Source organism: Salmo trutta, chromosome 7, assembly GCF_901001165.1.
Source record: "Salmo trutta chromosome 7, fSalTru1.1, whole genome shotgun sequence".
NCBI classification, from domain to species: Eukaryota; Metazoa; Chordata; class Actinopteri; order Salmoniformes; family Salmonidae; genus Salmo; species Salmo trutta.
This window is the reverse complement of record NC_042963.1, coordinates 39741455-39813543: the sequence shown is the minus strand read 5'-3', so window position 1 is coordinate 39813543 and position 72089 is coordinate 39741455. Positions and strand designations below refer to the sequence as shown.

The window sequence follows — 72089 nt, the reverse complement described above, 5'->3', positions numbered from 1 at the left end:
TATCGAACAAAAGGACCATTTGTTATGTTTCTGGGACATTTTGGAAGATCTTCAAAGGTAAGGCATTAATTATATCGCTATTTCTGACTTTTGTGGCGCACCTGTCTGGTTGAAATATGATTTTCATGTGTTTGTATGCGGGGCGCTGTCCTCAGATAATCGCATGGTCTGCTTTTGCCGTAAAGGCTTTTTTAAATCTGACACAGCGGCTGGATTAACAAGAAGTTAAGCTTTATTTTGATGTATTACACATATATGTTCGTGAATGTTGAATATTGATATTCCTGTAGTTTGAATTTGGCGTGCTGCCATTTCACTGGATGTTGTCAAATCGATCCCGCTAAAGGGATTGGCGTCGTGAAGGGATCCATAAGCATGTCATATTGACCTAAAACGGAATAGTCAACATGTATATATTTTCTATAAGATACTTTTAGCGTTAAAAAGTTATCTTAGTTGTATTGTCAAACTTGATGTAAAGAAGTGACATTTTATATCATTATGTGAATATGTCTAAATGCCATTTAAAATACAATTTTAGGTAAGGGGTTAATTGTAACAAATGTTACAATGTACCCCCATTACAAATCTGAGTCTTGTGAAAAAATACAATAATAATTACTGTCATCAACTATACCAATCAAAAGATTTGTCATAAAATTATATATAATTATTTTCATGGGGAATGTTCCATATGACAATAATAATGTATTATTTTTTCCACAATATTTCCTAGGCATTTATAACCAAGCATTAGCACATTGAATAGCAGCTTTCAAAGTGGTTTCTAATTTGAGTTATTTAGTTACACTAACCAAGCATTAGCACATTGAATAACAGCTTTCTAAGTGGTTTCTAATTTTAGTTATTTAGTTGTCACTTTGTGGCCCAGTCTCCCCTACTATACAGACTACAAAGTGTTTTTAGAGGGTGATGCATATAGAATGAAAATAGATGAAATAATTCCCAGAATGTCCTATTCATTCTTACTAAGCCGAGGTCATTAGAATAAGTACTCTAGCCTTACTTTTGTTATGACTTTTATTCTGGCGTAATGTATTGAGGCACTTATTGTTTGTACCCTGGGGACTTTTATTTTGAAAGCAATGAAAAGATGCAGAGTGTATGTTTGTTAGGCTACTGCTTGGCTGTATTTCTTGGTCAGGAGAAATTAAACTACATGTAATAGTTTTTAGTTAGTATTTTTACTGCCGAGCCCACAAGTCCTCCGGTGGACGTAGTGTTAAATGTCTACAACAATAAGTATGTTGTATAATTCATTCTCTGAATGTACAATAGGTGAAGGAAATTGACTTAAGTATTGATTTTGGTCAATTTTTTTAAGGGATACTTTGGGATTTTGGCAATTAGGCCCTTTATCTACTTCCCCAGAGTCAGATGAACTTGTGGATACAATTTTTATGTCTATGCAACAGGAGGTTGGTGGCACCTTAATTGTGGAGACCAGGCTCGTGGTAATGGCTGGAGCAGAATAAGTGTAATGGTATCAAATACATCAAACGTGTTTGATGCCATTCCATTTGCTCCGTTATTATGAGCCATTTGTTCCAGCCATTATGATGATGTTGACGTGTGTCTGTTACTTGAACTCTGTGAAGCATTTATTTGGGCTGCAATCTGAGGTGCAGTTAATTTCTGAGGCTGGTAACGCTAATGAACTTATTCTCTGCAGCAGAGGTAACTCTGGGTCTTCCTTTCCTGTGGCGGTCCTCATGAGAGCCAGTTTCATCATAGCGCTTGATGGTTTTTGCGACTGCACTAGAACAAACTTTATAAGTTCTTGAAATATCCCGCATTGACTGACCTTCATGTCTTAAAGTAATGATGGACTGTTGTTTCTCTTCGCTTATTTGAGCTGTTCTTGCCATAATATGGACTTGGTCTTTTACCAAATAGGGCTATCTTCTGTATAACCCCCCCTACCTTGTCACAACAACTGATTGGCTCGAACGCATTAAGGAAAGAAATTCCACAAATTAACAAGGCACACCTGTTTATTGAAATGCATTCCAGGTGAGCGCCTCATGAAACTGGTTGAGAGAATCCCAAGAGTGTGCAAAGCTGCCAACAAGGCAAAGGGTGGCTATTTGAAGAACCTCAAATATAAAATATATTTTGATTAATTCAACACTTTTTTGGTTATTACATGATTCCATATGTGTTATTTCATAGTATTGATGTCTTCACTATTATTCTACAATGTAGAAAATAGTAAAAAGAAAGAAAAACCCTTGAATGAGTAGGTGTTCTAAAACTTTTGACCGGTAGTGTAAATTTGCAAACATTTCTAAAAACCTGTCTTTGCTTTGTCATTATGGAGTATTGTGTGTAGATTGATGAGGGAAAAAATCTATTTAAGAAATGTTAGAATAAGGCTGTAACGTAACAAAATGTGGAAAAAGTCAAGGGGTCTGAATACTTTCCGAATATACTGTATACCAGATGATACAAGTAGTAATCCTATATTAGGTAGGCCTACTACTTGTATAGATAGGAGGTGGAGGTTGCAAGTATAGAGGTACAGTGAGGGAAAAAAGTATTTGATCCCCTGCTGATTTTGTACGTTTGCCCACTGACAAAGAAATTATCAGTCTATAATTTTAATGGTAGATTTATTTGAACAGTGAGAGACAGAATAACAACAAAAAAATCCAGAAAAACGCATGTCAAAAATGTTATAAAATGATTTGCATTTTAATGAGGGAAATAAGTATCTAACTCTATAGTTGCAAATCATTACAAGTCATTAGTTGGCACTGATTCTCCTCATAGACTGTACTAATATGAATTTGACCTAAAAGTCATGTTACTGGGTGAGTTGTATCCCGATTCTCCACCCTTCCACCCTGCACTTGTACACTTTCTTGCATGAATTTAGCAATGCTGGAAACTGCCTCCTGACAATGCTTACATACCTATCCTATGCTTTGAAATCCATGATGAGGAGTGAGCAAGTGCACACCAGGAGAAGGGTGGGGAAGTGGGACGTAGCCCTTGTGTGCTCTCTCAACCACCTCTATGCCTAGCCATGTAGCTGAAGCCTACAGCAATTTTACTACAGCAATGTAATTATATTATTATTGTAGTCTCATCCTCCACCACTAAGTTGTTGTATGTGGCATTTTGTTTGTTGCAAGTAAACATCAATTTGCAAACAGTAGTAAATATTGTAAATTGTCAATGCTACAGTAGTGAGTTATTATATACCGGGGTAGACAGTTCCCGAGACTGTAAGAGGGCTGATGATCTATGATATGGACTGGAATCAATCTTATTCTTCTGAGTTCCTGTTGTCTGAAGGGTACAAAACATATTTTGGGAAGAAAATACTTTTCTTTATTAGCTTATTTGCTCCAGTCCAGACCTGACATTGTGCCTTTCAACTTATCTATTTTGTGTTCCAACCCTTAGAAAACTATAAGAAGGGAGTGGTTCAGCTGATTATCGTCATTGCTGTATGCAGGCAACCCTAGCAGCTCCTCCAGCAAACGGGCCCCTTCTGCCTTCCAGATGTTGCTGACCAAGCTGCCTGTCCTCCATCAGACAGGTGAGGATGCTTTCCCATGGGAAGCAAATACTGGAGTGGCACCAAAATGGCAGAAAAATGCCTTGGTGCCCTAAACGCCCTTCTTCCAATGGTCTGCACTTCTTAACTCCCATTCATTGATTTAAGGTAATGGATTGCTACAACCATGGTTGGGGTTAGTTCAGCCATATTCCTTACACCACCAGTTCATTCCTTTTAAGCATAAGAGGCGGATTGTATGAATGCATACTTTGGATTAGGGGTAAAGGATCGGCTTGTGTCCTGATTCTTCACCTTTCTCCCCAAAGTATGCCCTATTTCATTGTTCCTCATTCTTGGCCCTGAAGAGCAGCAGTGTGTTAATTGTCATCCCTACCTATGCTGTAACACCTCATTTAATTACAATAAGACCATACTTGGGTAAATTGAGTGAATGAATGGTTGGTTGTGACAACATGCCCTAAACCTGAGAATACAGTTATCGTGAACAATAAAAAACAGTAATTGAATTGTGACTAGTGCACTTATCATTAGTTGTACATTGATTATCTGTGTTAGGTTTCCAACCATGTTACATTTTTTGCATAATTTGTGCTCCTTTTTCACAGGCGGTTCTGGTTGATGACCTGTCTCCATAGCTGAGAGAAGCAGAGGAAGAATATCACTTCATCCCCAATAATACTACCAATACTTCAAATTGTACTGATGAGAAAGAGGAGGACAGACTTGTCGCTCAACTGTGTTCAGTCAAGTTTACAGTGCCAATTTGCTACCAGCCTCTAGTCACATGTTCAATAAGGTATTCTGCAAATAGAATTACAATACAGAAATGTTCTTGCTCTTTGGTGAAGTTCTGACAATCTTATGTTGGAAATCATTATATAGCTTACTTACTTCTCGTGTTCTTATATATAATTTTTATTTATTGTGTGTTTTGTTCTACCTTATGTTGTGTTTAGTACTACATTGATATTGATTACTGTATTGTTGGGTTTAGTGCTAGCAAGAAGGACATTTCACTGTACTTGTGCACGTGACATTAAAACAACATTTGAAATGATCAAGGAAACTTGTTAAACACTTTGTGGAAATTGTAGCCTGTTTCTTGAACACCAGAGATTCTTCTGTTACCTGTAGGATAGCCTCTGCTGAGTCCCCATCAACCGGAGGATCCGGTTTTCAGAGGAAATGGGAAGAGCTCCTCCTCTACATTTACTGTACTGGTTGAACAGTGCGAGAACCTCCTCCGACAGTTTTTTTTCTTCTCTTCAAGACCAGCATGTAGGGGATCTAGTTTCAGGTGTTTCTTTTACGTCTGCAACGGTACATTACCTGTAAGCCAATGTCTCTATCACAGCTCTCCAAGTGTACAGTAAGAGCTATATCCTTAATAAAATAATTGGTGATGGTTAAATGTGCAGACTGATTGCTATGGCATGGACATGACAAAATCAATTAATTAAACACGTATCTGCTTCATGCCTCTGATTTCCCAATCGACATTAGCAATAAACAACTCTATATGCAATAAATGCCCATGTTTGTAATTATGTCAACAAATCATGCTGTAAGGCCCTGGCCATAGAGAGGGGTTTTTTGTTCTTTATTTTGGTTAGGCCAGGGTGTTACATTGGGTGGGCGTTCTATGCTCATTTTCTATGTTGTCTGTTTCATTGATTTTGGCCGTGTGGCTTCCAATCAGGCACAGCTGTTGTTGGTTGTTGCTGATTGGGAGTCACACATAAGTGCCTGTTTTTCCGTTGGGGTTTTGTGGGTAATTGTTTCTGTTAGATTATTTCCTAACAGGACTGTTTTGCTGTCGTGTTTTTGTTCAGTTTTGTATAGTGTTCTTACGTTAATTAAAATCATGATGAACACTAACTCCGCTGCGCCTTGGTCTACTCTCTCTCCCGACAGCCGTTACAGAATTACCCACCAAAAACGGACCAAGCAGCGGAGGAAGGAGAGGCACCAGGAGAAAGACTCATGGACTTTGGAGAAGATGGAGAGGAACGTTCAGGATTCCTGGAGATGGGAAGAATTAATGGACGGAAAGGGACCATGGGCTCAAGCTGGGGAGTATCGCCACCCGCAGTGGGAGATCGAGGCAGCGATAGCTGAGAGGCACTGGTATGAGGAAAGGGAGCGCAACAGGCACGCGAGGCAGCCAAGATTTTGGGGGGGGCACACGGGGAGTGTGGCAGAACCAGGAAGGAATTCTGGGCCAACTCCCCGTGCTTACGGCAGGCAGCGCAGTACTGGTCAGGCACCGTGTTATGCGGTAAAGCGCACGGTGTCTCCAGTGCGAGTGCATAGCCCGGTGCGCTATAGGCCAGCCCCCCGCAAGTGCCATGCGAGTGCAGGCATCGAGCCAGGGCGGATGGTGCCAGCTCAGTGCGTCTGGTCTCCAGTGCGCCTCCTCGGTCCAGGTTATCCTGCGCCGGCGCTGTGCACTGTGTCTCCAGAGTGCTGGGAGGGCCCAGTTCGCCCAATGTCTGCGTTCCGCCCGTGCTGGGCCAAAGTGGGCATTCAGCCTCGAGTGGGGGTAAAGAGCGTCCATACTAGAACTCCAGTGCTCCCCCACAGCCCGGTTTATCCTGTGCCTCCTCCTTGGACCAGGCCTCCAGTGGGTCTCGCCATCCTGGTTAAGCCTGTGCCTCCTCCACGGACCAGGCCTCCAGTGGGTCTCCCCATCCTAGTCTCTCCTGTGCCGCCTCCACGGACCAGGCCTCCAGTGGGTCCCCCCATCCTGGTCCGTCCTGTGCCTCCTCCTAGGACCAGGCCTCCAGTGGGTCTCCCCATCCTGGTCAGTCCTGTGCCTGCTCAACAGACCAGGCCTCCAGTGGGTCTCGCCAGTCCGGAGCCGCCAGAGCCGCCCGCCAGTCCGGAGCCGCCAGAGCCGCCCGCCTGTCCGGAGCCGCCAGAGCCGCCCGCCTGTCCGGAGCCGCCAGAGCCGCCCGCCTGTCCGGAGCCGCCAGAGCCGCCCGCCTTTCCGGAGCCGCCATCAACGCCCGCCAGCCGGGTGCAGCCAGGGTCGCCCGCCAGCCGGGCGCAGCCATCGCCGCCCGCCAGCCGGGCGCAGCCATCGCTGCCCGCCAGCCGGGCGCAGCCAGGGTCGCCCGCCAGCCGGGCGCAACCAAGGTCGCCCACCAGTCCTCCGGCGCGGCCAGGGGTGCTACCTAAGTGGGCAACGCCGAGGGTGGAGCGGAGGCCACGTCCCGCACCTGAGCCGCCGCCGTAAGAAGGCCCACCTGGACCCTCCCCTTCAGAGTCAGGTTTTGCGGCCGGAGTCTGCACCTTGGGGGGGGGGGGGGTACTGTAACGCCCTGGCCATAGAGAGTGGTTTTTTGTTCTTTATTTTGGTTAGGCCAGGGTGTTACATTGGGTGGACGTTCTATGCTCATTTTCTATGTTGTCTGTTTCATTGATTTTGGCCGTGTGGCTTCCAATCAGGCACAGCTGTTGTTGGTTGTTGCTGATTGGGAGTCACACATAAGTGCCTGTTTTTCCGTTGGGGTTTTGTGGGTAATTGTTTCTATTAGATTATTTCCTAACAGGACTGTTTTGCTGTCGTGCTTTTGTTCAGTTTTGTATAGTGTTCTTACGTTAATTAAAATCATGATGAACACTAACTCCACTGCGCCTTGGTCTACTCTCTCTCCCGACAGCCGTTACACATGCTCCCTTTTGCCAAACTCCACCTGCAAGTTGCCCCTGCGCCCACTTCCCTTCATTGAATGGGGCTACGTTGTTTCATTGCCCCCAACACACATTGAATCACCGGCCCTATACAGATTGACCATGCCTCCACAACCAAAGTTCTATGGTTTGCATGCTCTGCCGAAGGACTCTAGTGTGCGGAATAGGTGCTTGGAGTTCATCGATCCCCAAGTCTGTACCGTTAATGGTAGTTTGGTGTGTAAGTATATCCAGAGATACTGGAATATAATAACCTCTCTGGTATAATTTAGCTAACGACATTAGATAACGTTATTGCTGTTATGAAGGTAGTGTCACGGGCGTCGTATGAATTGTCGGTTCCGGACTGGTGGCGGTCTCTGTCGGTTCCGGACTGTGGGCCGTCTCTGTCGGTTCCGGACTGTGGGCCGTCTCTGACGGTTCCGGACTGTGGGCAGTCTCTGACGGCTTCGGACTGTGGGCCGTCTCTGCTGGCTCCGGACTGTGGGCCGTCTCTGCTGGCTCTGGACTGTGGGCCGTCTCTGCTGGCTCTGGACTGTTGGCCATCTCTAGACGGGGCACTATCGCCGGAAGCTCTGGACGGGGCACTGTTGCCGGACACTCTGGACGGGGCACTGTTGCCGGACACTCTGGACCGGGCACTGTTGCCTGACACTCTGGACGGGGACTGCGCACTGAAGGCCTGCGTAGGGCTGGCTTAGGAGGCGCCAGACTAGGGACACGCACCACAGGGCTAGTGCGAGGAGCAGGAGCAGGATGAGCTGGACTGGGCTGACGCACTGGAGGCCTGGTGTGTGGGGCTGGTACTGGAGGTACCAAACTGGAGACACGCACCCCAAGGCTAGTGCGAGGAGTGGGAACAGGACGTACTGGACTGGGCTGACACACTGGAGACCTGGTGCGTGGTGCTGGCTTTGGAGGCGCCAGACTAGAGACACGCACCTCAGGGCTAGTGCAAGGAGCAGGAACTGGATACACCGGGCCATGAGTAGGCACTGGAGGTCTGGAGCGCACCACCTGCACAACCAGTCCTGGCTGGATGGTAATAGTAGCCCTGCACGAACGGAGTGCTGGCACAGAGCGAACTGGGCTGTGCAGAGGCCTGATGGCTGCCGTGCGTAGAGCAGGCATAGGGTAGCCTGGGCCTAGGAGGCGCACTGGTGGCCAGATGTGCTGCACAGGCATCCTCCTTCCAGGCTGGATGCCCACTCTAGCACGGCACTTGCGAGGGGCTGGGATCGCTCGCACCAGACTGTGCGTGCGCATGGGCGAGATCGTGCGCACTTCCGCATACACCGGCGCTCTCCACTCCACACGGTCCCCATAATAAGCACGGGGAGTTGGCTTAGGGCTCACCCTTGGCCCAGCCAAACTACCCGTGTGCCCCCCCAAATTTTTTTTATTGGGGGTGCCTCTCAGGCTTCCTTGCCAGCCGTGTTCCCGCGTAGTGTCCCCGGTCCTCTTCAGCCTTCCTCCATGGTGACTCACCCGTCAGTATCTCCTCTCTCCTGGCTGCCTCCACCTGTTCACATGGGAGGCGATCCCTTGCCGTCCAGGATGTCCTCCCATGTCCAGTCCTCAGCTCTGCTGCCGCTCCTTCCTCCGCTGCTTGGTCCAGCCAGGGTGGGTAGTTCTGTCACGGGCGTTGTATGAATTGGACCAAAATGCAGCAGGTGCATGAATGCTCATTATCTTCTTTATTAAAAAATGAACACTGAACAAAAAGAACGACGAAAACAGTCTTGTCAGGTGCAACAAACACTAAATAGGAAACAACTACCCACAAATCCCATAGAAAAAACACCCCTACTAAATAGGACCTTCAATTAGAGGCAACGAGGAACAGCTGCCTACAATTGAAGGTCAAAACAATAAACTAGACATAGAAATAAAAAAATAGAAAATAGAACATAGAAATACAAAACATAGAACACAACCCAAAAACCCTGACAACACAAAACAAACACACCCCTGCCACGTCCTGACCAAACTACAATAACAAATAACCTCTTTTACTGGTCAGGACGTGACAGGTAGTTTTTGATAAAGCGAGACAGGTTAGCTAACAATAGCTAGCGAGGCAGGCTAGCTAATGTTAGCTAGCAAGGCAGGCTAGCTAACGTTAGCTAGCTATCTCATTACAATGTAGTTAGGTCGTAGCTCATACAAGTTTGGTGTATAGTGTCTACATACTGCTGGTTATGTAACGTTATAATTTGATAATGTTAGCAAGGCAGGCTAGCTAGCTACAGGTTAGCTAACTAGCTAGCTAATGTTAGCCTACAAGGCATATTTGCAGGTTACTTCGTAGCCCATACAAGTGTATTCTGTATTGTCTAGGGTAGTGTTTCCCAAACTTTTTATAGGCCCATACCCCTTCAAACATTCAACCTCAACTGTGTACCCCCTCTAGCACCAGGGTCAGCGCACTCTCAAATGTTGTTTTTTGCCATCATTGTAAGCCTGCCACACACACACTATATGATACTGTAATGACCTGATTGGATCATAAAGGAACAATTGTCCAGACAGAGGTGTGAGTTTACGAATTGACGGTTTATTAACCCAACTTCACACAGTCACTGTTTGGCCATAGCCCACGCCAAATAAATGAAGGATACCCCACAAACCAACCGTGACCTTCTGTTGTGAAACCCAGACGTAAGAGAAAGAACAATGGCTAAACCTGGTCTTAACTTCCAATTCTCCATCCCCCTACCCAACCCTCCTCCACTCCACTCCACTCCACGGCATCAGAACATTCCAGGCATTCCAGTGATTGGCAGATAGCAGGTTGATTGGCATGTCGGACCCCACGAACACTGGGTACTGGTAAGTACAACACAACCAACTAATAGCCTAACACATAACACACAGCTGTCTGTGCAGGTCGCTACAGAGCCCCCCCCACCACAAAGTCCCACGTCCCCAAGGGAACAAACAAAGTCTCTGAAGCGACCCGGAGGTCTCCTTTGCCTGCGTGGCCGTGATGGTTGCAGAGTGTCCAGATGTGAAACAGGGGGCTCCTTCCGTGGCAGGGGGCTGCCCCTCTGGAACCCAGGGGATGAAGGCAGGGATATGGGGGACCAGGAAGCGGGAACGGGGAATACAGCCCGTGGCTCTGGGGAACCACGCGGTGACACAGGGAGGGAGACAGGGGGAGTGGGCTGTCTTGAGCCTTGTCTGCGGCACCTGGGGGTGGGTGCCTGGAGAATGTCATTGCCAGAGAGGGGAATTGTGGGGGTCCCTGGGGTTTGGGGAGAGGAGGCCCCTCTGTATGGGGCTAACCTGTCCCGGTGCAGTGCCACCTTTCTCCCCCTGGGACAAAGCTGCACCTGGTAAACAACCTCCCCTACCCTCTCCAGGACGCTGCAGGGTCCCACCCAGTGACTGTCCAACTTGGGGCATCTGCCTTTTTCTCTTAGGGGGCTGGAGACCCAGACCAGCTCCCCAGCCACAAAGTGCCTTCCCCTGGTGTGCACGTCATAGTTCCTCTGCTTCACACCTGCATTCACCAGCTGCTCTCTGGCGAAGGTGTGGGCTGTCTCCAGGCGGTCCTGGAGTCTCCAGGCATACTACGGCCCCGGGGGACCAGGAGGGCTATCCAGGGGCCGACCAAACGCCATCTCCGCAGGGGTGCGGATCTCTCTTCCCAGCATGAGAGCAGGCGTGCAGGAGGTTGAGTCTTGGACAGCGGAGCGGCATGCCATGAGGACCATAGGCAGGTGCTTGTCATTTACATTTACGTCAGTTAGCAGACTTACAAATTGGTGTATTGACCTTAAGATATCCAGTGGAACAACCACTTTACAATAGTACATCTATATCTTTTTTGGGGGGGGGGGTTAGAAGGATTACTATATCCTATCCCAGGTATTCCTTAAAGAGGTGGGGTTTCAGGTGTCTACGGAAAGTGGTGATTGTCTCCGCTGTCCTGGCGTCGTGAGGGAGCTTGTTCCACCATTGGGGTGCCAGAGCAGCGAACAGTTTTGACTGGGCTGAGCGGGACCTGTGCTTCCTCAGAGGTAGGGAGGCGAGCAGGCCAGAGGTGGATGAACGCAGTGCCCTTGTTTGGGTGTAGGGCCTGATCAGAGCCTGAAGGTACGGAGGTGCCGTTCCCCTCACAGCTCCGTAGGCAAGCACCATGGTCTTGTAGTAGATGCGAGCTTCAACTGGAAGCCAGTGGAGTGTGCGGAGGAGCGGGGTGACGTGAGAGAACTTGGGAAGGTTGAACACCAGACGGGCTGCGGCGTTCTGGATGAGTTGTAGGGGTTTAATGGCACAGGCAGGGAGCCCCGCCAACAGGGAGTTGCAGTAATCCAGACGGGAGATGACAAGTGCCTGGATTAGGACCTGCGCCGCTTCCTGTGTAAGGCAGGGTCGTACTCTGCGAATGTTGTATAGCATGAACCTACAGGATCGGGTCACCGTCTTGATGTTAGCGGAGAACGACAGGGTGTTGTCCAGGGTCACGCCGAGGATCTTAGCACTCTGGGAGGAGGACACAATGGAGTTGTCCACCGTGATGGCGAGATCATGGAACGGGCAGTCCTTCCCCGGGAGGAAGAGCAGTTCCGTCTTGCCGAGGTTCAGCTTGAGGTGGTGATCCGTCATCCACACTGATATGTCTGCCAGACATGCAGAGATGCGATTCGCCACCTGGTTATCAGAAGGGGGAAAGGAGAAGATGAATTGTGTGTCGTCTGCGTAGCAATGATAGGAGAGACCATGTGAGGATATGACAGAGCCAAGTGACTTGGTGTATAGCGAGAATAGGAGAGGGCCTAGAACTGAGCCCTGGGGGACACCAGTGGTGAGAGCACGTGGTGCGGAGACGGATTCTCGCCACGCCACCTGGTAGGAGCGACCTGTCAGGTAGGACGCAATCCAAGAGTGAGCCACGCCGGAGATACCCAACTCGGAGAGGGTGGAGAGGAGGATCTGATGGTTCACAGTATCAAAGGCCGCAGATAGGTCTAGAAGGATGAGAGCAGAGGAGAGAGAGTTAGCTTTAGCAGTGCGGAGAGCCTCCGTGACACAGAGAAGAGCAGTCTCAGTTGAATGACCAGCCTTGAAACCTGACTGATTTGGATTGAGAAGGTCATTCTGAGAGAGATAGCAGGAGAGCTGGCCATGGACGGCACGTTCAAGAGTTTTGGAGAGAAAAGAAAGAAGGGATACTGGTCTGTAGTTGTTGACATCGGAGGGATCGAGTGTAGGTTTTTTGAGAAGGGGTGCAACTCTCGCTCTCTTGAAGACGGAAGGGACGTAGCCAGTGGTCAAGGATGAGTTGATGAGCGAGGTGAGGTAAGGGAGAAGGTCTCCGGAAATGGTCTGGAGAAGAGAGGAGGGGATAGGGTCAAGCGGGCAGGTTGTTGGGTGGCCGGCCGTCACAAGACGCAAGATTTCATCTGGAGAGAGAGGGGAGAAAGAGGTCAAAGCATAGGGTAGGGCAGTGTGAGCAGGACCAGTTGTGTCGTTTGACTTAACAAACGAGGATCGGATGTCGTCGACCTTCTTTTCAAAATGGTTGACGAAGTCATCCGCAGAGAGGGAGGAGGGGGGGGAGGGGGAGGAGGATTCAGGAGGGAGGAGAAGGTGGCAAAGAGCTTCCTAGGGTTAGAGGCAGATGCTTGGAAGTTAGAGTGGTAGAAAGTGGCTTTAGCAGCAGAAACAGAGGAGGAAAATGTAGAGAGGAGGGAGTGAAAAGATGCCAGGTCCGCAGGGAGGCTAGTTTTCCTCCATTTCCGCTCGGCTGCCCGGAGCCCTGTTCTGTGAGCTCGCAATGAGTCGTCAAGTCACGGAGCAGGAGGGGAGGACCGAGCCGGTCGGGAGGATACAGGACATAGAGAGTCAAAGGATGCAGAAAGGGAGGAGAGGAGGGTTGAGGAGGCAGAATCAGGAGATTGGTTGGAGAAGGATTGAGCAGGATTGAGGGAAGAGATGATAGGATGTAAGAGGAGAGAGTAGCAGGAGAGAGAGAGCGAAGGTTGCGACGGCGCAATACCATCTGAGTAGGGGCAGAGTGAGTAGTGTTGGAGGAGAGCGAGAGGGAAAAGGATACAAGGTAGTGATCGGAGACTTGGAGGGGAGTTGCAGTGAGATTAGTAGAAGAACAGCATCTAGTGAAGATGAGGTCAAGCGTATTGCCTGCCTTGTGAGTAGGGGGGACGGTGAGAGGGTGAGGTCAAAAGAGGAGAGGAGTGGAAAGAAGGAGGCAGAGAGAAATGAGTCAAAGGTAGACGTAGGGAGGTTAAGGTCACCCAGAACTGTGAGGGGTGAGCCATCCTCAGGAAAGGAACTTATCAAGGCGTCAAGCTCATTGATGAACTCTCCAAGGGAACCTGGAGGGCGATAAATGGTAAGGATGTTAAGCTTGAATGGGCTAGTGATTGTGACAGCATGGAATTCAAAGGAGGAGATAGACAGATGGGTCAGGGGAGAAAGAGGTAATGTCCACTTGGGAGAGATGAGGATTCCAGTGCCACCACCCCGCTGACCAGATGCTCTCGGGGCTCTTGTCCCAGTCACGCTGGTGTTTGGCAGAAACAATTGCCAGCTGCTGTCCAAGCGTTTTGTTGAAGCGCTTCACAAGGCCATCACTTTGAGGATGGAGAGGAGTAGTGCGGGTCTTGTGCATACCCAGCCTCTCACACATGATAGCGAACACACGGGACTCAAAGTTTTTGCCTTGGTCGCTGTGGATGGACTCCGCAGCTCCAAACCTGCTGAACATCCCCACTGTCAGGGTGTCGACGATGATCTCTGCCTCCTGGTCAGGCAGAACATAGGCCTCGGGCCATTTTGTGAAATAGTCCATGGCCGTGAGCACCCAGCGGTTTCCACTGTCTGTGGTGGGGAACGGCCCAACTACATCAACTCCTACCCTCTCCATGGGAGCCCCCACTGGGAACTGTTGGAGCTGAGCATGAGAGTGGCTTGGGGGGCCCTTTATCGCTGTGCAGTTGTCACAGCAGCAGTAAAAGCCCTGACGGAGGCGGCGGAGTGTTTTTGTGACCCCAAAGTGTCCAGTTCCCACCCCCCCATGAGTACTCTGGAGCACAGCCTCCCGCAATGCTTTTGGGACCACCACCTGCCACCTCTCCTCTCCCGTAGCTGACTCCTTCCATGCCCGCTGTAGCACACCATCAGCCAGCCGCAGTCTCTCAAACTTTGACCACAACCCTTTGGTCATGAGTGAGAGAGCTGTCACCTCTTCCCATGGTGGCCTCACGTCCCTCTCTCTGCTCACAGTGGCGGCAGCCGTCTGCAGTACAGGCACCTGGGCCAGCTCCCCACCCATGCCCACATTGCTCGCATCTGTGTCCAGGATAAAGGGCAAGGTGAGGTCAGGGAGGGCGAGCACGGGGGCCTCGATCAGCGCACGTTTGAGGGTGTTGAAGGCCTCCTCACACTCCACTGTCCAAGTGAAGGCCTTGTCCTTCGGCAGCAGGCAATTCAGGGGAGCAGCAACGCTTGAGAAGCCCCGTACAAACCTCCTGTAGTACAAGGCCAGGCCCAGGAAGCTCTTCAGCTGACGCTGGTCGGTGGGGGTGAGCCAGTCTCGGACAGCCCCCACCTTGTCCTCCATGGTGCTGATCCCCTCCTTCTCCACTCGGTGGCCCAAGAAGGACACTTCTCTCCTCATGAAGTGGCACTTCTCGGGGTGGAGCTTCAGACATGTGGCAGCCACCCACTCCAGCACACGCCATAGCACCACCAGGGCTGACTGGAAGGAGCTGCCATGGGCCAGGACGTCATTGAGGTATACCAGACACTGCTGTCGGGGGATGCCATCCAGCACCCTGTCCATCAAACGCTCAAAAGTAGCTGGAGCATTGCACAGGCCGAAGCACAGGACCTTGAACTGCCAGTGTCCTCTGTTAGTGGAGAATGCAGTTCTGGCTCTGGCCTCTGGGGAGAGGGGCACCCGCCAGTAGCCACTGCGGAGGTCTAGTGAGGAGAACCAGGAGGACCCCCTAACCAGGTCCAGCGACTCATCGATACGTGGTATGGGGTATGAGTCCTTCCTGGTTACCTCATTCAGCCACCTGTAGTCCGCACAGAACCTCAGCTTGCCCCCCTTCTTAGGAACCATGACTGGCGCCGCCCGGGGGCTGTCTGAGGGCTCGATGAAGTCTGCCCGCTGCATCTCCAACATAGCCTCGTCTGCCGCCTCCTGGCGTGCCAGCAGGATACGGCAGGGACGCATCTTGATGTGTCGAGCATCACCTGTGTCGATCTCATGCTGCACCAGATGAGTCTGACCCACCTCTTCCTCACTCAGCGCAAAGCTGTCTCTGAATTCAAACAGCAGCCACAACCGTTCCTGCTGCTCGGGGTCAAGACCAACACAGTTCCTCCCACATATCTCCCTCACTGCAGACAGTGTCCTCTCCTCTCCCATCTGGGGTAGCTGGGCTGGGGGGGCGGGGCCCGGGCTCACGGAGGGATGTGTCATGGAGGTAGCTGGGGGAATGTAACACACAGCCGTAGGTGACAGGGGGGCTGGGGAAAAGTCACACACATATGTGGGGGAGGGGGGGCAGCCATGAGTCTCTGCTGCTTTAACTGTTGGAGTAAAGGGTTTGCTGGGTTGAGTTGAATGTGACATTAGGGGGGGCCATGGTGACTGCCGGCCCTCCCTGGAAGCTCAGTGTGCCCCCATTTAGGTCTAAGTCCAACCCCAGGATACAAGTGTCCTGCACAGCCACCACCCACACAGGATGACGCACAGACCTGCCCCCTACTGTCAGAGTCATTATTCCCTTTCATGGGTGCCAGCTCACCTGTGACTGTGCGGAGCTGCACAGTTGTGGGCTCACACTGAGTCCAACCTGGCACAATATTCGGCCTCACCAGGGTTACTGTGGACCCAGTATCCACCAGGGAATAGCAGGGCACCCCCTCCACAGTGACAGGGACATGAAAAATTCCCCAACACAGGTTCGGCCCACCACAACAACAGGCTCCATCCACTTGCCCTCGTCTGCTTCTGGGGGAAGTAGAGCCTTGCTTCCCCGTCTGTGCCGGTGGGCTCCTCCTGAAGATGATGATGGTTGGGAAAGAAAACCAGGGGTCCGCACTACCCGGTCTATGCAGACCTCGAGCCGTTTCCCTGAGCTCTGGGGGACATGGGGCAATCCCGGAGCAAATAGCCTGGCTGGCCACAACCCAAGCACACCCTTGGACCAGGGCGTGTGTTTCGTGCTGCCTGTAGTGACACAGCACGAATGAGTTCAGTCATTTCAGCCACCCATGCAGGCTTTTCCAGCTCTGGGCTGCTCTGCCCCCCAGCCCGCACAGAGGGTCTGTCTCCCTGCACCCCCACCAAAGCCCCAGCTGAAGCCCCAGCCCACACCAGCTCCCTCTCCAAAGCCATCTCCAAGGCTATCTGCAATGACTCAGGATGAGCCAGCTGGGTCTGTATGCGCAGCTCCGTAGGAGAGAGCGCCTGTATGAACTGGTCCTGTGCTAGCTCGCTCTGCACGGAGGGGGGCATGTGAGCATATGCCCGCCGAGAGAGGCTCTCAATGTCATTAGCTAGCACCTGTAGAGGCTCTCCAGGCTGCCTGCGTCTATTACTCAGTTCGGAGCGCAGCAGCCCGGGCTGTACACACTGTCCATAGCGCCTCCTCAGTGCTCCCACTAAAGCATCATAATCACGTCTGTCATCGGGGCTAATCAATAGCAAACAGGCCAGAGCATCATCCGTGAGGCATAAAGCCAACTGCAGTGCCCTATCTTCATTCGACCACCCCCTAAAATGAGCTAACATTTCAAACTGAGCATGAAAAGCTTCCCAATCCGCTTTACCGGAATACTTCGAGGTCTTAACAGATACGGACACAACCGGGAACTGGGCGCCACCATGTTTGTTTACATCCTGAGCCCCAGATTCCTCGTCCCACCGCATCGATGTCACCCCTTCAGTCCGCCCACCAGAATCAGTGCGAAGCACAGTCAACGAAGCACTCATGCCCGCTTCAGCCGCAATGACTCTAACGTCCTCCCTCAAGCGGCCTCTGGGCTCCGTCGCCCTGGTGATCTCCTCAGCCAGATCCTCCGACGTCCATGCACACGCACCTCCTTGGCCATAATCGTCCCCTACCTCCACCTTCACTTTCGGATTCCCTCGAAGCATTTTCAACCCCCGTTCTCACCTACGGTAGCTAGCCACAGAAGTCAGCTAGCTAGCTGGCTAACTTTTATCAACGGTTTTACTTCTGACACCAATGTAATGAAACAGGCAGGGAGCAGGTCTAGAACCATCAAACTTCTAGCCCGAAGTCCAGCGCGCTATCGACAGTGCCGCAAAAACATGCTCGAGCGGCAGAGTCGATATCGCTTATAAATCGCTTATAAACCCAGGGTCGTTACAATACATTTATTAAACATAAGAATGAGTGTGAGTTGTCACAACCCGGCTCGTGGGAAGTGACAAAGAGCTCTTATAGGACCAGGGCACAAATAATAATATAATAATAATAATTTTGCTCTTTATTTAGCCATCTTACATATAAAAACCTTATTTGTTCATCAGAAATTGTGAATAACTCACCACAGGTTAATGAGAAGGGTGTGCTTGAAAGGATGCACAAACTCTGCAATGTTGGGTTGTATTGGAGAGAGTCTCAGTCTTAAATAATTTTCCACACACAGTCTGTGCCTGTATTTAGTTGCAATTTCGATGAGGCTCTCTTGTTCAGATATCGGTAAGTGGACTGGAGGCAGGGCATGACAGGGATAACGAATCCAGTTGTTTGTGTCGTCCGTTTCGGGAAAGTACCTGCGTAATTGCACACCCAGCTCACTCAGGTGCTTCGCTATATCACATTTGACATTGTCCATAAGCTTGAGTTCATTTGCACACAAAACAATTCTACAATGATGGAAAGACCTGTGTGTTGTCCTTGTTAATGCAGACAGAGAAGAGCTCCAACTTCTTAATCAGCCTCAATTTTGTCCCGCACATTGAATATAGTTGCGGAGAGTCCCTGTAATCCTAGATACAGATCATTCAGGTGAGAAAAACCATCACCCAGGCCAGTCGTGTGAGAAACTCGTCATCATGCAAGTAGTCAGACAAGTGAAAATGATGGTCAGTAAAGAAAACTTTAAGCTCGTTTCTCAGTTCAATTTTTTTTAACTTCCTGCATGTGTGTTACCACTCCACTATGTCTCCCTGTCATGGCTTTTGCGCCATCAGCACGGATACCAACACGTCTTGACCACCAAAGTCCATTTGATGTCACAAAGCTGTCCAGTACTTTAAAAATGTCCTCTCCTGTTGTCCTGGTTTCCAGTGGAATGCAGAAGAGGATGTCTTGCTTAATTGACCCCCCATAAACGTAACGGACATATACCAGGAGCCGTGCCAGGCCACGTCTGTTGACTCATCCAGCTGTAACGCATAGAATTCACTGGCTTGTATGCAAAGCAGTAATTGTTTCAAAACATCTCCTGCCATGTCACTGATGCGTCATGAAACAGTGTTGTTTGATGGAGTCATTGTCTGTATAGTTTTTTGGGCCTTTTCCCCCAGCATTGTCCCAGCCATATCCGCGGCAGCAGGAAGAATTATGTCCTCCACAATAGTATGGGGCTTGCCTGTCCTAGCCACTCGCTAGCTCACCATATAAGATGCTTCTAGCCCCTTCTTATTAATGGTATCTGTTGCTTTTATACATGTCTTACTACTCGAACTCAAAAAACTCCTGTGGCTTATTTTTCAAATTGGCATGCTTCATCTCGTCTGCCGCAAGAGTGAAGGTTTCATTTCATTTTAATTTGGCATACCCCAGTTTGGGAATAGGACAGGCCAGGTAAAACGAAATAATGGATGCAGCTATGGTGGTAGCTAACTCATGTCTGAATCTGACTAACACAGTGAACTAGGAGCAAACGGCTTCACCCAGCCTGAATCTAATCCAATCTGGAGCTTCGGTCAGTCTACATCTGTAAAGCATAGAATTAGGGTTTCCACTAGTTACAGGCACAAAGCCAAAATTGTCTATATCATAAAAAATGAATGATACTTTTTTATTTATTTTCTTTTTATCTTTATTAAGGTTAGGCATAAGGTTAGCGGTGTGGTTAAGGTTAGGTTTAAAATCACATTTTAAGAAGATAGATTGTAGAAATAGGCAGACTTTATGACTTTGTGGTTGAGGTAACTAGAGACGACCTAAAATTAGCTTGACCCGAGTTACTGCCCTGATGACACAGACCACTTCATTAACAATGGTAATGTGTTTTATGTAAAAAGTTTTGATGAAAAAATACTGGATTTGATAAACTAGTGGGTTAATTACACACTCAAGAAGCTACAAGTAGTAATTTTGGATGTGAAGTGAATTGTCAAAAAGCTTTGTCCAAAATGCAATTTACCACTTGGCTGTCTATTGTATCACCCTGTCACAGGCCCTCCCAGTCGTCACCACCTCATAAGATGAGGAAGTACGTTGTTTATAAGGATTCCCTTCTGCAGTTGTTTGAGAGATGTCCAGTTTGCAGCAAACATGCAACATAGAGAAGACCAAGAAGGGGATCCTCAGCATCATGCAGACATGCCCTCGCTGTGAGCATTCCTATAAATGGAACAGGGAGGACACTTGAATCAGGTTGGTGACTTTGACCTGATCAAAGGTCAAAACAGTTTTGAGTTTTGTCCCAATTCACCTTCATAAACGAGCCTGGTGGAACCAGCCTGATTGCTGCGTTGACCATTCTATTCCACTTCACATATCATGATTGTAAGGGGTGCGTACTGGCGGCAGAGAAGTCAGGCGCAGGAGAGCAAAAACTGTGTTACAACGGCGCAGTTTAATAATAAAAACCAGCGGAAAACAGAACAATCAATAAATGGGTACAAAACCCGTCGCACACCAGACATAAGGTGCACAAGCACTTACAATAAACAATTCCGGACAAGGACATGGGGGGGAACAGAGGGTTAAATACACAACATGTAATGATGGAATATGACCCAGTGTGTGGGAAGACAAGACAAATGGAAAATGAAAAGTGGATCGATGATGGCTAAAAGACCGGTGACGCCGAACGCCTCCCGAACAAGGAGAGGAACAAACTTCGGCGGAAGTCGTGACAATGATATCTGAAGTGAAATTGAAAGGTGAATGCAGTAATCAATGCTCTGTGTGTGTGTTTGGGTGTGACCGACCAGTATCTTCGACAAGGGGCCAGGAGCTGATCTATGCTTCCCTTCCCATCAATGGGGCACTGGCAAAGACCTTACCTCCAGCCTTACCTCTTGTCTGCTCACCATCTGTCGTCGATGGGGAGTTCAGAATTAGGTAGGTTTAATCTGACCTGTTCAAACTTTAACATAGTATGTTTGTTTGTCAGATATCACTTATCTTTACTACCATTGCTAATAGAACAGTGACTGTATTTGTTCACAGATACTTCTATGGAGCCAGCACTTGGAGACTTGCAAGATGATGTAATGGAGTCCTGACCAACAGACAGGCTTGATACTGACGTCTCTGAATGGAGAGACCTGGCACTCAACACATCCCCCATGTGGGACTGAAGTTGATTACTAATAATACAGTATGTTCAGTATTTTCATTCCATGTGTCACTGATAAATGTATTTTATGGAAGTAGATCATGCCTCTCCCTGAACAGCAGGAGGCAGATTGTACAGTTAACTTCTCTATCAGTTCTTGACTACAGTGACACCATTTATCAGAATGCAGCAGCCATTACTCTTAAACCTTTGGATGCAGTCTACCATAACACCCTTTGCTTTATCACAGGTGATAGTTTTAATACTCATCACTGCATCCTGTATCAAAAAGTTGGCTGGTCCTCATTACATTTTTGTATATTACTCAATTACTCCCTTTTTGTTTACAAAGCTCTACTATGCAAGCTTCCGACTTACCTAACTTTGTTGTTTAACCTGTTTAGGATAGGGGGCAGTATTTTCACGGCCGGATAAAAAAACGTACCCGATTTAATCTGGTTATTACTCCTGCCCAGAAACTAGAATATGCATATAATTGTTTGATTTGGATAGAAAACACCCTAAAGTTTTTAAAACTGTTTGAATGGTGTCTGTGAGTATAACAGAACTCATATGGCAGGCCAAAACCTGAGAAGATTGCATACAGGAAGTGCCCTCTCTGACCATTTCTTGGCCTTCTATAAGCCTCTTTATCGAAAACAGAGGATCTCTGCTGTAACGTGACATTTTCTAAGGCTCCCATAGGCTCTCAGAAGGCGCCAGAATGGGGAATGATGACTTTGCAGTCCCTGGCTGAAAAACAGTAGCGCATTTGGATAGTGGTCGATCTGAAAACAATCAAACGGGCGCGCGGATGCATGTGAAGAGTCCATTTTACATTTTCAGTCTTTGAACGAAAACGACGTCTCCCGGTCGGAATATTATCGCTATTTTACGAGAAAAATTGCATAAAAATTGATTTTAAACAGCGTTTGACATGCGTCGAAGTACGGTAATGGAATATTTTGCCAGAAATTTTTTGTCACAATATGCGCCGGCGCGTCACCCTTCGGATAGTGTCTTGAACGCAAGAACCAAACGCCGCTATTTGGATATAACTATGGATTATTTGGAACCAAAACAACATTGGGTGTAAACTAGAAGTCCTGGGAGTGCATTCTGATGAAGAACAGCAAAGGTAATCCAATTTTTCTTATAGTAAATCTGAGTTTGGTGAGTGCCAAACTTGGTGGGTGTCAAAATAGCTAGCCATGATGGCCGGGCTACTCAGAATATTGCAAAATGTGCTTTCACCGAAAAGCTATTTTAAAATCGGACATAGCAATTGCATAAAGGAGTTCTGTATCTATAATTCTTAAAATAATTGTTGTGTTTTTTGTGAACGTTTATCGTGAGTAATTTAGTAAATTCACCGGAAGTTTTGGTGGGTATGCTAGTTCTGAACGTCACATGCTAATGTAAAAAGCTGTTTTTTTATATAAATATGAACTTGATTGAACAAAACATGCATGTATTGTATAACATAATGTCCTAGGAGTGTCATCTGATGAAGATCATCAAAGGTTAGGGCTGCATTTAGCTGTGGTTTTGGTTTTTGTGACATTATATGCTAGCTTGAAAAATGGGTGTGTGATTATTTCTGGCTGGGTACTCTCCTGACATAATCTAATGTTTTGCTTTCGTTGTAAAGCCTTTTTGAAATCGGACAATGTGGTTAGATAAAGGAGAGTCTTGTCTTTAAAATGATGTAAAATAGTCGTATGTTTGAAAAATTGAAGTTTTGGGATTTTTGAGGAGTTTGTAATTCGCGCCACGCCCTATCATTGGATATTGGAGCGGTGTTCCGCTAGCGGAACATCTAGATGTAAGTTAAGTATAAAAACATGAGTTACCATACCTGCTCACGGGGTTGGTTAACCCTTGAGATTTCTCGGGTCTCCACCGAACTAGGTAAATTTACTTTTAGTTTTAATGCTCCACATTTTTGTAATCATTTACAAAATTCATTAAATTTGGATTCCATGGTTCCACTAAGGCAGTTTAAAACCCTAATGGTGAGTTCACCGAGGTGTGCAATTGTTTTGATTGATTGACTTTAATAATTTGTCTGAAGCCTGTGATATTTGTGATGTTCTAACGTACTTGTTATTATATCTTGTATCTTGTAGTTTTATCTTTTATTTTAAGTTCTCAGGGCACCATTTCAAATGAGACCCTGGGCTCCTCTGATTAAATAAAAGTAAAAAAAGTAAAAAATAACTCTGCCTTAACTCAGCCTATTTTTACATATTAAGATTACTGTAGATGCTTTTGCCAGACACCAGCCTCATCTCTCATTATCTGACCTGTTCAAACTTCAGAAAGTATTCAGACCCCTTGACTTTTTCCACATTTTGTTACGTTACAGCCTTATTCGAAAATGTGTCTCATAGCAAAGGTATAAGGTATTTAATTTTTTTTAAAACTTTTATCCAAAGAAACTGTTTTTGCTTTGTCATTATGGGTTACTGTGTGTAGATTGATGAGGAAACACACAAATAAAAAAACTGACATGCCTTATTTACATAAGTATTTAGATCCTTTGCTATGAGACTTTAAATTTAACTCAGGTGCATCTTGTTTCCATTGATCATCCTTGAGATGTTTCAACAACTTGATTGGAGTCCACCTGTGGTAAATTCAATTGATTGGACATGATTTGGAAAGGCCCACAACTGTCTATATAAGGTCCCACAGTTGACTGCATGTCAGAGCAAAAACCAAGCCATGAGGTTGAAGGAAATGTCCGTAGAGCTCCGAGACAGGATTGTGTCGAGGCACAGATCTGGGGAAGGGTATCAAAACATTTCTGCAGCATTGAAGGTCCCCAAGAACACAGTGGCCTCCATCATTCTTAAATGGAAGAAGTTTGGAACCACCAAGATACTTCCTAGAGATGGCTGCCCGGCCAAACTGAGCAATCGGGGGAGAAGGGTGATGGTCACTGACAGAGCTCCAGAGTTCCTCTGGAGATGGGAGAACCTTCCAGAAGGACAACCATCTCTGCAGCACTCCACCAATCAGGCCTTTATGGTAGAGTGGCCAGACGGAAGCCACTCCTCAATAAAAGGCCCAAGACAGCCTTCTTGGAGTTTGCCAAAAGGCACCTAAAGGCACCTCTCAGACCATGAGGAACAAGATTCTCTGGTCTGATGAAACCAAGATTGAACTCTTTGGCCTGTATGCCAAACGTCACGTCTGGAGGAAACCTAGCACCATCCCTACGGTGAAGCATGGTGGTGGCAGCATCATGCTGTGGGGATGTTATTCAGCGGCAGGGACTGGGAGACTAGTCCAAATCGAGGCAAAGATGAACGGAGCAAAGTACAGAGAGCCCAAGACTCGAGGCTGTAATCGCTGCCAAAGGTGCTTCAACAAAGTACTGACTAAAGGGTCTGTTAGCAGTCGATGTTACTCGTCAATAACACAGACCCCAAAGCGAATCAGGGGGAGGAAAATAGTTTTTTTCAAAGAGGATAAATCATAGATGTTATGCTGAGAGGTAGATGGTAGAGTTTCTTATAACGCTTCAAACGGTTCCACGTTTTCATACCCACTTCTCTGGGATATTTCAAAGTTTTTGACCATTCATCCAACTCTTCTAGAGATGCTGATTTATGTGTGATTACTGTCACCAGGGGTTTATCTTTACCACATTTTACAGCCTGTGTTCTGGTTGGCCTAAGACATCGTTCATCACAGCTGTCAGTATCTGTTGACTCAAAGCCAGGCAGTGCTGACCAGATGCTTGAAACCCGATTATCCTCGCGCAACTCAGCCTGACGGTGGATTGAAGGAACAAAGGGTCCCCCACATGTTGGAGCCAAGTCTGTTTTTACGACCCTTGCCTGTAATTGTTGAATTTCTTCTTTCAAGGTTTTGATCTGTCCTCCAAGAGCTTTCAAACTTTCTTTATCTCTCTGCATTGTCTTATCATGATTCTCCAGAAAGAATTTCTCATCTCGTTTTCTTACTTCGGCTAATACAGTTAAAGACTATCTTGTCTTGGTCAAGGAATTAAACATTCTCTGTATTTTTCAAAGCTTTTTGGATATCAGACAGATTCCATATTCCATCTTTGTCAACTATGACGAAATATTTCTTTATTATCTCTTGCCTGCACTTCTCTGCTTTGAAATGGTTCTTCATATCACTAGACAGTGAATTTAAAATATTTTTCATGCTCACATCCGAAGGAGCTGTTCCGCCCTTTTCCAGAGTGGTTTTCTCAATTAACAATGACATTACATTAACTTCAAAAGTTGTATAATATATATCTCTATGTTTATATATTTATTTACCCCCTCCAAAAAAATATATATATATACACTGCTCAAAAAAATAAAGGGAACACTTAAACAACACAATGTAACTCCATGTCAATCACACTTCTGTGAAATCAAACTGTCCACTTAGGAAGCAACACTGATTGACAATAAATTTCACATGCTTTTGTGCAAATGGAATAGACAACAGGTGGAAATTATAGGCAATTAGCAAGACACCCCCAATAAAGGAGTGGTTCTGCAGGTGGGGACCACAGATCACTTCTCAGTTCCTATGCTTCCTGGCTGATGTTTTGGTCACTTTTGAATGCCGGCGGTGCTTTCACTCTAGTGGTAGCATGAGACGGAGTCTACAACCCACACAAGTGGCTCAGGTAGTGCAGCTCATCCAGGATGGCACATCAATGCGAGCTGTGGCAAGAAGGTTTGCTGTGTCTGTCAGCGTAGTGTCCAGAGCATGGAGGCGCTACCAGGAGACAGTCCAGTACATCAGGAGACGTGGAGGAGGCCGTAGGAGGGCAACAGCCCAGCAGCAGGACCGCTACCTCCGCCTTTGTGCAAGGAGGAGCAGGAGAAGCACTGCCAGAGCCCTGCAAAATGACCACCAGCAGGTCACAAATGTGCATGTGTCTGCTCAAACGGTCAGAAACAGACACCATGAGGGTGGTATGAGGGCCCGACGTCCACAGGTGGGGGTTGTGCTTACAGCCCAACACCATGCAGGACGTTTGGCATTTGCCAGAGAACACCAAGATTGGCAAATTCGCCACTGGCGCCCTGTGCTCTTCACAGATGAAAGGATGTTCACACTGAGCACGTGACAGACGTGACAGAGTCTGGAGATGCCATGGAGAACGTTCTGCTGCCTGCAACATCCTCCAGCATGACCGGTTTGGCGGTGGGTCAGTCATGGTGTGGGGTGGCATTTCTTTGGGGGGCCGCACAGCCCTCCATGTGCTCGCCAGAGGTAGCCTGACTGCCATTAGGTACCGAGATGAGATCCTCAGACCCCTTGTGAGACCATATGCTGGTGCGGTTGGCCCTGGGTTTCTCCTAATGCAAGACAATGCTAGACCTCATGTGGCTGGAGTGTGTCAGCAGTTCCTGCAAGAGGAAGGCATTGATGCTATGGACTGGCCCGCCCGTTCCCCAGACCTGAATCCAATTGAGCACATCTGGGACATCATGTCTCGCTCCATCCACCAATGCCACGTTGCACCACAGACTGTCCAGGAGTTGGCGGATGCTTTAGTCCTGGTCTGGGAGGAGATCCCTCAGGAGACCATCCGCCACCTCATCAGGAGCATGCCCAGGCGTTGTAGGGAGGTTATACAGGCACGTGGAGGCCACACACACTACTGAGCCTCATTTTGACTTGTTTTAAGGACATTACATCAAAGTTGGATCAGCCTGTAGTGTGGTTTTCCACTTTAATTTTGAGTGTGACTCCAAATCCAGACCTCCATGGGTTGATAAATTGGATTTCCATTGATTATTTTTGTGTGATTTTGTTGTCAGCACATTCAACTATGTAAAGAAAAAAGTATTTAATAAGATTATTTCATTCATTCAGATCTAGGATGTGTTGTTTAAGTGTTCCCTTTATTTTTTTGAGCAGTATATATATGTATGTGTGTTTTAATATAGAAAGGACTCTAACCTTTTAATAGAGAACAAAGGACTTGAACCTTATACATCACAGATACGTATCACTCATTGCATGCACTAATTTTAACCTGATTTGTTTCTTTTAAAATGCTATTGGTCTACACTCACCCAGCAACTATGCCATCAATCAGGAGATTAAGAGTTGACTCCCCAAAGTGGGTTGCGCGCAGCCTTCTCTCTTTCCTCTGGATCAACACAGTTGATACGTTTTTCTTGTTGTTCAGACCAATTAATCCGGGTCACGGCACCAAGTGTTAGCAGTTGATGTTATTCTTCAATAACACAGACCCCAAAGCAAATCAGGCGGAGGAAAATAGGTTTATTCAAATAGGACAAATCATGCTTGGAAGTAGATGATCATTCTCCCCTGTCCTCAGTGATGCTCTCCTGAGACTCTCTCCACAGAACAAAGGGACAGCATGTCGTTTTATAACCCAGCCCTAGCCTGTGGTTGACCAATTAGAATTCCTTGCAATAAAACTATGCCAACAGCCAAATAACAAGTATACTATTTCAGGTTGGACCAATGAGAACGTGCCACACGTAGCTATAAGTTTAGGACTGTCATTCCTAGCAGATGTTGAACTGAAAACCAACTATTTTCATTGATAATTCCCTATTACAGAAAAAACACTATTTCCATTGATAATTCCCTATTACAGAAAAAACACTATTTCCATTGATAATTCCCTATTACAGAAAAACCACTATTTCCATTGATAATTCCCTATTACAGAAAAAAAATGTGTAAAAATGTTATTAATCTAATTTTCATTTGCAATACTAAGAATTTTGTTCTCGAATTCAAAAGGTTTGCTTGATATTAAAGGCACAAAAGTAATTCCACAGATTGACAAGTTTGGGCAAGTCTACCATCCACTGCTGTTGAGTCGGACTTCCTCTCGTGGTTTTATATTAGAAAGTAGAAAGCTTCCCGAAGCATATGAAAGGTCTTTGGCGCCACCATCAGTCCAGTCAACATATCACAGACACTTTGGTTATTATCAAGTGCTCCCTTCCGTCTCAGAGATTGCTGTCAGGGAGAGCCCCTTTGTAGCTTTTGGCTATTTCAAAGTTCAATGATAAATCCAATGATACAGGTGACAGATGAACTTGTGTTTTCCTGTGGTGAAGGTTTGTGGTAGAGTAAACTTGTGAGTAGCCGTAAAAAAACGTATATCTCCTGTTCATCCATGCATGATTACAACCTGTTTACCTGGGACCTTATACACATGAACCACCACCACCACCAGACCCATAATAACACCGGTGAGACTGCTCTCTGGTGGTGAGAAGTGACAGACCAAGACAAATACAAATAAACATACATCTTACCAAAATGGCTCTTACACCTCCAGTATCTGTCCTGATAACTATGTATGTGCTCTTCTCGCACCCTTTGCTCCTTCATCTAAAACATAGCCATCTAATAATTCCATAAGAGAACTACGCTTACTTAGATTTTCAATTAGCCTATAGGCTAAGGCATCAAAACCTCCATTGTATGTGCATCATGTAAAATCTCCCAGATCCAAAATAAAGTTCTACATTGCTCTATAGAAATGGTTGGTAGTACAGTACACAATTAAAAACACTGCCATATCGCATCCTATTTTACATGACTTTTACATTTCTCCGATATGTGACATACACAATTGGTTTTCAGCTTATTTTACAAACAGTAATATATACATCAGTATAATAATACATAACATACAGACAGGCTCACGGAGCAACTTGACCCCATCACTTTCAGATGACAGATGGCTGTGTTATGCTGCATTCACGTGCTAGTCGGAACAAGGAAACTCTTAAACGTATGACTTATTACTGTTTGAACGTGTCACGTGTATAACTGTAACCAATTAGCTATTTGGGAATTTCTGAGTTCCCTAGGTCTGACTAGCGCGTGAATGCGGCATTAGTACACACACAATAAGACACAGAGCATTCAACCCCTACATGGAGTAACCTCCTAGCCCCATATTCATAAAGCATCTGAGTATGAGTGCTGATCTAGGATCAGGTCATCCTTGTCCATATAGTCTTATTCATTATGACCTAAAAGGCTAAACTGATCCTAGATCAGCACACCTACTCTGAGACACTTTGTGAATACGGGGAGGTGTCTGGCCTGACGCATCAGGAGACAGAGGAAATAGACAACCAAAACCACTATAGGAAATAGCAATACAACATAAAATATGACATTTATCCATTTGTCATCCATGGCCATTCATTAAATCTTTAGACATTGACACTTGATTCCCTTTCATTTCATACAGTCTTATCCTGTATAGGATGAGTGTTCATTCATTTTACAACTAGAGGTTGAGCTTATTATAAGAAAGGGCACCACAGTTCTGGAGATACTATGGCAGTATCCTGGAGGCTGCGGCAGTATCCTGGAGTATCCTAGGGGCTGATCTGTCATTGGAGACCGCCTTGCGAAGCCTCACACCCCTCCGTATGGACACCAGCATGTCCACTCCCTCCTGGGGCTTGGGGGGTAGGTGTTGTGGGTATTGGGGTACAGAGTTTGTCCCGACTGGGTTCGCTGGCAGAGGGTCCAGAGGGGGGAAAGGGAACTGACCCTCACCAAGGGCGTGGGCACTGGCCACCAGCTCTCCTATCTTCTCCACCAGGCTGTGGCGGTTGGCGGCCAGCTGGGAGTCTTCCTCTGGGCTGAGGCCAGCCATGCTAGAGGGCTGCTGGGCATAGACGCTTCGTTCCAGCCCCCCTTCGGAGCCCCAGGTGCTGGTGTCAGGCAGACTCGTTAGCTTGGGGGAGACCTTCATGTACTCCAGGGCACTGGGTGGAGTCTCATCTGCATACAGGTACTCATCGCTGCCCATGCGCTTTTGGGTGGGGCTGAGGGAGTAGCCAGGGGAGTAGCTTGGAGAGTCTGGCACAGTGGGGGTCTTGACTGGAACGATGGGGGGGCGGATGGGGATGGGGCCCGAGGTGGAAGGGGTACGTCTCACTCCCGTTTTGGAGGAGGGGGTTCGGCGGATGGTGGCTGTTCCAGAGGTGATGGCTCCATGCCCCCCGTCACGACCTCCATCACCCCCTGCAGTCTCTCCATGGGTACCCCCAGGAGGGCTCACTCCGGCCGGCAGCCCAGCGGTGCTAGCAGGCCTCTTGGTTTGGATCATGCGGCGGTAGTTCTGTGCGATGTTGCTGTGGCGGGGGATGGTGGAGGACTTGTCGAAGTCAGCCTCCCTGCTAGTGCCAGCATCCCCGTTCAGAGAGTAGCACTCATAGTCCGACCCTGAACAAAAGAGAGACAATGTAGTTAAACTGATCTGGTCAAATGAGAGCGGGTTTTTCCAAGAGGATGGATTATATTAGCTTCTGATCGAATAATGTGTGATAATTTGAAGGATGAATACATTTTATTTACTATGATACAGTATTTACCTTGAGGAGAAATTAGTATACTAGAGTGTATTTTACTTTGAGAGTGTATGTTGCTTTGAGAAGGTATATTATCTAGGTACTGTATGTAAGATATTTTAGCTCAATGATAATAACCTGCATAAATAAAGGTTTAAAAAAAGATATACTGTACAGTAGGGTACTGTTTAAAGGGATATGTGTAGAGTGTTTGTTACCCTGTGAGGGGATGGTGTCCTCTGAACAGGATGGTGTGTTGGTCTGGGTGCTGTAACCACTGGAGTACTGCAGAGATTCCCTGCTATTCTTTTGATGCTCTACACTGAGACCCCGGATCAGCACCATGGCTAGTGTACTGGCTGCTGGGGACATGGCCTCACCGCTGTGCTGCACACACACACAGAGATGCAGGCACACACACACACACCCACAGAGAGAGACGCAGGCACAGAAGGAAGAGAGTGAGAGAAAGAGAAGAGACTCATTGTACCATACAGTAGTGACAAAGATTAAGATCCACATTTCAACAATGAATGCTGATGGTTGAGTGCTGTATCCACTGTGTGCTCATCATTACCTTGGCTGTGGCTATGGCAGCTTGGGCTAGAATGGACCTATGAGTGTCTGGGGTGTCTGGATGCATCCCAGAGAACCCTTTAGGACTGGAAGGAACCTCCTGCTCCCTCATCCTGTCCAATGACTCTCTCCTTCGCTGGAGCGTGGTAGCCAATAAGGGCTCATAGGTACTCGTTTTGGACCAATCCTGTGGCGATATTATTGAGGCAATGAGGAAATGAACTAAACAATGTACCCTTGGATAGGACGTCTATCGATCAGCTGTTCATGAGTCTTTTTCATTGTGGTACAATGGAAGCAGTATGGGGGCCCATGAAGAGGTTAGCCTGGTCTCAGATAGCCTGGTCCCAGACTGTTTGTGCTGTCTTGCTAACTCATGTCAAAGACCATAGGATTTGGCAAGACAACACAAATAGATCTGAGACCAGGCTAAAATGCTGAGGCCTAAGCATGAAAATGTTATTACAATGAGTTTTAGCAAATCTTTGGCATGAGATATTTGAAAGCTGAGTTTGACAAAAGAATGGATAGAGAGATCATAAAGTTACTATGCATCATGCATTATGCAAATTAGTTGATACAACCAAGGAAAAAGCAATTAGGCAAATAAAATATGAAAGCGAGACAAAAAAGGAAAAGCGGCAAATGAAAACAAACCTTCCAGCTAGGAACTTTTGATGTGGGTGAGGGGGTGTTGGATCCAGGAGAGCGGTTACATGTGGGGGACCCAGGAAGTATGCCAGAGAGAGGCCTGACGGAGCCAGTGTAAGAGAGAGTGGAGCGGAAGGTACCGAAGGATGAGCATGAGCCAAACTGCGGAATGGACAAACATGTCTGAGTCAGCGTGTTTATCGCATACCTTAGGAAGATCCCTGGGGGCCACAATACGTGTGTGTATGTGAGTGTGTACTAACCGCAGCGGGAGAGTTGCACTCGCTGACAGACTGGCAGGGTTCTGATGCCTCAGAAGAGGCTGAGCTGGTGGTCTTCTGGAGATGGAAGGAGTGAGATAAGAGAACACTTCTATGACAAACTAACACAGAATATTTCTCTTTTGCCATGGAACACTGCAATAGTTGTCCATTTTATTTACAGAGTAATTCTAACAACAACTCTAGCATCATCTTACATTCTTGATTGTATAAGCAAAAACAAATACCATCCAAAAACAGGATTGTCTTCATCATCAGTCTGACTTGTCTTAAAACCTCTCTGGGACATGTGGGACGCTAGCATCCCACCCGCGGTACACACTATTCAACAGCCAGTGAAATAGCAGGGTGGCAAATTCAAAACAACAAAAATCTCATAATTCAAATTTCTCAAACATACAACTATTATATCCCATTTTAAAGATACACTTCTCATTAATCCAACCACATTGTCCGATTTCAAAAAGACTTTACGGCGAAAGCATGACATTAGATTATGTTAGGACAGTGCCTAAACAAGAAAAACCACACAGCCATTTTCAAGGAGCAAGGAGAGGCGTCACAAAAACCAGAAATACAGCTAAAATTAATCACTAACCTTTGATGATCTTCATCAGATGACACTCCCAGGACTCAATGTTACACAATACATGTATGTTTTGTTTGATAAAGTTATTATTTATATCCATAAACCCCATTTTACATTGGCGCGTGATGTTCAGAAAATGAATTGCCTCCAAAACTTCCGGTAAATGAGCACCTCAATTTACAAAAATACTCATCATAAACGTTCATCAAATTTACAACAGTTATTGAAAGAATTATAGATACACTTCTCCTTAACCTGTCTGGGCTAGGGGGCAGTATTTTCATGGCCGGATAAAAAACGTACCCGATTTAAACTGGTTACTACTCTTGCCCAGAAACGGGAATATGCATATGCAGTTTCTAAAACTGTTTGAATGGTGTCTGTGAGTATAACAGAACTCATATGGCAGGCAAAAACCTGAGAAGATTCCAAGTAGGAAGTGGCCTGTCTGCGATTTTGTAGTTCTCCTTTTGCTTGTCTATCGAAACTACAGTATCCGTGGGGTTATGTTGCACTTTCTAAGGCTTCCATTGGCTCTCTAAAGCCGCCAGAAAGTGGATTGGGGCGTCTCCTGTCTCTGGGCAAAGTATAGTAACTCAGTTTGTCAGTGGTCTGCCTGAGGAAAAAGGGAATGGAAATGCGCGTTCACGAGACCTCGCCATTTTTTCTTTTCCTCTTTGAATGAATACAGTATTGTCCGGTTGGAATATTATCGCTATTTTACGAGAAAAATACCATAAAAATTGATTTTAAACAGCGTTTGACATGCTTCTAAGTACGGTAACGGAACATTTAGAATTTTTTTCTCTCGAAATGCGCTTGCGCGTTACCCTTTGGATAGTGACCTGAACGCACGAACAAAACGGGGTATTTGCACATAACTATGGATTATTTGGAACAAAAACAACATTTGTTGTGGAAGTAGCAGTCCTGGGACTGCATTCTGACGAAGAACAGCAAAGGTAATCCAATTTTTCTAATAGTAATTCTGAGTTTAGGTGACCCCGAAGTTGGCGAGTATCAAATTAGCTAGCCGTGATGGCTGAGCTATGTACTCAGAATATTGCAAAATGTGCTGTCGCCGAAAATATATTTTAAAATCTGACATAGCGATTGCATAAAGGAGTTCTGTATCTATAATTCTTAAAATAATTGTTATGTATTTTGTCAACGTTTATGATGAGTAATTTAGTAAATTCACCGGAAGTTTTGGGTGGGAATGCTAGTTCTGAACATCACATGCTAATGTAAAAAGCTGTTTTTTTATATAAATATGAACAAAACATGCATGTATTGTATAACATAATGTCCTAGGAGTGTCATCTGATGAAGATCATCAAAGGTTAGTGCTGCATTTAGCTGTGTTTTGGGTTTATGTGACATATATGCTTGCTTGAAAAATGGCTGTGTGGTTATTTGTGTCTATGTACTCTCCTAACATAATCTAATGTTTTGCTTTCGCTGTAAAGCCTTTTTGAAATCGGACAATGTGGTTAGATTAACGAGAGTCTTATCTTTCAAATGGTGTAAAATAGTCGTATGTTTGAAATATTGAAATTATTGCATTTTTGAGGTATTTGTATTTCGCGCCACACGATTCCACTGGCTGTTGAATAGAGTGGTACGCTAATGTCCCACCTAGCCCATAGAAGTTAATGCAACCGCTGTGTCAGATCTCAAAATAGCTTTACGGCGAAAGCACATTGTTCAATATTCTGAATACAGAGCTCAGCCATCAAAGCAAGCTATACAATTACCCGCCAAGTTCTGGAGTCAACTAAACTCAGAAATAGTATTATAAATCTTCACTTACCTTTGCTGATCTTCGTCGGAATGCACTCCCAGGACTCCCACAAGAAATGTTTGTTTTGTTTCGATAAAATTCATATTTACGTCCAAATACCTCCGTTTTGTTCGCACGTTCAGATCACTAATCCAAAGGCATAATGCGTGAGCGCAAAACCCGAGACGAAAAGTCAAATAGTTCCATTACCGTTCGTAGAAACATGTCAAACGATGTTTACAATCAATCCTTAGGGTCTTTTTAACATAAATCTTCGATAATATTCCAACCGGACAATAGCGTATTCATTACAGAGGAAAAAGAAGGAACTGCGCGCCTGTGTGCCTGCGCAGTAAACAACTCGTTGGTCTCAGGCTTGAGACAGCTCTTATTCTTTTCCCAGTAACAGTAGAAGCATGAAACAAGGTTCTAAAGACTGTTGACATCTAATGGAAGCCTTAGGAAGTGCAAAATGACCCCACAGACACTGGAGTTTGGAAAGGCAATAAGTTGAAAAACTACAAACCACTTCCTGGTTGGATTTTTTCTCAGGTTTTTGCCTGCCATATGAGTTCTGTTATACTCACATACATCATTCAAACAGTTTTAGAAACTTCAGAGTGTTTTCTATCCAAATCGACTAATAATATGCATATCCTACCTTCTGGGCCCGAGAAGCAGGCAGTTTAATTTGGGCACATTATTCATCTGAATTTCCGAATACTGCCCCCCGTCACCAAGAAGTTAAGTGTTCTTTGACACTATATAAACTAGTGACCCGCAGTGCTTGTCATTATACCCTGATGAAGACAGGGTCTGTCGAAACGTTGGTTATTAGGTTATTAAATTATTGCATCTGAGCTAGAGTGTGCGGCTCTCCTTTTCTTTTTCAAGTGTTCTACTCCGCTAGCCAGCACCTCGCCTAAACAGGTGTGTGTTTCATTCGCCTCCAGATTAATCTGTTACCCAGTAAACAGCACACTACCGACAAAAATCTCTAAAACGATGCTGAATGATCATTATTTTCCTGACACTGGTCAAAGACCCAAACAAGACACCCATTTGAATATAGCCAAAGGGAACGTGATAAGATAATTGTATCGGAGTCCCTTTTTGACATGCCGGGAGATAATTCAGACCTCTTGAAAGAACTGTTAAATTTATCTAAGCACCAGACGAGAATGCATCTTCATATAGTCACTCTTAGTGATTATATGCGTTAAGTCATTAAGAACACACAGGAGTACATATCTTTCCATAATTTACCCAAGGATGAAAAACAAGCTTTGCTTGGTTTACAATCCGATACGTTAGTCCTTACCCGCCCTGTTGATAAGGGTGAGTCGGTTGTACTCATTGATGGGACAGTTTATGTAAATGAGTGTCATTGACAACTGCTTGACAACACCTTTTACAAGAAACTCAGAAGTGACCCCACTTCCCAATTTCAGAACACTATCTTTACTGTCCTAGATGGGTATTTAAGTTCTGGTCAAATCACCAAAAAAGAACACAGCTTTTTGGCTATTCAACACCCTAAAATTGCCACTTTCTATACTTAGCCGAAATTACATAAGAATGTTACAAAACCTCCAGGGTGTCCTTTTGTAGTGGCCATTGATGCAGTAACGGCCCCTTTATCGACTTTTGTTGACTTTTTTATTAGACCACTCGCAGAACAGCTCCCCTCCTTTGTAAAGGACACCAGCAGTATGATCTCAGAACAGCTCCCCTCCTTTGTAAAGGACACCAGCAGTATGATCTCAGAACAGCTCCCCTCCTTTGTAAAGGACACCAGCAGTATGGTCTCAGAACAGCTCCCCTCCTTTGTAAAGGACACCAGCAGTATGATCTCAGAACAGCTCCCCTCCTTTGTAAAGGACACCAGCAGTATGATATCAGAACAGCTCCCCTCCTTTGTAAAGGACACCAGCAGTATGATCTCAGAACAGCTCCCCTCCTTTGTAAAGGACACCAGCAGTATGATCTCAGAACAGCTCCCTTCCTTTGTAAAGGACACCAGCAGTATGATCTCAGAACAGCTCCCCTCCTTTGTAAAGGACACCAGCAGTATGATCCCAGAACAGCTCCCCTCCTTTGTAAAGTACACCAGCAGTATGATCGCAGAACAGCTCCCCTCCTTTGTAAAGGACACCAGCAGCATGATATCAGAACAGCTCCCCTCCTTTGTAAAGGACACCAGCAGTATGATCTCAGAACAGCTCCCCTCCTTTGTAAAGGACACCAGCAGTATGATCTCAGAACAGCTCCCTTCCTTTGTAAAGTACACCAGCAGTATGATCCCAGAACAGCTCCCCTCCTTTGTAAAGTACACCAGCAGTATGATCCCAGAACAGCTCCCCTCCTTTGTAAAGTACACCAGCAGTATGATCGCAGAACAGCTCCCCTCCTTTGTAAAGGACACCAGCAGTATGATCCCAGAACAGCTCCCCTCCTTTGTAAAGTACACCAGCAGTATGGTCTCAGAACAGCTCCCCTCCTTTGTAAAGGACACCAGCAGTATGATCTCAGAACAGCTCCCTTCCTTTGTAAAGTACACCAGCAGTATGATCCCAGAACAGCTCCCCTCCTTTGTAAAGGACACCAGCAGTATGATCTCAGAACAGCTCCCCTCCTTTGTAAAGGACACCAGCAGTATGATCTCAGAACAGCTCCCCTCCTTTGTAAAGGACACCAGCAGTATGATCTCAGAACAGCTCCCTTCCTTTGTAAAGTACACCAGCAGTATGATCTCAGAACAGCTCCCCTCCTTTGTAAAGGACACCAGCAGTATGATCTCAGAACAGCTCCCCTCCTTTGTAAAGGACACCAGCAGTATGATCTCAGAACAGCTCCCCTCCTTTGTAAAGGACACCAGCATTGTGATCTCTATTATTGAATCTCTTGAACGTCTCCCTGACAATTCTTTGTTAGTTACTTTTGACGTTGAATCGTTATACACAAATATTCTACATGAGGGCAGTATTGAGGCCATGGAACATTTTCTTCTGCAAAGTGAACCTAATGAACTACCTTCCAGTTCATGCATTATAACATTGGCTGAAATAGTACTCACACACAACTCATTCATGTTTCTAAATGATTTCTTTATTCAGACGAAGGGTGCTACTATGGGACCCCCCATGGCTCCTAACTATGCTAAGTTGTATGTGTGTTACATGGAGAAACAGTCAATTTTCAATCCTCTCAAAAATGTTTTCTTGCTTAACATTATTTGGAAATGGTACATTGATCATATTTTTGTTCTATGGAGGGGTGATGCAAAACAGCTCCAGGCATTCAATGCTTTTCTTAACACTTGTTCTGAGCACCTGAGATTTACTATGCAATCTGACACACGTCAAATCAGTTTCCTTGATCTTATAATCATGTGTGAGGATAATGTTCTATACACTGATCTTTACAGGAAACCTACTGATCGTAACAGTTTGTTGAGGACTGATAGTTGTCACCCGCTTCCCTTGAAAAGCAGTTTGCCCTACAGCCAATTCTGTCCAATCAAAAGAATTAGCAAAAAACAAATAGATTTCGACAGAAATACGGCTGAGACGCAAAGAAAATTCAAGGAGGGGGTACAAAAATGGTCAGATTAATACTGCCATAGAGAAAATTCAAAACAAATCGAGACATGATCTCTTTCAAGGACAGTCTCGCAAAAAGAAGCATTCTTGCTTTCTAACTAGCCGCTATTCAAAGCGCTCTGAACAAATTAAGGGAATCATTCACAAACATTGGCACATTCTAAGATCCGATGATAGTATCTGTAATGTGTTTTCGGACCCTCCCTTGGTCGTATTCTCGTGGGGCAGAAATCTCAGAGATCAATTGGTAAACTCTGATTTACCACTCCAAAATACCCCTGCACCTCTATTTACGCCTCTACCGGATGGAAACTACCAGTGTAATGGCTACGCTCAATGCAATGGCACTTACAAATGTAGATCCTTCAAACACCCCCAAACAGGGAAACAGATCCCAATCAAAGGTGTTATCACGTGCTCCACTAAAACAGTTATTTATCTTATAACTTGTCCTTGTGGTAAAAATGATGTGGGTAAAACAAAGCGCAAATTAAAAGTACGAATCACGGAGCATCGTAGCACCATTAGGTTCAAAAACTCGACTTACCCAGCTGTGGCCCACTTTATGGAAGCAAACCACTCGATTTCATCTCTACATTATATTGGCAACGAACATATCACCCTCAACAATTTATTGTTAAAACGAGAGTCTGCCTGGATCTTTAATTTAAAGATCCTTGCTCCCTTCGGTCTCAATGTAGACTTTGATCTGAAGCCATTCTTGTGATTATTGTGATTTTGCTATTCATTGTAAATGTTTGTAGGCTTATGTAGCCAAATTGTACCTATGATTGTATGCTATCCATTCGTGTTTTTTGTATGTTCTGTTTAAATCTGAGAATTAACCATTGATATCAGGCCACACCCGGCCATGATTACAGACACTTGTGTGTGTCCTTTGACACTATATAAACTAGTGACCCGCATTGTTTGTCATTATACCCTGATGAAGACAGCTTGTCAGTCGAAACATTGGTTATTAGATTATTAAATTATTGCATCTGAGCTCCTAGAGTGTGCGGTTCTCCTTTTCTTTTTCTAGTGTTACCATTCTCCCAAGTCTTGTTAATCAAGAACGTGCCGGTGAACCTGGAGTGTAGTCTAGGGCCTGACCTGACTCAGAGGTGTGCCTACCTGGCTGGTGATGTCAGAGGGCATGGGTGAGAAGGGCTTGGAATGGGTGTTGGCATCCTGAGAGATGAACCCTGAGTCGTGGGAGGAGACACTGCTGAGGCGGTGTGCAGCGGAGCTGCACATACTGCTCTTCCTGGAAGCAGCACTGCTGGGAGAGGAGGGAGGGGTCTGATAGGACCAACTGTAGTCTGAACCCTTCAAGTCCCCAATCACCTGAGGAGAGGAGGGAGAACCATAGCACAACACACAGTTAGCACAAGCAATACATACACTCAGTGCAGTATTCAGACCTGAGATCTGTTCACTAAACTCAGACTTTCGTGTAAATCAGTCATTGGTGTCAATGGGAGTCGTGTGTAAAAATCAGAGTTAAATCTGAAGTCTGAAGTCTGAATAACGTATTACTTATCTGACCTCAAGTTGATTGAATAACTCCAGGGTTTCTGTGTGTATGTGTGTTAATTGCGCTGGTTATCTGTGTTTGCTACTCGTTGAGCATGTGTGCTTGTATGATGGGTACATGTGTATGGACAGGAGTGTGTTTTGTGTTCAGGTATTTTGGAGAGTACTGTACGTACCTGCTCACTAGCCGGGGGCAGTTTGTGCGGGTCTTCAGTCAGCACTGTGAGGTCATCAACAATGGCCTGCAGGTGAGTGATCTCTCCCAGCATGGCTATCTCTCCATTCTGAGGATCAACAACAAGACCTTCTACTCAGCAACACACAGTCAAAGACAAAATAGATTAGCTGAAATAACTGTGACAAACTGAAATAACTAACAAGAAAGCTGAAACACATCCCTGTATGCTCTATCCAGATTTAGCCTACTAAACAATCCTATAATAGGATGCAGTTCCCCCTGACACTGATCTATATTCTGTCAAGTTTTTCCATATAATGGTTCATGTTACGATGTGGGGAAGGTAAACAGATTCTAAATCTGTGCCTAAAAACAAGGCAACTTCTCCCCAGAGCCCACCCCTGGTATCTCAGCAGCCCTCCTCTCTCATCACCATATGATCTAGTCAGGCAAGTTTATTCCACATACTGGTTAAGGTTCAGATGTGGGGAGGGTAATCTGATCCTCGATCTATGCTCACCACCACAGGCTGCAGAAGGTTGATGAAGGAACAGTAGCGCCCCCTCTCCTCCAGGAGGGCCCGGCGCACTGCCTGCTTCTCTGTCTCCCCCATCAGCAGGTAGAGGTCACTGACGTCCTGCATGGCACTGTCCAGCTGGGGACGCAGGTTCCCCCGGCCTGAGGAGGGGTAGGGGGGTAAAGAGAGAAGAGGAGATAGAGGAGGGAAGACGAAAAGAGGTAGAAGAGAGAGGGTCAGGGGATAGCAGAGGGAGGGGTCAATAGTGAGTAAAGGGGGAACAGGGTGCCAATGAGGGGCATTGGGTAAGATAGATAGAGTGTGAGGATGAAATGAGAGGGGGGAAAGAAAGACTGGTGATTATAACACTCTACTAAGTTTGACTGCCATTAAAAAACAACACTACAGTGAAATGAAACAATGTGTCAGTGAGAATAGGATGAAACTACAGCACATACAGTTGAAGTCAGAAGTTAACATACACTTGTTTACAGACAGATTATTTCAGTTATAATTCACTGTATCACAATTCCAGTGGGTCAGAAGTTCACATACACTAAGTTGACTGTGCCTTTAAACAGCTTGAAAAATTCCAGATAACGATGTCATGGCTTTAGAAGTTTCTGATAGGCTAATTGACATCATTTGAGTCAATTGGAGGTGTACCTGTGGATGTATTTCAAGGCCTACCTTAAAAGACCTCAGAAAAAAAATGTAGACCGCCACAAGTCTGGTTCAACCTTGGGAGCAATTTCCAAACGCCTGAAGGTACCACGTTCATCTGTACAAACAATAGTACGCAAGTATAAACACCATGGGACCATGCAGCCATCATACCGCTCAGGAAGGAGACGCGTTCTGTCTCCTAGAGATGAACCTACTTTGGTGCGAAAAGTGCAAATCAATCCCAGAACAACAGCAAAGGACCTTGTGAAGATGCTGGAGGAAACAGGTACAAAAGTATCTATATCCACAGTAAAACGAGTCCAATATCGACATAACCTGAAAGGCCACTCAGCAAGGAAGAAGCCACTGCTCCAAAACCGCCATAAAAAAGCCAGACTACGGTTAACAACTGCACATGAGGACAAAGATCGTACTTTTTGGAGAAATGTCCTCTGGTCTGATGAAACAAAAATAGAACTGTTTGGCCATAATGACCATCGTTATGTTTGGAGGAAAAAGGGGAAGGATTGCAAGCCGAAAAACACCATCCCAACCGTGAAGCACGGGGGTGGCAGCATCATGTTGTGGGGGTGCTTTGCTGCAGGAGGGACTGGTGCACTTCACAAAATAGATGGCTTCATGAGGAAGGAAAATTATGTGGATATATTGAAGCAACATCTCAAGACATCAATCAGGAAGTTAAAACTTGGACACAAATGGGTCTTCCAAATGGACAATGACCCCAAGCATACTTCCAAAGTTGTGGCAAAATGGCTTAAGGACAACAAAGTCAAGGTATTGGAGTGGCCATCACAAAGCCCTGACCTCAATCCCATAGAAAATCTGTGGGCAGAACTGAAAAAGCGTGTGAGAGCAAGGAGGCCTACAAACCTGACTCAGTTACACCAGCTCTGTCAGGAGGAATGGGCCAAAATTTACCCAACTTATTGTGGGAAGCTTCTGACCCACTTGGAATGTGATGAAAGAAATAAAAGCTGAAATAAATAACTCTCTCTACTATTATTCTGACATTTCACATTCTTAAAATAAAGTGGTGATCCTAACTGACCTAAAACAGGGCATTTTTACTAGAATTGAATGTCAGGAATTGTGAAAAACTGAGTTTAAATGCATTTGGCTAAGTTGTATGTAAACTTCCCACTTCAACTGGATGAGACCATGTGAGTCCTAAATGAGATGAGCAACAACCACTTGATATGGATGGAGGTCCTGAAATGAAAATGATTAACAAGCATAGGAAAATACAACACTGTGATGAAATATTCAGCTGCCATGTATGAGTCAGCCTTATGAAACATGGTGACATGATGACTAAGAGGGGAATGAAGAGGAGGAGGGATGATAACAGTAAGGGAGGAATATTAGGAGATGCCAGTATCAGACAGACACAACACTGTGGGTAAGATGGTCACACAATGACGTGACGATGCACACATATTCACACAGACACACACCGGACAATAACTACAACATTATCAGGAAATGCCTCATGCAATGCATATAAGAACGTGAGAACAGCACACATACCTAAAAGCTCTACAGCAGGGGAATAGGCCAGTGAGGGGCAGAGGAGTAGACAGATAGGTAGCATGGGTGGAACGAGGCAAGGGGGGGGGAGCAGAGACAAAAAGCCCAATATTAGAGTTGGCACTGTCATCGTTATAAGCATGGAAATAGATCAAATCGGGACCTGCTGTTGTAAACATAAACCTTATATTTTTTGACTCCTCAAAAACTCTCCAAACTTTTTGAATAACACATTTCTGAATTACCCCTCATTGGAAACCCATGGCAATGAATTTCACATCCAGGGCACTAGGTGGTGCAATCTCCCATTTAGGTGATGGTAACTTGCAGCACTATCAACATCCTCTATCTAAAGTCTACAGCCTGTTTTGGACAGTCGCTAATCAGTAGCATTAGTTTCTAGAAGAAGCCAATCAGATCATGCTACAGGGTGCGGTTAGATGTTACCTTTCCTGGCTTTCTTTTGGAGCTTCATAGTGTCTGAGGACTTCCTCTTTATCTCCTGACGAGACCGCTTGTATTCTGAGGAGGAGAGGGACAATTCACTCTGGAGTTATGACATTTAACAAAGTTCTTAAGCTTTGACCCCATAACGGCGGGGTTGTTCTGTCCCTCACCTTTGGCGTGGTCTTTGTCCAGCAGGTAAGCTGTCTTCTTCCATTCCTCTATCCTGTCCTGGAGAGGAGTGACTAGGCCTTCCATAAGAGCACTGGGGAGGAGAGGAAAGAAGAGGGAGAGTAAGGACTGGACTTGTATGACTTATAGCACCATTAGCAATGCACAGAGATGTAGGGAGAGCAATTAGGCAAGGTTGAACGAGGAGTACATACTTGGTGAAGTGGCGTAATTTAGTCTCAATGCTGCGGTGTCTCATGCACATCCTGGTCAGAGCTGAACCTATGTCCCTGGTGCCACCTGGAGAGAGGAGGAAGACTGGTTCTATTAGTATGGGTTTACACAACCACTGGGGGGCAGTATTGCATATTACAACAAGGGACCAAAACCAAAATCTTCGAGGATAATGTCAAAAGTAATCAATCCAACATCTATAGGCTGCAGCCCATTCATCCTCAACATAATCTTGCATCTACTGCCCTGGTCTGGACACCAACTACACCAATGCAATTGAATTGCATTCAGTGATTAAGTCTACCCCACCCCACAACCCAGTAAATAACAGTTTGTCTGAGTTTCTGTACTACTTTTCTTCTCTTGTGTAATTAAAATGGGGTGTAAAGCCCAGGCAGGCCCCAAGCTGCAGGTTCCACTGGCTGCAGACTCCGGCGGCTGCAGGCTCCACCGGCTGCAGGCTCCGGCGGCTGCAGGCTCCACCGGCTGCAGGCTCCGGCGGCTGCAGGTTCCGGCGGCTGCAGGCTGCATCCTGGGCATTTTCTCAGGGTACTGCAGTAATATCTGACAGTATTGATCCTGTTCTAATGCACTGGTCCACAGAGGGATGATCGGGAGGGTCTCACATCATCACACACACCCACCCAGGTAGGCAGGCAGGCACACACACAAATACACAAACAAACACTGAAACATCAGCCAGACGAGGACTACCTCTGATGAAGTTTGATGTGTGTATGTGCAGGCATATGTTTGTATGAGTCTTGTTTGTGTAGACAGGTGAAGTGATTTACATAACAACCCCCTCCCCCTTCCCAACTTCTCAGCCCTCTATCCTGAAGGAAAAAGGAAGGAACCCTGTAAGGGAATATCCCTCTATTCTTCCCCAGCCTGCTCTGCCTTTCCTGTTCTCTCTGTGTTTCCTAAACACCATTCTTACAGGGGAGCGAGGAGAGACCGGCTTGAACCTGTCTGTCCATGAGAAAGGATCAACCTAACAGCCCTGGTCCTGCACACAGTTAAACCCTTTTAAAACTACTGTGCCAACCTGAACTGTAATGACTCCAGCAACAATGGTGGATGTGTAGCCAGGCCAGAGCATTACAGCTCGGCTCAGTTCAGTAGTTCTGAAAAGGCTATTAGAGGTAAAAGAGAAAGTACAACTGCTGATATAACTGGGTCAAATTAAACATTCTCTGACTGAGGAATACTGAAGATGGATGCATACAATGAAGAGTAATCTATTCCATTTGTATACCCAGAGATTATACTCAATCCTTGCTGAAACAAACTCATCATAAGACAAAGAACGATTCACAACACATTCCCTTAACTATTGGCTTCAGTGCTCCTGGGACTACATGAAAAGCCTTCCACCTCACAGAACTCCATCTCCCAAAGGCATCAGGGGTTTCCAGCCAGACGCTGGATGGCTTTGGGGGATCGATGGATGTATCCACTGACAATCATGTGTGGATGGGATGATATGTGGTGGGAGTTTAGTCGTGTTGTCATTTAGCTTTTTCCTTTCCAGGTGACAGAAGTGGTAACTGAAAGGGGTACAGGTGAGAGGTCAGAGGTTAGCCAGCTGAATCTCACCCACTGGGACAACAGAGGAATTGATATAGGGAACAGGGGCCATGTGAGGCGCTTACAAACACCTATCTGTATTTATCTCTCCTGAAAGAGGTGCTGATTTGTAACATAACTACCTGTGTACTTGCATTCATCAATATCGCCAATTTTAGTGAAACTATGGATTGGACTCACCTCCCCATTCTGTCTCGTCCCTTTACAACACTTGATGAATTTGATAATTATTTAAAGGATGTTTGGCCTTCAAATCAATGTGTATATGCCAGTATCACACACATACAGTTGAAGTAGGAAGTTTACAAACAGACTCATTAAAACTCGCTTTTCAACCACTCCACAAATTTCTATAGTTTTGGCAAGTCGGTTAGGACTTGCATGACACAAGTAATTGTTCCCAAAATTGTTTACAGACAGATTATTTCACTTATAATTCACTGTATCACAATTCCAGTGGGTCAGAACTTTACATACACTAAGTTGACTGTGCCTTTAAAGAGCTTAGAAAATTCCAGAAAATAATGTCATGGCTTTAGAAGCTTCTGATAGACTAATTGACATCATTTGAGTCAATTGAAGGTGTACCTGTGGATGTATTTCAAGGCCTACCTTCAAACTCAGTGCCTCTTTGCTTGACATCATGGGAAAATCAAAAGAAATTAGCCAAGGCTGCAGAAAAAAAATTGTAGACCTCCACAAGTCTGGTTCATCCTTGGGAGCAATTTCCAAATGCCTGAAGGTACCACGTTCATCTGTACAAACAATAGTACGCAAGTATAAACACCATGGGACCACGCAGCCGTCATACCTCTCAGGAAGGAGACGCGTTCTGTCTCCTAGAGATGAACCTACTTTGGTGCGAAAAGTGCAAATCAATCCCAGAACAACAGCAAAGGACCTTGTGAAGATTCTGGAGGAAACAGGTACAAAAGTATCTATATCCACAGTAAAACGAGTCCAATATCGACATAACTTGAAAGGCCGCTCAGCAAGGAAGAAGCAACTGCTCCAAAACCGCCATAAAAAAGCCAGACTACGGTTAACAACTGCACACGGAGACACAGAGCATACTTTTTGGAGAAATGTCCTCTGGTCTGATGAAACAAAAATATAACTGTTTGGCCATAATGACCATTGTTACGTTAGGAGGAAAAGGGGGGAGGCTTGCAAGCCGAAGAACACCATCCCAACCATGAAGCACGGGGGTGGCAGCATCATGTTGTGGGGGTGCTTTGCTGCAGGAGGGACTGGTGCACTTCACAAAATAGATGGAATCATGAGGGAGGAAAATTATGTGGATATATTGAAGCAACATCTCAAGACATCAGTCAGGAAGTTAAAGCTTGGTCGCAAATGGGTCTTCCAAATGGACAATGACCCCAAGCATACTTCCAAAGTTGTGGCAAAATGGCTTAAGGACAACAAAGTCAAGGTATTGTAGTGGCCATCACAAAGCCCTGACCTCAATCCTATAGAAGATTTGTGGGCAGAACTGAAAAAGTGTGTGCGCAAGGAGGCCTACAAACCTGACTCAGTTACACCAGCTCTGTCAGGAGGAATGGGACAAAATTCACCCAACTTATTGTGGGAAGCTTGTGGAAGGCTACCCGAAACTATTTGACCCAAGTTAAACAATTTAAAGGCAATGCTACCAAATGCTAATTGAGTGTATGTAAACTTCTGACCCACTGGGAATGCGATGAAAGAAATAAAAGCTGAAATAAATCATCCCCTCTACTATTATTCTGACATTTCACATTCTTAAAATAAAGTGGTGATCCTAACTGACCTAAAACAGGGAATTTTTATTTGGATTAAATGTCAGGAATTGTGAAAAACGGAGTTTAAATATATTTGGCTAAGGTGTATGTAAACTTCCGACTTCAACTGTATATTTAATCATCTATAATCACACACTATTTATTCTTACAGTTTGGGTAGTTGGAGAACGATTTGGGTTACGGGAGGACAGTAAATTTCTCATTTGGGACTTCAGCTGAAAAGGCTTAAGAAACCCTGACAGATAAAATGTACAAGTTTAATCATAAACTTGTATACATTTACAGTATTGCACATGGAAATGCACACACAGAGAGGGACACAGGCACACACACACAGGGACACATACACGGGACACACACACACGGGACACACACACTTTCTCAGTGTTCCTCTTTCCACAACGTCTTTTCACTACAGGAGGCGTCCACAGCTGCAGATCAGCTCTAAAGAGGGTGATTTGGCAGGAGGAGGAACGAAGGAGGAGGTGGATGGAGGGAGGAAGGAAGTTATGGACCTTTTATCTCTATAACAGACCTTCCCAATGTCACTGTCAGCCACACACACACACACACACACACACACACACACACATCCCCTCTCCATCCTAACCCCGTCCCTCATTCCCATCCACACCTGCCAGCTTCCCCTTCCCTTCCCCCCCAGAAGGGATCAGCTGACAACTACATCCTGGAGGGGTCCTGTACAGCAGGCTTCATGCATACTGGAGACCTGGCCCTGAGCGGACACGCTCTAGGCTCCACGCCTTGGAGTCCCACAGCCACCAGAATAGCCCACACCACAGGCCTGGCTGGAGCAGACACCGGATAGCCTCAAACCCTCCCCTCACTAACGCCTGTCTAAAATGGATCCATCCAATGCAACGCACATCGAAGGGAATTGCCATTCTGGATGTCCTCAACACAGACAAAGTGAGAAATAACCATTACGCAAACCAGCTGTGTATAACAAAATGTAAGAAATAACAGCTGCCATCGTAAATAGCAGTCACATCTCAGAGGTGGATGAACGTATAGGCATATACTCACACAGGTAGCTACATAGCTGTATACCACCATAGTAAAAGTGGTTGTGTACAGTATTGTTGAGCAGACCAGGCTCATAGACTGGTGAGTGGTTCCAGACCCAGACCTCTGTTCCTGATTATCCCCAGTGATCCTCAGGGGAGGAGGAGCACTACTTTAACAGGCTGGCTTTATAGGGGCTGCACTGGCCCCGCCAGGAGCTACAGGACTAGAGCCAGGGGCCTCCATCACTGTCTTCAACATGTCAAATCAAATGTTTTTGGTCGCGTACACATATTTTGTCGATGTTATTGCAGGTGTAGTGAAATGCTTATGTTCCTAGCTCCAACAGGACAGTAATACATAACAGTACAAAACAATACATGCAAATCCCAAAAATGAACATAAAATAAGAAATATAGAAATATTAGAAAGAGCAATGTCAGAGTCTGATGGTATGTATAGAACTTATTGACAGTATATGAATAGAAAAGGTGTGTACAGCAGTAATTATCAGACCCCTTGACTTTTTCCACATTTTGATATGTTACAGCCTTATTCTAAAATGGAGAAAATCGCTTTTTTTCCCTCATCAATCTACACACAATACCACTATGACAAAGCTCATTTATGAAAAAATTTAAACTGAAATATCACATTTACATGCGTGTTCAGACCCTTTACTCAGTACTTTGTTGAAGCACCTTTGGCAGCGATTACAGCCTCGAGTCTACTTGGGTATGACGCTACAAGCTTGGCACACCTGTATTTGGGGAGTTTCTCCCATTCTTCTCTGCAGATCCTCTCAAGCTCTATCAGGTTGGATAAGGAGCGTCACTGCACAACTATTTTCAGGTCTCTCCAGAGATGTTTGATCAGGTTCAAGTCTGGGGTCTGGCTGGGCCACTCACAGACATTCAGAGACTTGTCCCGATGTCTCTTGGCTGTGTGTTGGAAGGTGAAGCTTCGCCCCAGTCTGAGGTCCTAAGCTCTCACCGTAGGGATGGTGCCAGGTTTCCACCTGGGGGCAGCCCGTCAGGAAGTCCAGGATCCAGTTGCAGAGGGAGGTGTTTAGACCCAGGATCCTTAGCTTAGTGATGAGCTTGGAGGGCACTATGGTGTTGAACGCTGAGCTGTAGTCAATTAGTGGCATACTCACGTAGGTGTTCCTTTTGTCCAGGTGGGAAACGGCAGTGTGGAGTGCAATAGAGATTGCATCATCTGTGGATCTGTTGGTGCGAAAAACAAATTGGAGTGGGTCTAGGATTTCTGGGATAATGGTGTTGATGTGAGCCATGACCGGTTACTGTGGGGACGACGTCATGGATGCACATATTGATGAAGCCAGTGACTGATGTGGTGTACACCTCAATGCCATCGGAAGAATCACATAACATATTCCAGTCTGTGCTAGCAAAACAGTCCTGTACCTTAGCATCTGCGTCATCTGACCACTTTCTTATTGAGCGAGTCACTGGTACTTCCTGCTTTAGTTTTTGATGTAAGCAGGAATCAGGAGGATACAGCTATGATCAGATTTGCCAAATGGAGGGCGAGGGAGAGCTTTGTACGTCTCTCTGTATGTGGAGTAAAGGTGATCTAGAGTTTTTTTCCCACTTGTTGCACATGTAACATGCTTGTAGAAATGACGTAAAACGGATTGAAGTTTCCCTGCATTAAAGTCCCTGGCCACTAGGAGCACCGCCTCTGGATGAGCATTTTGTTGTTTGCTTATGGCCTTATACAGCTCGTTGAGTACCATCTTAGTGCCAGCATCGGTTTGTGGTGGTAAATAGACAGCTACGAAAAACATAAATAGAGACCCGTAATAACAATACACGGGACGAGACCAGTAATAAGTGCACACTAACACGTTAACATGCAAGCCGACACAACAGAGCACAGGTACTCACAAGAACAATGGACATGGAACAATAATCAACAAGGACATTCGGGAACAGAGGGCACATATATACATATACTAATCAGGTGTGCGTAATGAGGCAAGACAATCCGGGGTTGGTGGTAATGATCCAGTTCAGTGACGCCTAGAAGGCCGGTGACGTAGACCTCTGGAGCTGGTGAAGAGAATGAGAAGCAGTACCGGGGGAATCCGAGACAGTCTCTAAGGTGCAGGGTTCATGGCAGGGTACTGGGCGGATGCTGCCAGTGGTGACTATTTAACAGTCTGATGGCCTGGAGATAGCTGTTTTTCAGTCTCTCGGTCTCAGCTTTGATGCACCTGTACTGTCTCCACCTTAGATGGTAGCGGGGTGAACAGGTCATGGCTCGGGTGGCTGAGATTCTTGATGATCTTCCTGGCCTTCCTGTGATACCGGGTGGTGTAGATGTCCTGGAGGGCAGGTAGTGTGCCCCCGGTTATGCGTAGGGCTGACTGCACCATCCTCTGGAGAGCCCTGCGGTTGCGGATGGCCCAGTTGCCGCTAGCTAAAACCACTTGAGTGTTTTTCAGTGTGCTGACTGATATGTTCTTCCTGTGTCAAACATCAATATGTTTATAGAGGATGTTCAGCGGTAGCTAAAGAACAGAACTTTCTCACTATTATGCTCCCAGGAATGTCCGCCCCTTGAAGCAAGCACCAGTTAGCCTGGAGGAAGCCTTGTGCTAGGCCCATCTCTCGGCTAGCTGAAGAGGTCCATCAGCCACTTCTTGGGCTACCAATTGGCCTGGACCCTTTTAACTGCCGACACGGAGCCCCGCCGATCCATCACGACTGGTCTACCGACGTAATCCGCCTGAGGGGGTTTCAACAGGCTCCTCCGTCACGACGTCCGCTGAAGGCCCATCTGCTAGCCTGCTAGCCGCGGCCCGCTACCTGTCTAGAGCATATCGGACAGTTTTTTTTTCTCTACCACATCTCCGGATTCCTACCGCAAGCTCTGAACCTTTACACCGGATCATCGCAGCTAACTAGCTGCTTTCCGAGTGGCTACTCCTGGCTAACGTCTCTGTCCCGAAGGCAAGCACAATACCTATTTTGCCAATTGGCCTGGACCCTTTTACTGCCTACACGGAGCCCCACCGATCCATCACAACTGGTCTGCCGACGTAACCGTCCGAGGGGGTTTGACTCTTCCATCGCGATGTCCCCCTAAGGCCCTTCTGCTAGCCCCAGCCCGCTAGCTGTCTGAATTGCCGTGTCTCCAGCTGGCCTAGCTACTCACTGGACCCTATGATCACTCGGCTACGCATGCCTCTCCCTAATGTCATTATGCCTTGTCCATTGCTGTTTTGGTTAGTGATTATTGTCTTATTTCACTGTAGAGCCTCTAGCCCTGATCAATAGGACTTTTGTTCCACCTCCCACACATGCGGTGACCTCACCTGGTTTAAATGGTGTCTCTAGAGATAAAAACCTCTCTCATCACCACTCAATGCCTAGGTTTACCTCTACTGTATTTACATCTTACCATACCCTTGTCTGTACATTATTCCTTAAATCCATTCTTCTGCGCCCAGAAACCTGCTCCTTTTACTCTCTGTTCCGAACGCACTAGACAACCAGTTCTTCTAGCCTTTAGCCGTACCCTTATCCTACTCCTCCTCTGTTCCTCTGGTGATGTAGAGGGTAACCAAGGTCCTGCAGTGCCTAGCTCCACCCCATTCCCCAGGCACTCTCATTTGTTGACTTCTGTAACCGTAAAAGCCTTGGTTTCATGCATGTTAACATTAGAAGCCTCCTCCCTAAGTTTGTTTTATTCACTTCTGTAGCACACTCTGCCAACCTGGGTGTCTTAGCCGTGTCTGAATCCTGGCTTAGGAAGGCCACCAAAAATCCGGAAATTTCCATCCCTAAGAATAACATTTTCCGACAAGATAGAACTGCCAAAGGGGGCAGAGTTGCAATCTACTGCAGAGATAGCCTGCAGAGTTCTGTCATACTATCCAGGTCTGTGCCCAAACAATTCGAGCTTCTAATTTAAAAAAATTCACCTTTCCAGAAACAAGTCTCTCACCGTTGCTACTTGTTATAGACCACCTTCAGCCCCCAGCTGTGCCCTGGACACCATATGTGAATTGATTGCCCCCATCTATCTTCAGAGCTCGTACTGTTAGGTGACCTAAACTGGGACATGCTTAACACCCCGGCCGTTTTACAATCTAAACTAGATGCCCTCAATCTCACACAAATTATCAAGAAACCTACCAGGTACAACCATAAATCCGTAACCATGGGCACCCTCTTAGATATCATCCTGACCAACTTGCCCTCTAAATACACCTCTGCTGTCTTCAACCAGGATCTCAGCGATCATTGCGTCATTGCCTGCTTGCGAAATGGGTCCGCGGTCAAACAACCACCCCTCGTCACTGTCAAATGCTCCCTAAAACACTTCAGCGAGCAGGCCTTTCTAATCAACCTGGCCCGGGTATCCTGGAAGGATATTGACCTCATCCCGTCAGTAGAGGATGACTGGTTGCTCTTTAAAAGTGCTTTCCTCTCCATCTTAAATAAGCATGCCCATTTAAAAAAAATGAGAACTAAGAACAGATATAGCCCTTGGTTCACCCCAGACTTGACTGACCAGCAGAAAAACATCCTGTGGCGTTCTGCATTAGCATCAATTAGCCCCTGTGATATGCAACTTTTCAGGGAAGTCAGGAACCAATATACTCAGTCAGTTAGGAAAGCAAAGGCCAGCTTTTTCAAACAGAAATGTGCATCCTGTAGCACTAATTCCAAAAAGGTTTGGGACACTATAAAGTCACTATAAAGCACCTCCTCCCAGCTGCCCACTGCACTGAGGATAGGAAACACTGTCACCACCAATAGAAAAATGTTTATTGAAATTATCATAGATTTAAGGCTGGCCATGTTTTAGACCTAGGTACCCCTACCCCGGCCAACATCTCAGCACCCCCTGTAGCAACTTTTTAAATAAATAAATGTAGGAAATAGGAATCTTATCCAGCTAGTTAGCTATGGAAATATCTTAGTGCTAAAGATAAGTTTCTTCCAGCACAAACTCCAAAGGATTACGTTGTTACACCTCACGTTGGCACCTTTGCCAAGCATTGACCGCTGACGATAATCAGACGGATTTGAACACAAGCTCTTCCCTTTACCCACTCTCACCCCTTTTTTAAGAGGTTCAGATAGCAAGCTGGCAGAGACACAGCGGAGGCCATTGAATAGATGAAAGAAGAGTGCGATGGGGAGGAGGAGAAGATAAACGAGGCAATAGACTGAGGATGGGCTGACGAGTGATGGGATAAGGGGACAACGGAACTGGTCCACTGCAGGTGCAGCCATGGATGCCAGGTTTTTCAATGTGTGTGTGTGTATGTGTGCACGTGTGTGCGTGCGTCTATCTATCCGTCTGTCTGTCTGCCTGCCAGTCTGTCTGTCTGTCTGCCTGCCTGTGTGAGACTCATAAGTTATTAACAGACTATACAGTTTCACAACCAACAGATTCCACAACCTCCAGTGTGGTGTGGACTATGCAGTCAATAACACCCTCTGGACTGTATTAGGATGATGGACAGGAGGAGGAAGAGGAGGAGGTAGAGATATTTACTGCTGAAGGAGCTTCCTGCCTTGGGACAGAAGTGTTGCTAAAAATAATCCTGTCTGTCTGTCTCTCTCTTCTCCAGATGTGCTTTTCATCAGGGAGCTACGCAGGAGAAAAACACCACGTTTTACGAGACAGAGGAAGATAGAAAGAGAGAGAGAAGGGAGAGAGAGAGAAAGAAAAATAAAGAAAATATGAGAGTGAAAAAGAGACAAAAAGAGAGAAAGAGACAGAAGGAGAGAGGGAGACAGAGGAGATGTATAGGCCTATTCCCCAGACTGTTTTTCCAGAGCACGGAGCGTTGCCATAGCGCCAGGGACACTCTGACCTAAGGGAGTGGAGCTGGAGGGTCCCGCCATTCTACAGTCACTGGATCACAATCAGATGCGATCCACCACAGTGTGTATAATATTGTAGACTCTCATTGTTTTCCATAATGTTTCTGAGAAACTGATGTCTGTCTTATGTATCGTTCTAGTTGACCATTAAAAGGTTCCTCACTCTAGTCTCGAACAACAAGTAGCCTTCCAGTCTCACTCTCTGTGCTCCATCCATGTGCCCTTCCTCCACTGTCCTTGTTTTCAAGGTCCATTTCACTGTGAGCAGATTGGGTAATACTGTAGATTTCACCCATGAAGATATTTCTGCCTCCACCTCTTAAAATGATTCTTTGGGATTTTGGCAATGAAGCCCTTTATCTACTTCCCCAGAGTCAGATGAACTCCTGGATACATGCCATTTTTATGTCTCGGCATGCAGTTTTAAGGAAGATGCTAACAAGCTTAAGCGCAATTGCTAACAAGCATTAGCGCAATGACTGGAAGTCTATGGTAACCAGTGGAGGCTGGTGGGAGGAGCTATAGGAGGACAGGCTCATTGTAATGGCTGAAATGAAATAAGTGGTATCAAACATATGGAAACCATGTCTGACTCCGTTCCATTAATTCCATTCCAGCCATTCCTGTCCTCCTATAGCTCCTCCCACCAGCCTCTTCTGATGGCAACAGGTAGCACGCCAGCTGTTACCATAGATTTCCAATCATTGCGCTAACGCTAGTTTGCAAAACTACCTCTAACTTCCTTCATACTGGACGCAGAGACATAAAAATGGTATCCACAAGTCCATGACTCTGGGGAAGTAGATCAATCGTTCTTGTCAAAATCCCAAAGAATCCCTTTAAGGGATTCTCCAAAGAGTCCTGCTAAACCAGTTGAGAAACACACTCTTAACTCCATGATCCAATCCGTATCTTTATTCCTTCACTCACTCCCTTCCCTCATTGCCTTAGTTTGCATTCTTTTCTCAGTCCCTCTCTCTCTCCCTTTGTTTTCCCTCTCCTGCTATCCCTTGCTCCCCTCCACCCGGTCCTTACAGGATAAAGCTGAACACAGTGTTCTCCTCAACTCTCATGTTTGTCTTCTTTGCTTGGTATTCGCCTGCAGAGTGTTCCTTACACAGAGCCAAGATACTTTTTTTCTTCTCCTTCTATAGTATTATTCTCCCCTTCCCTCCGTTCCTCCCGTTCTCTGTAGTAATAATAATAATTGGAATCGTTCATTTCGGGGTTTAGGAGGAGACCGCAGGTTAGCACAGGCCTTGAGGTTAATGCTTCTGAAAGCACATGGGAACTCAGAGCCACCACAGCCATGACAGACCGGCAGGCGGACACCGACGGATGGACGGACAGACTGCTGTAACGATGGTGTTCATTCAAGACTCAAGAGCAATACAATACATGGTGAAGAGCATCACGCAACAACCATGTATTCAACAACAAATGACCTGCACACAATGTCCACATCTAAATCATCCGGTCCCATATATATTTGAGTCTACACATACATCATATAACATAGCCTAGACACAACACAGATTGTGTCTAGGCTATATACAGTACATTCCTAGCCTGGTCCCAGATCTGTTTGTGCAGTCTGGCCAACAATGACCATAGGAGTTGACAAGACAGCATGAACAGATCTGGAACCAGGCTAGTGCACACTCCTACATCTCCATCTCCCCAAATAAAACTAGACTCATATCCCCATATCACAAGGGCCCACTCTGTTTTTTTAAAGAATCGCTCCACTGCTATGATGGTAAAGCTGACAGTAATCTTCAGGTTGTGCAGATGACGGGCAAGGATATCTGTACCATCTGCCAACCCAGAGAAGCACAGCGACCAAGCAGGATTACTACCTCACTGACACACTGATCTACTAGGAAAGAGAGAGAGAGAACGAGAGAAGGGAGGGAGAGCATATGCTGATCTGCGTATATTGATTGACTAGACAATTGTGTGTGAATTCATCTGAAAAGAGTATCTGCTTCAGTACTGTGTATATGAACACACACCTCCCATGACAGTGATCAGCAGACTGTAGTGTGTATGTTAAAGCTATGGGATCTGCTTCTGTTAATCTGAAGAGAGGAAACCCACTCTGTTATGTGTGTTGGAGCTATAAGAGGATTAACTGTACGCCTCTCTCTCTCTCTCTCTCTCTCTCTCTCTCTCTCTCTCTCTCTCTCCCTCCCTCCCTCTCTCTCTCTCCCTCCCTCCCTCCCTCCCTCCCTCTCTCTCTCTCTCTCTCTCCCTCCCTCCCGAGAACTTTGGAAATTCCAACCCATCCACCCTCATTCACTGTCTGTTACTAACTTCCCCATTCTCCCTCACTTCCCCATATATGGAGAACTCACCTTCTCTCATCCAAATATGGGGAATTGGGGACCTATAGTAACTCACTTTCTCCCAAATGTGAATGCCTCGCTCACCTTGATCACAATATGGAGGACTAACTCACCCAGTCTAAAATCCAGGCTAACTTTACTTACCCATACGAACCCCTGTAAACAGAGGTATATCCTATCAACTCATCAGGCAGTATGTCAGATCATTCTGAAACCTGGATGAAGAAACATTGTCCAACACACACTTCAACATCCTTGTCTGAAGTCCTAACCAACCCATCCAAAACTAAACCCCGTCACTGAAGACACACACACAGTAGGACCTCAAGCATAAACCGAGTCAAACAGCAAAAAGAGTGAGGAAATATGTTACATTAACAGCCTTCTTTAATACATTCAGCAAATAGACTCTGTGGTTATTAAGGACCTTATTGAAGGCAGATGCTAGGCTGAGTTAGCTCAGCCCACTGATGACATGGACTCGGACACAGAAACATCAGGCTTACACACCACTGGAAACATCAGGCTTACACACCACTGGAAACATCAGGCTTACACACCACTGGAAACATCAGGCTTACACACCACTGGAAACATCAGGCTTACACACCACTGGAAACATCAGGCTTACACACCACTGGCAGACACATGGCAACGTGCTCGGTGTTCCACCACCCCATCTGTTCCACAAACACAGACAGTGGCGTCATCAACGTGCACATAAAGTTTCAAAACATGGCACATGGCTGGGAGCCCAGACTTGAACCCAGACCAAGATGGAGAAAGAAGAGAGAAAGACAGAGAGATAGATGGAGAGGAGAGAGTTGGGTGGAGATACATAGAGAGAGAGACGGAGAAAGACAGAGCGAGATAGAGGGAGAGAAAGTAGAGAGTTAGGTGAAGATACATAAAGAAAGAGAGACAGAGAAAGACAGAGAGAGATAGAGGGACAGAAAGGAGAGAGAGCTGGTTGGAGATACATTGTGAGAGAGACGGAGAAAGAGAAAGGAAGAAGGAGAGAGGGAGATGCAGGAGACTTTTCCTGTCAGTGATTATGGTGATATAAATAGACTGTTTCCCAATAATACCCAGTGTCCATTTCCAAGCAGTACCTCATCTCCTCTTGCTTTGCTCTCCTCTCATTCCCTCTCCTCTCTCAACTTGTGGGTGGGAGAACAGTGACAGGTGGGTGTTTGGTTGAGTACAGAATGAGAGGCAGAAGACAGGATGAGTAAACGGAGTGAGAGAATACTGTAAGTGTGTGAGATGGGTAGTGAGTTAAAGGGGTTATGGGGTGAGTGTGTCGGGGCTAGATTAGAGGAGAAGAACGTGGTGAAATCTCCAGCTGTGCCAGCAGCTGTGGTCCGTCCCCTGATGCTGAGAGGGAATCAGGCCTGATGGCCAACACTACATACCACAGAGCAGATCCCTGTGGCGCAATCACCCCTAGACAGACACACACACAGACACGCAAACACACAGACTAATAAACACACACACACACACACACAGACTAACACGTTCTATCTCTCATACTTTCTTTCTGTCTCTCTCGCTCTCTACAACACTGTTATAACATTATCTTCCTGACTTGAACCAGCAATTTAAACACTTGCAGAGAAGAACCCTGAGAACCCGGTAGTACCATCAACTGGGGGAGGTGAAATGACCCAAACCACTATCCAGCCTGCAGTGAGAGTTCAAGGGCCTTTGTTCTCCAGCACCAGCCGGTTAAAATAAATATCGACATTCCTCCTTCCAAATGAATGGCTGCAGTTGTGAAGTCCGCTGACTGGCGCTGAGCACAAAAGGGCTCCCAGAGGACAAATGGAATGGAATCGGTTCACTGACATATTGCTAATGATCCAGAAACAAACATTCAAAACCGCCATCTACTTTAGTCTGAAGTGGCTTCTCCCTCTTCTTATTTTATTAATTCAGTGTGAAAGAACTAGACAAGTGAAAGCAAAAGCACATAGGAATCAATTATGTTGGTTTTGGTCTCACCTCTCCTGTGTTTTCAGATTAGTGCAGTCAAACGAAAAGAGACAGATAGGAAACCACTTTTTTTTACTGTTTAAGAGTCCCTTAGTCACTCATCTTGCTATTTTCTCCTTACCTCTTGAGTTGGTCGCCATGTCTGCCACCTTCTGAAAGGCATCTAGAAATGTCACTATTGCCAGAACTGTAGTCCTACAAGTACACAGGAGGACACAGCAGTCAGTATCCAACCTCAACAGCGACTAGAAACTATGAATAGACCAGAATGTCAACACTGGACAGTTAGAGTAGCCAGTCTACTGAGCAGGTTCACATTTATTGAGATGAATCTTGTCCTGGAGACAGACCTGTGCAAAGTATATTGTGAATATGTATGAAAACAAAATGAGCTTAGTGGTCTTAATTTAAGGTTAGGCATAAGGTTAGCAGTGTGGCTCAGGTTAGGGTTCAGGTTAGGTTTAAAATCCGATGTTATGACTTTGTGGCTGTGCCAGCTAGTGACTACCCTGCAGAGCTGCCTCCAGTACATATGTCATCCCAATAAATGCCAACTTGCATCTATTGAAGGTGAGATGGAATAGGACATGATAGTCGGTCTCAGACATACCGTAGATAGTAAAGATTCAAGGTCTCACCTGAGTTGGGAGTGTAGTTTAGTGGCCTTGGCACTGAAGTCTTCCCACACTGGATATGAACTCTGGATGAAAGAGGAATCAAATGTTACTTAAAACCTTTGGCACCACACACACACACACACGTTTGTTCCAGTGGAACAGCACTTTGGAACACCTTCTGTGCTCAGCCTTCTCATATGACTCATTCATATGACTCAGAACAACATAATACATCATCATCCAATCAAGCTTGTATATTCTATCTTACCTAACCATGCTGAAAATACAGTTGACTCACTGCAGGGCAAAGCTGGGGTGTGTGGGAGGGCAGGTAGTGTACCTGCTCTTTAAGGAATCATGCTAGATCAGATTTCCCTGAGGACACGCAACCTGCCTCCTTCCAGGCCTGAGCCCCAGCAGCAGCCTGCCTCTTTCCAGCCTTGAGCCCCAGCAGCAGCCTGCCTCCCTCCAGGCCTGAGCCCCAGCAGCAGCCTGCCTCTTTCCAGCCTTGAGCCCCAGCAGCAGCCTGCCTCCCTCCAGGCCTGAGCCCCAGCAGCAGCCTGCCTCCCTCCAGCCCTGAGCCCCAGCAGCAGCCTGCCTCCCTCCAGCCCTGATCCCCAGCAGCAGCCTGCCTCCCTCCAGCCCTGATCCCCAGCAGCAGCCTGCCTCCCTCCAGCCCTGATCCCCAGCAGCAGCCTGCCTGCCTCCCTCCAGCCCTGAGCCCCAGCAGCAGCCTGCCTCCCTCCAGGCCTGAGCCCCAGCAGCAGCCTGCCTCCCTCCAGCCCTGAGCCCCAGCAGCAGCCTGCACTCTTAGAAAAACATTTGCTATCTAGAACCTAAAAGGATTCTTCAGCTGTCCCAATAGGATAACCCTTTGTAGGAACCAAAAACTGTTCTACCTGGAACCCAAAAGGGTTCTCCTATGGGGACAACCGAAGAACCCTTTTGGAACCCTTTTTTCTAAGAGTGTGCCTCCCTCCCTCCCTCCAGGTCCCAGCAGCAGCCTGCCTCCCTCCCTCCCTCCAGGCCCCAGCAGCAGCCTGCCTCCCTCCCTCCCTCCAGGCCCCAGCAGCAGCCTGCCTCCCTCCCTCCAGGCCCCAGCAGCAGCCTCCCTCCCTCCCTCCAGGCCCCAGCAGCAGCCTGCCTCCCTCCCTCCAGGCACCATCAGCAGCCTGCCTCCCTCCCTCCCTCCAGGCCCCAGCAGCAGCCTGCCTCCCTCCCTCCCTCCAGGCCCCAGCAGCAGCCTGCCTCCCTCCCTCCAGGCCCCAGCAGCAGCCTGCCTCCCTCTCTCCAGGCACCATCAGCAGCCTGCCTCCCTCCAGGCACCATCAGCAGCCTGCCTCCCTCCCTCCCTCCAGGCACCATCAGCAGCCTGCCTCCCTCCCTCCCTCCAGGCCCCAGCAGCAGCCTGCCTCCCTCCCTCCAGGCACCAGCAGCAGCCTGCCTCCATCCCTCCCTCCCTCCAGGCACCAGCAGCAGCCTGCCTCCCTCCCTCCCTCCAGGCCCCAGCAGCAGCCTGCCTCCTTCCCTCCCTCCAGGCCCCAGCAGCAGCCTGCCTCCCTCCCTCCCTCCAGGCCCCAGCAGCAGCCTGCCTCCCTCCCTCCAGACCCCAGCAGCAGCCTGCCTCCCTCCCTCCAGGCCCCAGCCTGCCTCCCTCCCTCCCTCCAGGCCCCAGCAGCAGCCTGCCTCCCTCCCTCCCTCCAGGCCCCAGCAGCAGCCTGCCTCCCTCCCTCCCTCCAGGCCCCAGCAGCAGCCTGCCTCCCTCTCTCCCTCCAGGCCCCAGCAGCAGCCTGCCTCCCTCCCTCCAGGCCCCAGCAGCAGCCTGCCTCCCTCCCTCCCTCCAGGCCCCAGCAGCAGCCTGCCTCCCTCCCTCCCTCCCTCCAGGCCCCAGCAGCAGCCTGCCTCCCTCCCTCCAGGCCCCAGCAGCAGCCTGCCTCCCTCCCTCCCTCCAGGCACCAGCAGCAGCCTGCCTCCCTCCCTCCAGGTCCCAGCAGCAGCCTGCCTCCCTCCCTCCCTCCCTCCAGGTCCCAGCAGCAGCCTGCCTCCCTCCCTCCCTCCAGGCCCCAGCAGCAGCCTGCCTCCCTCCCTCCAGGCCCCAGCAGCAGCCTGCCTCCCTCCCTCCCTCCAGGCCCCAGCAGCAGCCTGCCTCCCTCCCTCCAGGCCCCAGCAGCAGCCTGCCTCCCTCCCTCCAGACCCCAGCAGCAGCCTGCCTCCCTCCCTCCAGGCCCCAGCAGCAGCCTGCCTCCCTCCCTCCCTCCAGACCCCAGCAGCAGCCTGCCTCCCTCCCTCCAGGCCCCAGCAGCAGCCAAAACACAAAACACGCTTAGGATCGGAGCCCAGCCTGAGCCTCATAGAGCCCAGAGAGAGGGACACAGGCTGTCTATGTACATATTCACCAGCTTCTCTTGCAGAGAAGTGAAAAGACTGCAGAGAAAGGGGAAAATAGGCAAAATAAACATCCCAGATCATTCACTCAACTCATATTTCTCTCGTCATCATATCCATTCCCTGTTTTCAAGATATCTTTCTATGAGAAAATGTACTTCTCACAAAGTGATCAAGTTTCACTATTAAGACTATCACATTCACTATTAAAATGTTTTCCCCATGCTTCGCCATTCTCCGTCTGTCTTCACTGGACTGCAACAGGTGGCTAATTAGCTTTTCAGCCCTACGCCTCCTGACAACGGCAGGAGTAGGCTGAGACAGGACAGCTGAGGGTGCAGGGTGAATGCAGGGTTAAGATATCCATGCAGTGCAGTGAAGAAAGATGCACACACACAAACACAGCTCCCAAAATCCAGGCAGATCCTTCCTTCCTCAGTTAATGATTTCATCTGAAGGGAGCAGAGCAGGCTGTTATACAACTGCATCAGGTGCTAGCGGCTTGTCTGTGTCATGTTGCACTGTTGGATATAGGGGAGTCAGTGATACACTGGCAGAGTTAGCTCTCAACAGGCTACTACACTGACAGTGTGTACCTAGCCTACACCAGGTTCAGCCATACGGCTAATTCTCTCCTTGACTGGCCCGGGAGGAAGTCAAGCACTATGCACCAGGGTAGTATTCATTAGGCACAAACGGTAGAAAACTGATTGAAACAGGGAGGGACTACTTGGACTTGTTCAATAAGAAACGCTCATTTACATTATCCGTTGCAAAACACTTGATGTTTTCCATTGCATGCCCTAGTGAATACGAACCAGATGACCTGACTGCTGCCCTAGTGAATACGAACCAGATGACCTGACTGCTGCCCTTGTGAATACGAGCCAGATGACCTGACTGCTGCCCTAGTGAATACGAACCAGATAACCTGACTGCTGCCCTAGTGAATACGAGCCAGATGACCTGACTGCTGCCCTAGTGAATACGAGCCAGATGACCTGACTGCTGCCCTAGTGAATACGAACCAGATGACCTGACTGCTGCCCTAGTGAATACGAACCAGATGACCTGACTGCTGCCCTAGTGAATACGAGCCAGATGACCTGACTGCTGCCCTAGTGAATACGAGCCAGATGACCTGACTGCTGCCCTAGTGAATACGAACCAGATGACCTGACTGCTGCCCTAGTGAATACGAACCAGATGACCTGACTGCTGCCCTAGTGAATACGAGCCAGATGACCTGACTGCTGCCCTAGTGAATACGAGCCAGATGACCTGACTGCTGCCCTAGTGAATACGAACCAGATGACCTGACTGCTGCCCTAGTGAATACGAGCCAGATGACCTGACTGCTGCCCTAGTGAATACGAACCAGATGACCTGACTGCTGCCCTAGTGAATACGAACCAGATGACCTGACTGCTGCCCTAGTGAATACGAACCAGATGACCTGACTGCTGCCCTAGTGAATACGAGCCAGATGACCTGACTGCTGCCCTAGTGAATACAAGCCAGATGACCTGACTGCTGCCCTAGTGAATACGAACCAGATGACCTGACTGCTGCCCTAGTGAATACGAGCCAGATGACCTGACTGCTGCCCTAGTGAATACGAACCAGATGACCTGACTGCTGCCCTAGTGAATACGAGCCAGATGACCTGACTGCTGCCCTAGTGAATACGAGCCAGATGACCTGACTGCTGCCCTAGTGAATACGAGCCAGATGACCTGACTGCTGCCCTAGTGAATACAAGCCAGATGACCTGACTGCTGCCCTAGTGAATACGAGCCAGATGACCTGACTGCTGCCCTAGTGAATACAAGCCAGATGACCTGACTGCTGCCCTAGTGAATACGAGCCAGATGACCTGACTGCTGAGTAAGGTTTTCTGTATCTGGACCATTGATTCCAGCTGATTATTAATAGGTCCCTTTCTCTAAATGTTGTCTTTCTCCCATAGACACAACGACAAAAGAATAATGTATGAAATGCTGATATTTAGTGCTGATCTCATTGAGCATCTTAAGGTGCTTGACAAACTACGCCCCATAAATAGAAGGTAGGCTATCGAGTGGCCATGGCGAGGTAGCAACTGTGAGTAGATGATCAATATCAGGGATCAGAGTAGGAGTGCTGATATAGGATATATTTTGCCTTTTAGATTATAATGAATGGACCAGGGGGGCCCTGATCCTAGATCAGCACACATACTCAGAGACGTACGTTTTATCAATAGACACACATAATACTGTGTACCTGATGACATGACCTTACTTAACCTGGTAAGTAATTGAGTTCAAATTCGACTTTATAATTTCAGGTTTGGATCCCAGCCTGAGCCTCTTATAGAGGCAGAGAAGCCTAGAGAGAGAGAGGAAGAACAGAAATCATTCTATATATACACTCACACATTATATATATAAGGTTTATAACTAGGACCAAGACTTGATCCTGGTCAGATCATGTGACACTTTCTATATTTATATAGTTTATAACTGGGGCCGAGAGTTGTTCCTGGTCAGATCGTGTGGTCAAGAAAAACTCCTAGTCCTATTTCTGGCCTATCCTTGTACTCCATATTACCATGCCTGTTCACACGTTCCATCTGTTGTACAACAGACCAAACCAGGCCACTGCTCGACCTATGTGAACTTGTCCTGCTTGGCCTGAATAGGTTCCCCTCCCTGTATGTAATTATATAGAGAGACATAATCTTTGGTGGTGGACACTGCATTGTGACCATAATCTGAATAGGCTCCCCTCCCCTCCCTGTATGTAATTATATAGAGAGACATAATCTTTGGTGGTGGACACTGCATTGTGACCATAATCTTGCGAGCCAGACCATGGTCAACAGGGACCACGGCCTAGTGGCCAAACTGGACATTTCATTTGACACATAATGTCTTTGTCAAAGAGCTGCTTTCCTGGATGAGAAGGGGTCGCCAAATTGAATCATTTAACCCCTCTCCATTATTGGCCTGATGTTAGACACTGGAAAATGTGTAGGCACACACACACACACACACACAACTAAAAACATGTTATGGGTTATGTGATCAGTGTGTGTCACAGCAGTTGTTATGTTTTGTTATGATTAGGTTAGGGAGCTGCCATATATCCAATAAGACCTCCACAATTACAGTTGTTTGTTGTAACAATTACTGATTTAGCAGTGGATCAGTTGGAACACTGTCTTTTCTATTCAGTCATTATTCTGATATTCAGTTATTGACTTCCTTTTAAAGTATGTTTAATTCTTGAAAAGTACAGGCTAAGTCATATTTTCAATTGAATAATTGTATAACAAATATTGCACAACACAAAATCTGTAGCCTAAAACCTACAAATATTAACTCATAAACTATCAACAGCTTGATTATATTCAAAGACATGTTGGTCGTCATCAGAACAGCTCCCTACAAATCTGCACACTCTTGGCAAATAACATAAAGGAAAAATATGTATCACAATTTATCCTTTCTCATAGCCAGTGAGAGGGTACGGAATATGAGAAGAAACAAAGGCAGCAAATTGAGTCAGATTATCCATGCAATAGGTCGGAAAAAACTGTCGACTTCATCGAGCTCTGGTACCTTCATGTCGTTGACGATCGCTTGGAATAATCCACCCAACGCTCCACACTCCTTTTCCACTGACTCCATTATCACAGTCGTCTTCTAACGATGACTGAATGCGAGAAAATAAATGTCCATAAGGGCTAAATATTCACACCAGATATCACGATATTTTAATTCGCTCTTCGTTGTCCTTCACCCTCCAAGCCAGACGCGGAGGATGCGAAACTCCCGGCAAGAGGGCAGACAAAAATAAATCTGCTACTCTATGGCACCGGGCTGACGCTCGGCGGTTGCTCTCCCTGCTCGGACGCGAGTGATGGAGAGCAGGCAGAATCCTCGTTCCGATTCCCTCCGGTCTACAAACTGCGAAAAGAAGAGCAGGGTGAGTTTGGTTCAACGTCTATTTTCATTTTCGGCTGATAATCACGGGCAAATGTAGGGTACCACGACAGACAGTCGGTCACAGCTCTGAATGTGGGGCACGCTCTCTTGTAGGGGAACAGATGTCTTGAAGCTGGGGGTCTGTTATTCGATCCATGGGAATTGAAGGGGGGCGGTCTTTTTTTTGTCACATGAAGCGTGGAGGGAGGGACACCCCCTATCCAAACAAAAGTGAATCTGTCTTCTCATTCACGGATGCTCTGAACAGCAAAAGGATATCCCCAGCTTCAAATGTGCTTTCAGCATGCACGAGCCTGTTCATCATATACTGTATCAGTCTGGAGTTATTGTTACAAGCAATACAATGTAGCCTATAATACATAGTAATAATGAATCAACACTGATACTACACCATGCATGCACATATGCATAGTGTGTTATTTCAAGCAAATATGTTATTTCAAGTTAAAGGAACCTCAACCTCTTTAGGCTATAAATAAATACTTTTTGTTGGCCTTTTGACTCTTAAATATGCCAATTTTACTGGGAGGGAATAAAAAACTGAAAGATGCTCATTAAATTTAACATAGTTCAAGAAAAGAAAAAAATGAATTTTGCAGCAAATAAAGACAAACAGGTTAATACATTATTTTTCACTGTTTCTTCTCCCTCAAGGAAAGTACAACAACTTTATATTTCACTACGGTATATCATCGGCTGAATAAATAACCCTGTATCCCCCACAGTGCATATACAGTACCAGTCAAAAGTTTGGACACACCTACTCATTCAAGGGTTTTTCTTTATTTGTACTATTTTCAACATTGTAGAATAATAGTGAAGACATCACAGCTATGAAATAACACATATGGAATCATGCAGTAACCAAAAAAGTGTTTAACCTCTCTGGGCAAGCGTCCCACCTACTCAACAGCCAGTTGAATCCCGTGGCGCATTATTCAAATACCTTAGAAATGCTATTACTTCAATTTCTCAAACATATGACTATTTTACAGCATTGTAAAGACAAGACTCTCGTTAATCTAACCACACTGTCCGATTTCAAAAAGGCTTTACAACGAAAGCAAAACATTAGATTATGTCAGCAGAGTACCCAGCCAGAAATAATCAGACACCCATTTTTCAAGCTAGCATATAATGTCACATAAACCCAAACCACAGCTAAATGCAGCACTAACCTTTGATGATCTTCATCAGATGACAATCTTAGGACATTATGTTATACAATACATGTATGTCTGTTCAATCAAGTTCATATTTATATCAAAAACCAGCTTTTTACATTAGCAGGTGACTAGCATGTGACTAGCATTCCCACCAAACACTTCCAGTGAATTTACTAAATTACTCACGATGAACGTTCACAAAAAACATAACAATTATTTTAAGAATTATAGATACAGAACTCCTCTATGCACTCGATATGTCCGATTTTAAAATAGCTTTTCGGTGAAAGCACATTTTGCAATATTCTAAGTAGATAGCCCGGCATCACAGGGCTAGCTATTTAGACACCCAGCAAGTTTAGCATTCACCAAAGTCAGATTTACTATAAGAAAAATGTTATTACCTTTGCTGTCTTCGTCAGAATGCACTCCCAGGACTTCTACTTCAATAACAAATGTTGGTTTGGTCCCAAATAATCCATAGTTATGTTCAAACAGCGGCGTTTTGTTCGTGCGTTCAAGACACTATCCGAAGGGTAAATAAGGGTTACGAGCATGGCGCATTTCGTGACAAAAAAATTCTAAATATTCCATTACCGTACTTCGAAGCATGTCAAACGCTGTTTAAAATAAATTTTTATGCCACTTTTCTCGTAAAAAAGCGATAATATTCCGACCGGCAAAGCCTGTTTACATTCAACGAGAGAGAAAGTAAAAGCATGCTATCCCCTCATGCACGAGCCTCAGTCTAAAGGCCCTCTGATAGAGCACTTGCCAAACGCGCTAGTGTGTTTCAGCCTGGGCCTTGAATTACGTCATTCAGCTTTTTCCCGGGTTCTGAGAGCCTATGGGAGCCGTAGGAAGTGTCACGTTACAGCAAAGATCCTCAGTCTTCAATAAAAAGAGGCAAGATTAACAAGAACTTGTCAGACAGGCCACTTCCTGTTCAGAATCTTCTCAGGTTTTTGCCTGCCATATGAGTTCTGTTATACTCACAGACACCATTCAAACAGTTTTAGAAACTTTAGGGTGTTTTCTATCCAAAGCCAATAATTATATGCATATTCTAGTTACTGGGCAGGAGTAGTAACCAGATTAAATCGGGTACGTTTTTTATCCGGCCGTGTAAATACTGCCCCCTAGCCCTAACAGGATAACAAATCAAAATATATGTTATATTTCAGATTCTTCAAAGTAGCTACCCTTTGCCTTGATGACAGCTTTGCACACTCTTGGCATTATCTCTACCAGCTTCACCTGGAATGCTTTTCCAACAGTCTTGAAGGAGTTCCCACATATGCTGAGCACTTTTTGGCTGCTTTTACTTCACTCTGCGGTCCAACTCATCCCAAACCATCTCAATTGGGTTGAAGTTGGGTGTTTGTGGAGGCCTGGTCATCTGATGAAGCACTCCAACACTCTCCTTCTTGGTCAAGTAGCCCAAACACAACCTGGAGGTGTGTTGAGTCATTGTCTGGTTGAAAAACAAATGATAGTCCCACTAAGAGCAAACCAGATGGGATGGTGTGGCGTATCGCTGCAGACCCCATTCTGTATACATCTGGCCCTTCTTTGGACACTGTGTTAACTAACCTCCAAATGAGCTTCAATGCCATACAACAGTCCTTCCATGGCCTCCAACTGCTCTTAAACGCTAGTAAAACCAAATGCATGCTTTTCAACCGTTCATTGCCCACACCCGCCCGCCCCACTAGCATCACTACTCTGGACGGTTCTGACTTAGAATATGTGGACAACTACAAATACCTAGGTGTCTGGCAAGACTGTAAACTCTCCTTCCAGGCTCATATTAAACATCTCCAATCCAAAATGAAATCTAGAATTGGCTTCCTATTTCGCAACAAAGCCTCCTTCACTCACACTGCCAAAAATACCCTCGCAAAACTGACTATCCTATCGATCCTCGACTTCGGCGATGTCATTTACCAAATAGCTTCCAATACTCTACTCAGAAAACTGGATGCAGTCTATCACAGTGCCATCCGTTTTGTCACCAAAGCCCCTTATACCACCCACCACTGCGACCTGATGCTCTAGTCGGCTGGCCCTTGCTACATATTCGTCGCCAGACCCACTGGCTCCAGGTCATCTATAAGTCTATGCTAGGTAAAGCTCCGCCTTATCTCAGCTCACTGGTCACGATAACAACACCCACCCAAAGCACACGCTCTAGCAGGTATATCTCACTGGTCATCCCCAAAGCCAACACCTCCTTTGGCCGCCTTTCCTTCCAGTTCTCTGCTGCCAGTGACTGGAACGAATTGCAAAAATCGCTGAAGCTGGAGACTTATATTTCCCTCACTAACTTTAAACATCAGCTATCTGAGCAGCTAACCGATCGCTGTAGCTGTACATAGCCCATCTGTAAATACCCCACCCAATCTACCTACCTCAACTTTATATTGTTTTTATTTACTTATTTACTTTATTTACTTCTGCTCTTTTACACACCAGTATTTCTACTTGCACATCAATCATCTGCTTATCTATCACTCGTGTTAATTTGCTAAACTGTATTTACTTCGCTACTATGGCCTATTTATTGCCTTACCTCCTCACGCCATTTGCAAATTCAAATCAAATGTATTTATTTATATAGCCCTTCTTACATCAGCTGATATATCAAAGTGCTGTACAGAAACCCAGCCTAAAACCCCAAACAGCAAGCAATGCAGGTGTAGAAGCACGGTGGCTAGGAAAAACTCCCTAGAAAGGCCAAAACCTAGGAAGAAACCTAGAGAGGAACCAGGCTATGAGGGGTGGCCAGTTCTCTTCTGGCTGTGCCAGGGGGAGATTATAACAGCACATGGCCAAGATGTTCAAATGTTCATAAATGACCAGCATGGTCATATAATAATAATCATAGTAGTTGTCGAGGGTGCAACAAGTCAGTAACACAAGAGTAAGTGTCAGTTGGCTTTTTCATAGCCGATCTTTGAGAGTATCTCAACCGCTCCTGCTGTCTCTAGAGAGTTGAAAACAGCAGGTCTGGGACAGGTAGCACGTCCCGTGAACAGGTTAGGGTTCCAGCAGGTCTGGGACAGCAGGTCTGGGACAGGTAGCACGTCCGGTGAACAGGTCAGGTTTCCAGCAGGTCTGGGACAGCAGGTCTGGGACAGGTAGCACGTCCGGTGAACAGGTCAGGGTTCCATAGCTGCAGGCAGAACAGTTGGAACTGGAGCAGCAGCACGGCCAGGTGAACTGGGGACAGCAAGGAGTCATCAAGCCAGGTAGTCCTGAGGCATGGTTCTAGGGCTCAGGTCCTCCGAGAGAGAGAGAGAAAGAAAGAAAGAGAGAAAGAGAGAATTAGAGAGAGCATATTTAAATTCACCCAGGACACCGGAAAAGACAACAGAAATACTCCAGATGTGACAGACTGACCCTAGCTCCCCGACACATAAACTACTGCAGCATAAATACTGGAGGCTGAGACAGGAGGGGTCAGGAGACACTGTGGCCCCATCCGATGAAACCCCCGGACAGGGCCAAACAGGTAGGATATAAACCCACCCACTTTGCCAAAGCACAGCCTCCACACCACTGGAGGGATATCTCCAACCACCAACAAGGCATCCCGGGACAAGGCCGAGTATAGCCCACAATTTGCACACACTGTATATAGATGTTCTTTTTTTCTATTGTGTTATTGACTGTACGCTCATCTATTCCTTGTTGTTTGTGTCGCACCGCTTTGCTTTATCTTGGCCAGGTCGCAGTTGTAAATGACAACTTGTTCTCAACTAGCTTACCTGGTTAAATAAAGGTGAAATAACAAATACAATTTTAAAAAAGAATGCTGTGGTAGCCATGCTGGTTAAGTGTGCCTTAAATTCTAAATGAATCACTGAAAGTGTCACCAGCAAAGCACCCCCACACCATCACACCTCCTCCTCCATGCTTCACAGTGGGAAAAACATGCGGAGATCACCTACTCTGTGTCTCACAAAGACACGGCGGTTGGAACCAAAAGTTACATTTGGACTCATCAGACCAAAGGACAGATTTCCACTGGTCTAATGTCCATTGCGCGTGTTTCTTGGCCCAAGCAAGTCTCTTCTTCTTAATGGTGTCCTTTAGTAGTGATTTCTTTGCAGCAATTCGACCATGAAGGCCTAATTCATGCAGTCTCCTCTGAACAGTAGATGTTGAGATGTGTCTGTGAAGCATTTATTTGGGCTGCAATTTATGAGGCTGGTAACTCTCATGAACTTATCCTCTGCAGCAGAGGTAACTCTAGGTCTTCCTTTCCTGTGGCGGTCCTCATGAGAGCCAGTTTCATCATAGCGATGACCTTCATGTCTTAAAGTAATGATGGACTGTCATTTCGCTTTGCTTATTTGAGCTGTTCTTGCCATAATATGAATTTGGTCTTTTACCAAATAGGGCTATCTTCTGTATATCACGCCTACATTGTCACAACACAACTGATTGGCTCAAATGCATTAAGGAAAGAAATTCCACAAATTAACTTTTAACAAGGCACACCTGTTAATTGAAATGCATTTCAGGTGAGCGCCTCATGAAGCTGGTTGAGAGAATGCCAAAAGTGTGCAAAGCTGTCTTCAAGGCAAAGGCTGGCTACTTTGAAGAATCTCAAATATATTTTGATTTGTTTAACACTTCTTTGGTTACTACATTATTCCATGTAGTAACAATGTAGAAAATAATAAAAAAAGAAAGAAAAATCCTTGAATGAGTAGGTGTGTCCAAACTTTTGACTGGTACTGTATTTTATGCTTCACATTACCAAGAGCATCATGTAGATTTAAACACATCATCATGGTCAGTAATTGAGTGGGTACAGGGGACCGGGGTCACCCCGACAGCATTCCCCAAAAACATCCTGTAAAATTATAACCCTGCACATCTGCCAGCAGCACACACACAATGTACACGCACGCACACACACAAACCTTCCTTGCCTCTTCCAACCCACAGAAGGACCTCACATCACCTCCCTTCAGTTCAGTCTATTTTGAAAATAACATTTAACGACACCTGCATTCTGCTGAAAAGTACACAGAGGAAGAGGTTTCCAAAGACTGAGATTAACAACTTTAAACTAAAGTAAATCATATTTCAGTATCAGAAGTGACATGGCACTATAAATTCAACAAGTACCCTTATTGGTTGAAACTCATAAACCAAATTCCCTATTGGTAAATCTCAAGGTAAATCTCAGCTGGATCCTAAAATGTTACTGTTTATAATGCGCTAAAGTCGTGTATCGATATAGTAATTATTGCATGTGAATCTAATTATAATTGCATAGTAATGAATTTGACCAGTTGTTTTTACACAAGTGGAAAAGGAATTTGATCTAACAATACATTTTGTCAATACTACTATTGTACATAAAAATCTCTATATATTTGGATGTATGTGGTCTACTATGTGGCCTACTGTGTTTCCCCAACCACATGGGCAGCCATGAATCTCTCAGAGGCCTGTCTGTGGGCCTGCAGCCCAGTCAGTCTGAACCACAGAGCTCCCTGGCATCCCTGACAAAACAGCCATAAACAGAAAATATCGACACTGACACCACATCCATTCCTCACAACCAACACCCTCAGAGCTCAGCCTCACGGTTTTGCCCTCAGCCCTCCCTCCTCCACGTGTGTCTGCATCAGTTTCCGTTATTGCCCAATTCAACGAGGGACGGCTTTAGTAGGGGGAAAATGCTAACTCTTCTTTTTCTCCTCACTCTTCATAAGACTGTAATCCTGTACGACTTAAATCAATCATCCACTCTAAACGTGTCAAGTTGGAGAGACTTTGAAGATGGCGAAAGCTTACGTATCTTAAGTTTAAGGGTTTCAAACCTGGGCATATATTTATCTGCCATTTTGTGAGAAAGCCTGTTTGTTTTTTTACCCTTCAAAAAGGCTATATGTTTTATTTCATTAGCAAGAGGCTGCGAGAGAAAGAACAGTTTATCTTTCCAAATAGGCGATAAAACAGATATAAACCATGTGATGTTTATTTAAAAATGTGATAACCGCATACACTCAGGGTACCATTTAAATTGAAGTTGAAGTTAACATGTTGTGTCTTAGCATTCCATTGCGTAAAAGAGCATAAACCTGGCTGGAACGAGTTTAAAGTTTTTTCACAAACTATCGTGCAACCGGTTGAAGGTGTCTTTGACCAGAAACAGTCCTAGTTACTCCTAGAAGACTACTCCATTGGGAACATGCGGTTCTCTCAACCTTGACCTGACCACGAGTGCCCCCTCCGCCCGCCCCCTCCCTCCCTCCCTCCCTTCCAACCCAATGCAAAAAGAGAAAGATGCCTACAGTGATAGACTGTGACCTTTGACCCCCTAGCAATGCCTTACCCATGATTCCTTGGGCCCCCTATCACCCATGATGAGGGATAACAGACGTG

At 46.1% G+C, this 72089-nt stretch overlaps 1 protein-coding gene across 5 annotated transcripts; it reads right to left on the bottom strand.

The window, feature by feature from the left end:
* Positions 1-27032: 27032 nt before the first annotated feature.
* Positions 27033-64637, bottom strand: LOC115197397 (protein MTSS 2). 5 transcript variants are annotated; one of them, XM_029758847.1, is made up of 16 exons: positions 64558-64617; positions 64129-64476; positions 58160-58221; positions 57643-57716; positions 42887-42971; positions 42674-42765; positions 42504-42578; positions 42057-42065; positions 39846-40003; positions 39324-39431; positions 38746-38958; positions 31620-31694; positions 31363-31518; positions 30707-30892; positions 30348-30516; positions 27033-30004 (listed from the first exon to the last, which is right to left on the bottom strand). In XM_029758847.1, exons 2-16 carry the CDS (start codon positions 64195-64197, stop codon positions 29106-29108), a joined length of 2430 nt encoding a protein of 809 aa, XP_029614707.1. In that variant the 5' UTR covers positions 64198-64476; positions 64558-64617; the 3' UTR covers positions 27033-29105. The 5 variants fall into 5 exon arrangements, with proteins under 5 accessions (XP_029614707.1, XP_029614708.1, XP_029614710.1 ...); XM_029758848.1 differs by having other exon boundaries at positions 31620-31691; positions 64129-64637; XM_029758850.1 differs by lacking the exon at positions 31363-31518 and having other exon boundaries at positions 64129-64637.
* Between the last annotated feature and the right edge of the window lie 7452 nt (positions 64638-72089).

What these genes read in the sequence shown, in the direction of transcription:
- LOC115197397 (XM_029758847.1), bottom strand. Translation starts at nt 64,197, where the DNA reads ATGGAGTCAGTGGAAAAGGAGTGTGGAGCGTTGGGTGGATTATTCCAA. An exon ending in TGCCCCCGGCTAGTGAGCAG is followed by an intron (nt 38,959 to 39,323) that starts GTACGTACAGTA and finishes TCCTCTCCTCAG; the next exon opens with GTGATTGGGGACTTGAAGGG. An exon ending in CAAAAGTTCCTAGCTGGAAG is followed by an intron (nt 30,893 to 31,362) that starts GTTTGTTTTCAT and finishes ATATCGCCACAG; the next exon opens with GATTGGTCCAAAACGAGTAC.